The 70,523-nt window shown below is 49.7% G+C and overlaps 1 protein-coding gene across 9 annotated transcripts; it reads left to right on the top strand.

Moving 5' to 3' along the window:
• The first annotated feature begins 27,063 nt into the window (after positions 1–27,063).
• On the top strand, positions 27,064–61,320 carry P4HA2 (prolyl 4-hydroxylase subunit alpha 2). 9 transcript variants are annotated; one of them, XM_054717810.1, is made up of 18 exons: positions 27,064–27,146; positions 27,652–27,785; positions 28,573–28,676; positions 29,888–30,123; positions 36,459–36,582; positions 37,226–37,322; positions 38,222–38,373; positions 40,986–41,123; positions 45,241–45,480; positions 46,902–47,095; positions 47,861–48,037; positions 51,470–51,540; positions 51,758–51,857; positions 55,482–55,535; positions 56,002–56,061; positions 58,166–58,234; positions 58,649–58,745; positions 60,864–61,320. In XM_054717810.1, exons 5-18 carry the CDS (start codon positions 36,501–36,503, stop codon positions 60,932–60,934), a joined length of 1,602 nt encoding a protein of 533 aa, XP_054573785.1. In that variant the 5' UTR covers positions 27,064–27,146; positions 27,652–27,785; positions 28,573–28,676; positions 29,888–30,123; positions 36,459–36,500; the 3' UTR covers positions 60,935–61,320. The 9 variants fall into 9 exon arrangements, with proteins under 9 accessions (XP_054573785.1, XP_054573778.1, XP_054573783.1 ...); XM_054717803.1 differs by lacking the exon at positions 56,002–56,061 and adding an exon at positions 56,111–56,176 and having other exon boundaries at positions 27,065–27,146; XM_054717805.1 differs by lacking the exons at positions 27,064–27,146; positions 56,002–56,061 and adding exons at positions 27,163–27,368; positions 56,111–56,176.
• The last annotated feature ends 9,203 nt before the right edge of the window (positions 61,321–70,523 follow it).

Below are 70,523 nucleotides of genomic sequence, written 5' to 3'. Positions count from 1 at the left end.
AGTGTTTTCAGAACTATGGCATATGCACCAAAAACAAGCAAACAAACATCAAACAATCTAATTAAAAATTGAGCAGAGATCCTGAATAGACACTTCTCCAAAGAGGACATACAGATGGACAATAGATATTTGTAAAGATGCTCACCATCAGTAATCATCAGAGAAATGCAAATTAAAACTATAGTAAAATATCACCTCACACCTGTCAGAATGGCTATTATCAATAATTCAACAAACAACAAGTGTTGGCAACGATGTGGAGAAAAGGGAACCCTCGTACTGTTGGTAAGACTACAGATTGGTACAACCACTACAAAAAGCAGTATGGAGTTACCTCAAAAAATTAAAAATAAAACTGCCTATGACCCAGTGATTCCACATCTGGAAATATATCCAAAGAAACCCAAAACACTAATTTGAAAGAATATATGCATTATGTTCATTAAAGCATTATTTACAATAGCCAAGATATGGAAGCAGCCCAAGTGCCCATCAGTAGATGAGTGGATAAAAAAGCAGTGGACATATATATAAGATAACATACTATTCAGCCATAAAAAAGAATGAAATCTTATCATTTGAGACAGCATGGAGGGACCTAGAGGGTATAATGCTAAGTGAAATAAGTCTACCAGAGAAATACAAATAGCATATGATTTCTCTTATATGTGGAATGTAAAGAACAAAAGAAATGAACAAATAAAACTGAAACAGACTTATAGATACAAATAACTCACTGATGGTTTCCAGAAAGGAGTAGGGGTTGGGGGATTGGATGAAAAAGGTGAACTGGTTAATAACTACCAATTAAGTTAAGGTTGGTAGTTATAAAATGGTCATGGGGATGTAAAGTGCAGCGTAGGTAATATAGTGAATAATATTGTAATAACTATGTATGGTGCCAGGTGGGAACAGGAAATATTGGGGGGAGCACTTAGTGAAGTATATGATTGTCTGACCACTGTGCTGTACACCTGAAACGAATACAAAATAATATTGAATGTAAACTGTAAAAAATAAAGTTTTTTTATTTTTTACAGTTTACATTTTTCGTATATGAAGCCCTTTTTGAAGTTGTATTAACTCTTTTTCATTTTGTAGGAGAAAAGCACTGAAGCATTTGGCTCAGACATATCTAAGTTTGAATCCATTAAACAGAGGTTTAAATGCCCAATTTCCAAAAGAAAGCCTCACTCATCCTTATATTCATTTTAAATAAAAGGATATGGATCTGTACTATTGGAGTTTTCCTTTTTCGTATATGAAGCCCTTTTTGAAGTTGTATTAACTCTTTTTCATTTTGTAGGAGAAAAGCACTGAAGCATTTGGCTCAGACATATCTAAGTTTGAATCCTAGTCCCACCACTGTATGAACTTGACACAGAACATTTCTGAGCCTGTTTCCTCAGTGAGATAATTCAGATAATACTAACTACTGGAATTGGTATAGTAAATCACAGCACCAAATAAATACACATTGGTTACTTAGAAATAGTAGCTATTATGATAATGGCTCATTCATTCAACAATATTAAAGGGTCTTTTAAAAACGAAGCACTATTTAAGGTACAGAGAATACGGCCAATTTCATGGAATCCTAGTGTTTGTGGAGACTATAGTCTTTTAAATTGTTGGTATTCAGGTTGAGCGGAGCTGGCAAAAAATAGACAAGAGTTTGTTTGAAGATCAGCCGAACGACCTTCCGGACGACCTTCCAGACAAAGCTGAGGCAGCAGGGGCTGAGTCAAAGGTGGTTAGGGGTGATCAGGCAGGCAGGCAAGCAGTTAGAGGCAATCAGGTAGGCAGGCAGAGTGCTTAGGGGTGATCAGGCAGGCAGGCGAGCGGTTAAGGGCAATCAGGCAGGCAGGTGAGCAGTTAGGGGTGATCAGGCAGGCAGAGTGGTTAGGGGATATCAGGCAGGCAGGCAAGTGGTTAGGGGCGATCAGGCAGGCAGGCAGGCAGAGTGGTTAGGGGTGATCAGGCAGGTAGGCAGAGAGGTTAGGGGCAATGAGGCAGGCAGGCAGAGTGGTTGGGGCAATCAGGCAGGCAAGCAGTTAGGAGCCAATGGTCCAAGATTGCAAGAGGGTTGTCCAACTGCTGGTTTAGGCCCCATCCCACAGGGACGGGGCCTAAACCAGCAGTCAGACATCCCCTGAGGGGTCCCAGATTGAGAGAGGGTGCAGGCCGGGCTGAGGGACCCCCCCCCCCCCACATGCACGAATTTCGTGCACTGGACCTCTAGTAAGATCATATAATCCCACCCTCTCTCACCTTGTAACATCAACATTAAGTGATGGTGTAGTCATTCCCCTGAATAGAGGAAGCCTTAGGGCGGGAGGGAGATGAACATGCAGCTGAAGGTAGAATAGTGGGTTATTTATTATCTTGGTGTGGAGTGGTTGTTATTGTTGCTGTCGGTGTTGTAGTTATTGTTTTCTAACCGTCTTGCCTGTTTGTGTTTAAAGTGATAGTTATACCATGCTGACGTTCTGCTTTGGAAAAAATATTTTCAACACCTGTACCATTTTCATAAGTAGATAATTATCTCCCTACACCTGTTGGCTTGGTAGGGCAATAGAGCCAAAGCTGTTTCCTCTCATTGACTATTAGTACACAGCTCAATCTGCTGTTTTTTTTCTTCCATAGCAGAAGGGTAAGTGTGCAAAGAGCTGGAAAGTGTGTTTTTTGGCAAGTAAGGAAAACAGAGGTTTAAATGCCCAGTTTCCAAAAGAAAGCCTCACTCATCCTATATAATAAAAGCCCAGTGACCAAAACAGCAGAATGACCAGAGACAAGAACAACTGTGGCCCCTCGCCCCAGCCAGCCCTGCCCCCCAGCGGGGACCCCCACCCCAATCCGGGGCCCCCATCAGGGTAGGCTGGCCGACCCTCACCCATGCACAGGGCCTCTATCCTATATAATAAAAGGGTAATATGCAAATTGACCCTAACAGGACCGCTTGACCAGTTGCTATGAGGCACACTGACCACCTCTTGGTCCCTTCCCCGCTGCCCCCTGCTGTCAGGCTTTGATCGCCTGATGGCAAACGAGGAACCAGGGTGGGGGGCGTTGGGGGGCGGGGCTGGCTGCAGGCAGCCAGGGAAGATAGCCCTGATCACAGGCCAGGCCTAGGGACCGTACCCATGTATGAATTTCGTGTGCTGGGCCTCTAGTCTCATTGTAACTGATTGAAGTTGTATGAAATTTTATTTAGTAAAGAAGTGTCTGGGAATAGTCTGGGGCTAAATATAAAATGTATATAAATTTTAAGTAAATTAAACATTTAAGTATACAAAGGAAGGCTTGATAAAGTATATAATAAAAAACGACTCACATATGAAATGTATTTTTCCCTGAATGGTGTTACTCTGTGTTTTTTACTTTTTATATACCTTTATGCCTTTATATATTCCAGGGTCACATTCCAACAACAATAAAGCATGCACAATCTTTATGATGAGAAAAAGATTGTAAAAATAAACAAAAGTAATATATACATGACATCTTTATTTTTAGAAATTACTTTAAATTAATTTTTTATGCCTTTTAAAAAAAATGTGGACCCACAAGGTTGGCTCAGGAACAGGCTGGGAATCAATCACCTGCTCTAGTTTCCCAACTAAAAGCATTGACTTCATGCTTTTTTGCCAAAATCTGTGTATGACCTTTATCATATATATTTTAGATCTTATCTTTTTTACTTCAAAATGTTGAAAATAAAATGGTATATCCCAATTTCACCTGGAAAATGGTGATAATTTTCCATGAGAAAAGGAAAGCATAAAATAAATAGAATTAACATGATAACATTAAATTCCAGCCAAATACCATTTCTCATTCAAAGGTTCTGATCCTGAGGTTTGTTTACTTTTTGTTTAAAAAGGAAGTTTACCAAGAGTTTGAGGGCGTTAAAGATAACCTGGCACCACACTGCGAGTTTCTCTTTGTAATAACTAGAAATGCTAAATTAGGCTTGAAAAGTGTGAGTCTATATTAATCTTGAGGCCCCTGCACGCTGCCTGGGTGAATTGTTGCCCTCTCTTGCCCTCTGGCTGGGTGAATGGAATTCCTCCCTTCCACACGGGCTGGGTTTGGCTGTCCACTGCCCAGTATTGTAAAAATTTATATCGGGTTCACTTGTGTTCTTTCAATTCACTGCTTGTCAGTGTTTGACGTACAGCATAGAGATTTTAAGAAAAATCTGAAGACTCTTCTAGCCAACCCCTGCCGGCCCTGGCTGTGGTCAGAGGAAGAAGCTGGGGTCCCCTCATCAGGCTGCCCGGCTTGAAGACAGCTTTCATTGGTTGTCCCCTCTGGGGCTCCACCACAGCTGCTGGTGCTGCTGGGGCTGTGGGTGACGGGAGAGACCCTAGGGTCACGCTGGAGGGCTGGGCTCAGGGTGTCAGTCGTTAATTCTAGAGTGCGTCAGGGAGTTGTGGCCCATGCTTCCCTGCTCGCTGGGTGAATGGTGGTCCTCCTCTCTTGCGTGCTCGCTGGGTGAATGGTGGTCCTCCTCTCTTGCGTGCTCGCTGGGTGAATGGTGGTCCTCCTCTCTTGTGTGCTGGCTGGGTGAATGGTGGTCCTCCTCTCTTGTGTGCTGGCTGGGTGAATGGTGGTCCTCCTCTCTTGTGTGCTGGCTGGGTGAATGGTGGTCCTCCTCTCTTGCGTGCTCGCTGGGTGAATGGTGGTCCTCCTCTCTTGTGTGCTGGCTGGGTGAATGGTGGTCCTCCTCTCTTCCCTGCTCGCTGGGTGAATGGTGGCCCTCCTCTCTTCCCTGCTCGGTGGGTGAATGGTGGTCCTCCTCTCTTGTGTGCTGGCTGGGTGAATGGTGGTCCTCCTCTCTTGTGTGCTGGCTGGGTGAATGATCGTCCTCCTCTCTTGTGTGCTGGCTGGGTGAATGGTGGTCCTCCTCTCTTCCCTGCTCGCTGGGTGAATGGTGGTCCTCCTCTCTTCCCTGCTCGCTGGGTGAATGGTGGTCCTCCTCTCTTGTGTGCTGGCTGGGTGAATGGTGGTCCTCCTCTCTTGTGTGCTCGCTGGGTGAATGGTGGTCCTCCTCTCTTGTGTGCTGGCTGGGTGAATGGTGGTCCTCCTCTCTTCCATGCTCGCTGGGTGAATGGTGGTCCTCTCTTCCATGCTCGCTGGGTGAATGGTGGTCCTCCTCTCTTCCGTGCTCGCTGGGTGAATGGTGGCCCTCCTCTCTTGTGTGCTGGCTGGGTGAATGGTGGTCCTCCTCTCTTCCATGCTCGCTGGGTGAATGGTGGCCCTCCTCTCTTGTGTGCTCGCTGGGTGAATGGTGGTCCTCTCTTCCATGCTCGCTGGGTGAATGGTGGTCCTCCTCTCTTCCATGCTCGCTGGGTGAATGGTGGCCCTCCTCTCTTGTGTGCTCGCTGGGTGAATGGTGGTCCTCCTCTCTTCCCTGCTCGCTGGGTGAATGGTGGTCCTCCTCTCTTGTGTGCTCGCTGGGTGAATGGTGGTCCTCCTCTCTTGCGTGCTGGCTGGGTGAATGGTGGTCCTCCTCTCTTCCCTGCTCGCTGGGTGAATGGTGGCCCTCCTCTCTTGTGTGCTCGCTGGGTGAATGGTGGTCCTCCTCTCTTGCGTGCTGGCTGGGTGAATGGTGGTCCTCCTCTCTTCCCTGCTCGCTGGGTGAATGGTGGCCCTCCTCTCTTGTGTGCTGGCTGGGTGAATGGTGGTCCTCCTCTCTTGTGTGCTGGCTGGGTGAATGGTGGCCCTCCTCTCTTGTGTGCTGGCTGGGTGAATGGTGGCCCTCCTCTCTTGTGTGCTGGCTGGGTGAATGGTGGTCCTCCTCTCTTCCCTGCTCGCTGGGTGAATGGTGGCCCTCCTCTCTTGTGTGCTCGCTGGGTGAATGGTGGTACTCCTCTGTTCCCTGCTGGCTGGGTGAATGGTGGCCCTCCTCTCTTGTGTGCTGGCTGGGTGAATGGTGGTCCTCCTCTCTTCCGTGCTGGCTGGGTGAATGGTGGTCCTCCTCTCTTGTGTGCTGGCTGGGTGAATGGTGGTCCTCCTCTCTTGTGTGCTGGCTGGGTGAATGGTGGTCCTCCTCTCTTGTGTGCTGGCTGGGTGAATGGTGGTCCTCCTCTCTTGTGTGCTGGCTGGGCAAGAGTGGTCGTTCTCACCTGCAGTCTGATTGGGCGAGTGGTGGTGCTCCCTTGCATGCTGCCTGGGAGAGTGGGTATATTTGACCCCTTCTGGCCTGAATCCGCCCTCCACCTCAAGCCTTCACCGCACTATTAGCTGTCGATGGGTTATGCATAGGCCTGAGTATTGAACAATGTTTGTGATACACATACAAAATGTATAGCCTCATTTGAATATAACTTCAAAGATTTAAAGTCCAGGCTTTTTGGCCTCTCTCCTCAGGACGGACCTCCACAGAATCCACCCTGCATGAATTTCTCACTGGAATGGAAGAGGCCTCTGTCCTCTGCCTCTGAGGGATCGTGGGGACAATGAGACTGGGGGAGGCAGTGAAGCTTCCTCAGGAGTCCCGTTAGCATAGGTCTGTCTCCAGCCTGTCCTCCCAGCCCCATCCTTTCTCTCTCTTATGGCCACCCTCTCCCCTGCAGCACTAGCTCCTTTAGTCACCGATTGGTCTTGGTGAAGTACCCTGCCCAGTGGTGCTCAGCACTGCCCAATGGTGCCTTTTCGTGGCTGAGTCACAGGTTGGCAGGGACTGTTTAGGCTGACCTCACCTCTGGACCTGGCTGTGGAACATCCCGGCTGTGGCCACCTGGTATGAGTTGGCCGCCTGTGTTGCTGGGAGAGTGGAACAGAGCTGTGCCACCAGAGTGTAGCAGCTGCCAGCTGGCCCTGGGTCTGGGAATCCAGGTGCAGGGGGCCACAGGATTAGGGCAGAAAAAGCCAGATCCAGGCCTGTGGGGAGAAATGGGCTGGAGTAGGACCCATGAGTCAGCCTCATGTCCTGGGTGGCCATTTTCTTGGCCCCCAAGAATCTTCCAAATTCTTTCTCACTTACTTTCCCTTACAAGGCCAGGACCATAGCTGTGCAGACCAAGTGGTGGGGGCTGAACTCCACACACCCACATTTCTCACACCCACACACAATGGCAAGAGCATAGATGTAAGATGAGCCCCACTGCGAGGATTCCTGATCGGATTGTGTGCTGCCTATGAGATCACCCTGTTTGTGAGAAGGTGGACTTGCCTAAAGATCAGAAGGGGACACACCCTCCCACACGAGAAGCCAGGATTGCTCCAACAGAATGTATAATGAGAACTTTTGTGTGCTGAGAGTTAAACAAGAATTGTCTCATCTCAGGGAAGAGGAAGGGGAAATGGTGGGTCTGGACCAGAGCTGCATTGGGAAGGGCCCTGCCCAGAACTCTGGGACCAGCAGGCCCTGAGAAGTAGTTGTGTCGAGGATTAAGACAAGCTGATTACAAAGAGCTGTGATCCGGGGCATTAAAAGGTGAAGCATTGTTGGCCCAGAGGAGGAGCACAAGCATTCTCCCTCAGAGAACCGTGACGTTCCAGAGCGAGAGGGATGGAGCGCTTCCACATCCCTGTGAAGATCTGTTTCTTATCCTAACACCGAGACAACCTCTGCAAAGAAAATGGCAGGCCCATCGAATTTGTGAATGTAATAAATTTACTTCCACATTATGTTAAAATAGTTACCAACCTGGGGATTTTTCTAGGATTACAAGCTTGATATAACATTATAAAATCCATTGATTAATAGGTTAAAAGGGAAAAAGGAAACTTGTGATCATCTTAGGAGGCATTTGATAGCCTGGCTGGTGCTGCTCAGTGGTTGAGCATGGACCTGTGAACCAGGAGGTCACAGTTCGATTCTCAGTTAGGGCACATGCCCAGGTTTTGGGCTCTATCCTTAGTAGGGGGTGTGCAGGAAGCAGCTGATCAATGATTCTCTATCATCACTGATGTTTCTATCTCCTCTCTCTCTCTCCCTTCCTCTCTGAAATCAATATAAAAAAAGGCATTTGACAAAATTCAGTAGCCATTCACAGTAAAAATTTGGAAAACCATGAAGAGAAGAAAATGTTCTTAATATTTAAAAAAACATACTGTTAACAAAAGGCCAGTATTGGATTTAACACTCTAAAATTCCCACTAATCGGGACCCAAACAATGTCCCTTTCACTACTATTGTGCAGTGTTGCTCTGGAGGCCCTTACTGGGATAATAAAGTGAGAGAGAGAGAAAAAAAGGAGAAGTAGATGAAATAAGTATAATAAGTGATAAAAAGAATCAAAATGATCGTTACTGGCAGATGATATTATAATTGTGCCTCCAGAAAACCCAGGAACGTCCAGAGAACCTCCATGCATTGCTGGCCCAGAGGAGGAGCACAAGCAGAGCTCCTAGAACTCCTTCTCCATGCAGCCTCCTCATCTTTGCTACCCTGCCCCGCCTCAGCATCCTCTGTCTCTGACCTCCGTTTCTTCCTCCCAGTGAGACCGTTGCTTGGTTTGGGTTTCACCTCCCTCTGCCATAGTTTTGAAAGTGCACCAGACAAAGACCTTTACTAAACGTGGACTTCACCTTGTGTATTTCCTTTCCGTCAAGGATGAAAGCTATTGTATGCCCGATGCCTGTAATCAGTTGCTATAAATCTTTTGTCTAGTTTTACCATTGCTTATGGTGGGGAAGTAAGTTTATGACCAATTCCTCAGTCATGATTGGAATCCAATAAAAGTCTGAAAGAAAAAAGGACAGGAAAGCAAGGAGCCCTAATTCAGGATGTGGATCTGATGCTGCACATGCCCAAGAATCTGAGCTTTAGCTGGCTTATGATGGTAGGTTGTATCAGACTAATCCTCCTGCAAAAATAAAACAACCTACAAACATTGGACAAAATATATAAAACAACTATTGGAGAGCACTGGAGAACAACTGATAAGGTAAGAATTGAAGGATTATGATCCCTAAGGAAAGGGAATGGCCTGTAGTGAGTTCCACATTTACCCTGACGTTTTCCTGGGGACATTCCTCACATTGTTATATGAGGGAATAAGGGCCAAGAAGAAAGCATCCATCTTACTAGACTGAGGATAGAGGGTTTGAAGTTCAGGGATGCCAAAGAGGCTGGAACTTGGGGAGGAGGGGTGATTATAGAAAGAGGAAACAACAGAGAAGGAGCCCGATGACTGTATACACATTCCTCTGAATTTATTGGCCTAATTGTAAACAGCAACTTGGAGACTAAAGAACTGAGCAGAGATTTTAGCAGCTACAAAGTGCTTGGGAGACAAATTGGAATTCAAGTCCTGCTACGGTGGAGAGGCCTTGGTAAATATGCAGATTTTTAGCTGAGACCTAAAGAGTCACACCCTAGGAGAGAGGGCCACATCTCGGAAATGAGTTATATGCTAGGACAAACACCCCTCCCCCCCTCCCAGCTAAACTAGCTAAAATACAACATAAAACCAAGCCTCCACAGGAGGAAGGGTATCTATCACATCCTGCCTGCCAGAAGACCACTTAATCCTCCTTTTTCTGCGTGAAGATAACATCACTGAGAGCTTTACCAATTTTCACCAAATGTGTTTTATTCAATATAAAATTACTAGTGGCCCAGTGCACGGATTCGTGTACATTGAAAGGAAATTAACTAGAAGAAAGATTCGTGCAGTAATTACGTTACTGCAAAAAATTACATGTCAAAATAGTCTATATAATATGTAGTATTATAAAATTAAAATACAAAATATTTTAATATCGCTATTCACTCTCTATAATAGAAATGTCAGAGATGAAAGAAAATTAGTAAAATGTATATGAAAATAATATATAAATTGATTAATAATGAACAGTAACAACAGGATATAAAAACAACATTGATAAAAACAATGATTGATAAATTTATTAATAAATAAACAACAACATGATATAACAACAACTAAGATGTGATATAAAAATAACAAAAACATGATATAAAAACAACATTGATATAAACAATGACTGATAAATTGATTAAATGTATTCTAATATCTCCCTGTAAACCACATTAAGAGTAAAAACACTTTCAGAGTGCTTGACGCTCTTTGAACTCGAGAGAAAGTAACATATAACTGACCATGTCTGAAAACGAGTTCAGGTAGGAATATTTCTACTCTGTCTAGAGTTTGTCCTTGTGATTTATTAATAGTCATCACAAATGCTGGCATCACGGGAAACTGTCTTCAAATTAATTTAAATGGGAGGCCAGTGTCAGACAGGGACAAAACAATTCTTAGAATCAGAACAACCTCTCCTGCAGATCCTATTAATGCTTCAGCTTCTATTGCGTTAGGTCGAAATCTTTTGATAATAAATCTAGTACCATTACAAAGACCTCATTTACTATTAAAATTTCTCAGTAGCATGATGATTGCACTTACTTTCAATTTTAATTTATGACATGGCATTCCCGAAGGAGTAATGCTATTAAGAAATTCGATGGGAAAATTTCCCTTTTCGGTATCAACCATTGAATCCATGTACCGGCTGGTTGGTGGCGTGCTATTGGCGTCAGTGAGAGCTTATGTATCAGCGTTTATTTTTAAATTGCCAGTGCACATCATATGTACTGGCCGGTCGGTTGGACAGTCAGACAGATGTATGGTTGGTCACTTAGCCTTTTATATATATAGATGAGACATGCTAAAAACCAGGACCAGCCCTTGCCGATGTGACTCAGGTGGCTCAGTTGGTTGAGCATTGTCCTATGTACCAAGAGGTCACCAATTCCATTTCCAGTCAGGGCACATCCTCTGTTGCAGGCTCAATCCCCAGTAGGGGGCATGCAGGAGGCAGTCGATCAATGGTTCTCTCTCATGGATGTTTCTATCTCCCCCTCTCCCTCTCTCTTCTTGTCTCTCTCTAAAAATTAATAAAAAAACATATTTATCTGGAACAGCCCAATCTTTTACCTTTTTAAAAAAAATAATCATTATTTTATTGATTTCAGAGAGGAAGGGAGGGAGAGAGAGATAGAAACATTAATAATGAGAGAGAATCATTGATTAGCTGCCTTCTGCACACCCCCTACTGGGGATTGAGCTCACAACCTGGGCATGTGCCCTTGACTGGAATCAAACCTGGGACCCTTCAGCCCGCAGGCCAATGCTCCAACCACTAAGCCAAACCAGCTAGGGCTCTTTTATCCTTTGAGACAGCATAAAGGGACCTGGAGAGTATTATGCTAAATGAAATAAGCCAGTCAGAGAAAGACAAGTATCACATGATTTCATTCATATGTGGACTCTAATGAACAAAATAAACTGATGAACAAAATAGATCTAGAGACATACAGCATGGAACAAATTGTAGAATCTCAGAGGAAAGGTGGGGAATGGGTGGGTGAGTGGGAGGTAATCAACCAAAGAATTTGTATGCATATATGCATAACCCCTGGACACAGACAATAGAGTGGTGAAGGCCAGGGGCCGGGGGCAGGGGTGGGCTAGAAGGGGTCATTGGGGGGGAAAAAGGGGGACATATGTAATACTTTCAACAATAAAAATAAAAAAAATAAACTGTTGAAAAAATATAAAAACACACATATTTTAAAAAACTAGGACCAAACGGCTGAAAATCAAGATAAAAGACAAATAATGAAAATAGACCCACCAATATTTCAGAAATGAGGGACTTCAAAGAATTATAATTAAGATATTTCAGAAAATGGAGGGATAGGACTAAATAGCTGAGTAAAGTAAAGCTGGAGAACTTAAAAATAAAGTTATAATATATAAAAAAATAAAATTGACATATAGAACTGAAAAAAATACATTGTATGAAATGAAGAACTCATAATATATGTTTAATAGCAGAATGGACATAGCAGAAGATGGAATAAGTTAACTATAAACTTAACTAAAATACACAGATGAAATAAAAGAAAAGAACAAAAAGAGGAGCGAATAAGAGACATGCGAGACACTGTCAAACAGCCTAATGTTTGTATAATTGGTATCCCAGAAAGAGATGATACAAAAAGAAAACAAAACAGGGCAATGTTGGAAGAGGTTATAGCAAAGAATTTTCCAAAAATAATAAAAGATATCAATCCACTTTCAAAAAGCTAAAAAACAAACAACAAAAACACACACACTCTCAAGTAAGATAAAGAAAAAGAGAACTACATGTAGACATTTCATAGTCAAATTTCTGAAAAAACAAACAAAAACTCTTAAAAGTAGTCAGAGGGGGGATTAACAGGCATGTTATCTTTAATGTAGCCATTATAAGACTGTCAACTCTCTTTTCAAAAGAAATGATGGAATTTGTGGGCAATAGAATGACATCTTTAAGTTATAGATAGAAGAAAACTACCAACATAGAATTCTTTACTCAGCAAAAATATTCTTCCAAATGAAGGCAAAATAAAGACATTTCTGACAAACCAAGGCTGAATTTGTCACCAATAGAACTTCACTATAAAAGGTTCTAAGGGAAAATAATCCCAAATAAAAACATGAAATTATAGGAAGAAATTAATAACATCAGAAAGGGTAAATAATGTGAATAAAATAAATAATTATTAACTGCATAGAATGACAATGTATTATTTCACAATAATACACTGTAGAGTTTACAATATATGCAGAATTTAAAATACACAATGACAATAGCACAAAGGTGGAAGGGATTAAATGGAGCTCATCTGTTCTAAATGTCTTGCATTGTTCAGGCAATTATGAAAGTTCTAATTTAATATCTTGACTCTAGTAAGTTAAGTTTACATATTAAGGGAAAACTTCTAAGCAATTAAAAAAGAATGCCTAAATACAAAGTTAATAGAGAAAATTGCAGAACAAATATATATCCAGTCTCTTGATTTAAAAGAAAGGCACTACCACATTTCAGTGGGTAAGGATGGTCTTTTCAAGAAGTAGTTCTGGATCAAGTGGGTATACATTTGAACCTTGATTCCTCATTACATTATGCACAAAAATTAATGTGAGCTGGATCATAGAAACTATGAAAGCTAAAACAATAAAGTTTCTTTTTTTTTTTTAAATTTCTTTATTGATTAAGGTGTCACATATTTGTCCTCATCCCCCCATTCCCATCCCCCCCTCCCCACGCATGCCCCTACTCCCTGTTGAACTTAACCGTTGGATTGGATCATATGCATGCATACAAGTCCTTTGGTTGAACTCTCCCCCTCCCCCCCACCCTCCCCTATCCTCCCTCTGAGGCCCGATAGTCCGATCGATGCCTCCTTGCTTCTGGTTCTGTTCTTGTTCCTCAGTCTATGTTGTTCATCATTTCCCCTCGATGAGCGAGATCATATGTCACTAGATATATACTTATGAGAACTGAATGTGAGACAAGCAATAATAGTTATGCTGACAGGCAAATGAATCAGTCTGTAGTGAGTTTCTTTCTGGACCAACAGTTCTTTTGAGACCCAATTTCAATGTCCACCAGTTCCTTATGTGTACATGTTAGCACTGACCCCTCAGCTCTGGATAGTGGACAAATGGTGGTAACGGAGGTCCGACTCCCTCTGGTTTGGTCTCGGCCGGACCCAGGGGGACGGCTTCACCCGGACTAAGGGGCTCATGGCCTCGCCCGGATCTAGGGACACATGGTCTCACCCGGACCCAGGGACGCTTGGCCTCTCCCAGACCCAGGGGCACGTGGCCTCACCCGGGCCTCGGTGCACGAGGCCTCACCCGGATCCAGGGACACATGGTCTCACCCGGACCCAGGGACACTTGGCCTCTCCCAGACCCAGGGGCACATGGCCTCACCCGGGCCTAGGTGCACGAGGCCTCACCCGGATCCAGGGACACATGGTCTCGCCCAGACCCAGGGGTGCGTGGCCTCTCTCAGAGCCAGGGGCACGTGGCCTCACCTGGACCTAGGTGCACGAGGCCTCACCCGGATCCAGGGACACATGGTCTCACCCGGACCCAGGCGCGCTTGGCCTCCCCCAGACCCAGGGGCACGTGGCCTCACCCGGGCCTAGGTGCACGAGGCCTCACCCGGATCCAGGGACACATGGTCTCGCCCGGACCCAGGGACGCTTGTCCTCTCCCAGACCCAGGGGCACGTGGCCTCACCCGGGCCTAGGTGCACGAGGCCTCCCCCGGATCCAGGGACACATGGTCTCACCCGGACCCAGGGACGCTTGGCCTCTCCCAGACCCAGGGGCACGTGGCCTCACCCGGGCCTGGGTGTACGAGGCCTCACCCGGATCCAGGGACACACGGTCTCACCCGGACCCAGGGACGCCTGGCCTCCCCCAGACCCAGGGGCACGTGGCCTCACCCGGGCCTAGGCGCACGAGGCCTCACCCGGATCCAGGGACAGACGGTCTCACCCGGACCCAGGGACGCCTGGCCTCCCCCAGACCCAGGGGCACGCGGCCCCACCCGGGCCTAGGTGCACGAGGTCCCACCCGGATCCAGGGACACATGGTCTCGCCCGGACCTAGGGGTGCGTGGCCTCTCTCAGACCCAGGGGCACGTGGCCTCACCTGGACCTAGGTGCACAAAGCCACCCGGACCCAGGGGCGCGTTACCTCTCTCAGACCCCTGGTCGCGTGGTCTCACCCGGATCCAGGGGCGCACGTCCTCACCCGGACTCGGGACCCAGCCTTACCCGGATCCAGGGGCCCATGGCCTCACCCGGACCCAGGGTTCAGCTTCACCCGGACCCAGGGGGACGTTACCTCTCTCAGACCCCTGGTCGCGTGGTCTCACCCGGATCCAGGGGCGCACGGCCTCACCCGGACTCGGGACCCAGCCTTACCCGGATCCAGGGGCCCACGGCCTCACCCGGACCCAGGGTTCAGATTCGCCCGGACCCAGGGGCACATGGCCTCACCCGAACCCGGAATCCAGCTTCACCTGGACCCAGGAGCGCGTGGCCTCACCCAAACCCAGGGGCGTGAGGCCTCACCTAGACCCAGAGGCGTGTGACCACATCTGAGCCCAGAGGCTCGCAGGCTCGCCTGGACTCGGGTCTCAGCGGGGTTTCGTCTTCTTGATCCCAATTCCTGTTGGTCAAGTCCCTCTCAGCAATTCCTTCGGTCATTTTCTCAGAGCTCCAGGGCGGCTGCCACAGAACTCGTTGGGCGGCGGGCTCGGCAAGGCTCCGGTGTGCCCGGTGCACGGCGGCGGGCTGGTCCGGTGTCGTTGCGTCGGCCCTTGGGTCTGCAACGGTGGCCGGTCGCTGAGCGTGCGCACCTGGCCACTTCGGGGCATTGAGATTCTTGAAGGACTCGGAGGTCAGCAAGCACGGAGTCTCCCACCCCATGTCTCCCAGGGGCTCGTCTGTCCGTGCTCGGCAGCGAGTGGAGCCGTCCCCTCAGCCGGAGACCGCCGGGGGAACTGCGCCGAGCATGTTCCAGGCCGCCATTGTGTCGCCTGAGCCATAGTTCTTAAAGTGTGGACTTTGGGTCACCGGCATCAGCATCATCCTGCGTACCCCTCTCTTTTATTCTAGTTGTAGAGCATCTGCTCAGCCAGCCCCCCGGTCTTTCTGGCTGGTGTCTGCTCTGCTCTCCCGTCGTAGTCTCAATATTGTTGTGGTAGGCAACGATCAGGCTGCCGCCCTATGTATCCATCTTGGTCCTCCTTTGTACAATTAAGTCTTGATTGTTGTTGGTGTCACTGGGAGGAATTGTCCTCCAGGCCAATTGGCCGTGAGGACCCTCCTTGTCTATATAGGAAGAGTTGCTGTGCAGGAGACATGCCTGTGGGCCGGGTCTTGATGCAGCAATGCCCTGGCGCTCACTGAGTCTGCCTCTAGAATGCCTCCCTTATGCAAGTGATTGAAATCTGGTGTCATCTCACACCAACCACTAGATGCCCTCGTTTCTGGGTCTCCAATGTAGTGTGGGTCAGCCACTACCTGAGGCACTCAGCAGGAAAAAGCTTCTGCTCAGCTTGGCTGGGGCGGAGTTTCGCCCACTGCCAAACAGTCCAGTCCCTCCCCTAATGAGTCTGGACTCCCAGATTCTCGCCTGGAACTGGGTTTCAGTGTAGTTGGAACTGGGTCTCAGCGCAGTCTGGCGTCCCTGTCTCCTTCCCAGCAGGGCCACCCAGTGGCGCAGGCAAAAGTCCGTCCTCTGCGCACCTTCCAGTGCGCACGTCTGGAGCCGCCACTTCTCTGTGCCTCCGCCACCACAGTCCAAATTCATTCCCCCAGCGTGCGCCTGGCTTCCCAGGGTTTCGCCCGGAACTGGGGTTCAGTGCAGTCGGAACTGGGGTTCAGCACGGTCCTGAGCTTATGTCTCCTTCCCGCTAGGGCAGTTCAGTGGCGCAGGCAACAGTCCGTCCTTTGCGCCCCTTCCCGTGCGCGCCTCTGGAACTCTGCCTTCCCCCGCTCCTCTGTGCCTGCGCCCCACAGCCCAGATTCATTCCCCCAGCCTGCGCCTGGCTTCCCAGAGTTTCGCCCGGAACTGGCGCTCAGTGCAGTCGGAGCCGGCGCTTAGCGCACTCCGGAGCCTTTATCTCCTTCCTGCCAGTGAACGCCGGCCAGGCCGTCAGCCGCCCCTTCCTCTCCGGTTCCATCCTCCCCGCAGGCGCGCGTGCTCGTGTCTCCGCCAGTTTCTCCATACCTCAGGCTTTTACGGCTCCCCCGATTGTCCCCGTGGCCTTCTCCTTCCCCCCAGCTGTGGGCATTTCAGTCCGCCAGCTCTCCTGTGGTTCTGGACGATGTCCGTTCTGACCTCTAGTTGTGCCTTTGAAATTGTTGTGCCCGGCTGCAAGTTAGGTGTTTAACCTATGCCGCCATCTTGGTTTCCTAAAGTTTCTTAAGAGACCATGGAAAAATATTTTTATGACCTTTGGATAGGCAAAGCTTTCTTAAATGGGACATAGAAAACACTAACCAAAAAACCAAAAGATTGATATATTGGATTTATAAAATTTTATAACTTTTGTTCATCAAAAGACACTAGTGAAGAAATGAAAAGTCAAGTCACAGACTGAGAGGAAATCCAACAAAAGATTTACAGCCAGAATATATATAATCTACAAATTGGTAAGAAAAATGCAGAAAACCCAGTAGAAAAGTGGGCTACCACAGACCTCCAAGTGAATTGGCCATTCCCTCTCCCAGGCTTTGCTCCTTCCGTCTCTCAGACCCCCAAGAGTACCCCTGGCTGACTTCTGGGGGAGAACCACTCGCCGTCCACTCAGCAATGAGAAGCCTCTTCTGCACTCTCCCTCAGCCCCTAGGATTTACTGTCAAGTTTCCTTATCTGCGTCCCTGCTCCCCTCTCTCTTTTTTATTTTTTAAATTTAAAGATGTTGTCATTTTTTATTGATTTTATTTTTATTTTTTTTTTTTTTTTTTTTTACAGAGAGGAAGAGAGAGGGATAGAGAGTTAGAAACATCGATGAGAGAGAAACATCGATCAGCTGCCTCCTGCACAACCCCCACCGGGGATGTGCCCGCAACCAAGGTACATGCCCTTGACCGGAATCGAACCCGGGACCCTTGAGTCCGCAGGCCGACGCTCTATCCACTGAGCCAAACCGGTTTCGGCCCTGCTCCCCTCTCTTCCCCCACCCTCCAAAATATCCCATAAGCTCCGTGGGGGAAGAATTTTTGTCTGACTCATCTCTTTGTCTGTGTCCTGGGTACCTAGGCCTGAGCAAAGAGGGGGTGTCAGCAAATGCTTATGGACTGACTGAACATGAGCAAGTGAGGGTGTAGAGTGTAGAGGGCTTCAGAGGCCTTGAGCTGAGTGATCCAGTGTGGAAGGGCAGATGGCCTGGCTGCCCCTCAGCATGGCTGGGGGGGCTCAAAGATAGTCCCAAGGCTAGACAAGTCGGTGAGCCAGGTTCCCCAGTAGGCTTCGGGCAACTTCCCCAAAGCCCACTTCCTCCCTCCAGCTGATCTTTTCTTGATACTGCCAATTGATTAAACCCAATCAGAAGTCACAGGGCAGGAGATCCTGTTGATGTCATCCATACAGGTTGGCAGCCAGGGGCACAGAGTGTAATGAGGAGAAAGGTGGTGGATCTGAAGAGACAAGCAGAAGCCATCCAGCACAGATGATGTCTGTCAAGTGTTAGGTCACACCTGGCACAAGGAGAGTGCTCCACACATTAGGTGCCCAATCACAGAAGCAGCTCAGAGCAGCAGAGAAACCCAGATGAGGACTGCTTGTTCCTGCTCCTCTGATCTCTCTTTAAGGGGTTCATCTCAACAGGAGCCAGGATAGTCTAGGTATCCTGGGTCCTGTCGATGGCCTTCTCCATCCCCTTACCTAACTTCACTGCATTCTAGCCCTTTGCTAGTAAGGCTGCAAACCAACCTACCTGGGTATGGAGAGCCCTGTCACCCATGGCTGAGTAATGGGTTTGGGACCCTCCCAACATCCTCCCTGTCTTTTCCACCACTACAGGTCCCAGCATTGAGTCATTCCCTAGCGCCTGGTAAACATCCCTATCTGCCTCAGTTGCTCATGCTTAAGATTTCAGGGCAAAGGTCCCAGCTAACCCTTGGCAAGTGGGAGGGCTAGGGCACAGGATCAGTCCCTGAGAGGCTCTTTCAGCAAGACTGGGACTGGTCCTCTAACAAGGTGTTCCACAATGGGCTCTCTGCGCCCTCTGCTGGCCACATCATTTTTGCAGATGCAGCTTAGCAAGACCAGAGCAGCAGCAGAATTCCCCGTGTTCTCAGTCTTTCCTGTGGGAAACATAACTGCTGGGGAACCGGGATGGAGTGTAGAGAAAATCCCAAGTATTGATGAGGCCTGGCCTAGAGCTGTTGGGTGACTGCTGGAGTGAGAGGGCACTGCTTGCCCTGAAGGTTGCTGATGTACAGTAGGGTCTGACGGCCCAGCCACTGTGGGAAAGCCACCTCTCCACCTTAGCCATCTGGGTCATTCACTCTTCAGGCGGGGAGAAGCCCTGTCCAAGCCATCCCTGCTTTCCTGAGGCCATAATTCCTGCAGATGATGGAGATGGACACTTTCCTGATCTCAAACTTCAACTGGCTGGTTCAGGGTCAGGGATAAGGTCAGATTCTGGTTCAAAGCAACATCAGAATTTCTGATTCAGAGTCATGGTTAAGGGCAGAACCAGAATATAGAGCACAGAACCTCCTCCTACTCATGTGAGAAGCCAAGTCCCACAAGATCATGCATGCACACACATCCCTGAGTGCATGTGTGTGCCCGCGAACACGTGTATGTGTGAGTGTGCCTGTGTGTCAAGTGTGTAAGGACTCTCCCAATAGAGGCTTGTCAAGTTGTTTTGTCTTTCAGGCACTAGAGGCACAGTGATCAGTAAGCTTCTCACAGGTTCATGCAAAACATGGAAACAGGAAAACATTTTTAGAAAACTACAAAAAAGAAAATAGAAATACTAAATGCTAGCAGATGTAACATTATACCATGGAAACTAGCCATGTTCTTACTGGGTAACTACAAGATGCACTTAGATAGGATGTGGGTTTGTTGGAATATGTCTGATGTGGTGTGAGGTAGTCAGGGCCTCTAGGGGAATGAGGGCCCTGGCCTCCGCGGGGTGGGTCAGAGTACTGGGCAGTGTCCCACAGGGACAGAAGACAGGGCTCACCAGCAAGCTGGAATGATGGTGTCTACTCACGGGACTCGGGGAGTCAGAGCCACAGCCAGAGCTGACACAGGCAGGCTAGTTGAAGGCAGGAGAGAGCCCACAGGAGGGGTTGGGGCCCTTGAAGCAGGTACACACAGGCCTCAGCCACCCAGGTGACAGGCTCCTGTGATTATGTGGAGGTAGTGATTTTGTACAAATAAGCAAAGGATACCCCCTTTCTAATTCATTTTATTTTCATCTACTGGCAAGTTGTTGTAATGAATATGCAAATCTTCAATGTCTGTGATAGGAATGGAGCCCAAAGTTTGTGCCCTAAAGAATTTACACAACTTGATTGGGCTAGGGCCTCTCACGGACAGATTGACTGACAGCCGTCTCACTCCAAAAAGGATATAAGGGGACTTACAAACATGTATCACTATAGCAAGAGGAAGTGCATCGGGCAGCTAATGTGGGAAATGAGGCGCAGGGAGAAGAAGGGTGGTGTTAATGCCAAGACCATCATTACATAGGTGGCTACCTTGTAGTGGAAGGAGTCTGACAGTTAAGGAAACCAGACGTTGTGATTAGGATTCCATGTCAGTCTGGAACCTTGAAGTGTCCTGGTGTGTTCTCTGGGGGTGGCCAACTTGCACTGTGGGGGCTGCCACTCATTGCCTTCAGCAGGGCCTGCTCAGGGGCGACAGAGCTGAGGGATCCAAAGGGGCAAAGACCCCATTTTGGGTGAGGAGGAGGGCCTCATCTTGAAGAGGGAGCTCAGAATGGGGAGCAGAGTATTTATTGAATGAATGAATGAGTGAATGGACATAGCCCTTCCTCTTTATTAATTCTTAAATCTACTCGCTTCTCTCAATATGCATTATCATTCCTCAGTTCAGGCCACCATCAGCTTTCTTTCTTTCTTTTTTTTAATTAACCCTCACCTGAGAATATTTTTCCCATTGATTTTTAGAGAGAGTGGATGGGAGAGAGGAAGGGGGGAGGGGAAGAGAGAAAAACATCAATGTGAAAGAGACACATCAATTGGTTACCTCCCACCCCACTCCTGACTGGGTTCAGGGATTGAACCTGCAACCCTGCCCTTGACCAGGAATCGAACCATTCAGTGTGCGGGCTGACGTTCTAACCACTGAGAAATGCTGGCCAGGGCATCAGTTTTCATCTAGACTCTGCAGCAGCCCCCTCCCACTCACCTCCAGGCTCTGCCCCCCCTTCTCCCCCGACCCCTGCAGTAGGCAGACTGGGTGCTCTTCCTAAATCCCAAATCAGATCCTGCTCCTCCCTGACCTTAACTCTGTTATTATTATTTTAATTCTCACTGGAGGATATTTTTTTCCATTGATTTTTAGAGAGAGTGGAGGAGAGAGGGAAAGACAGAGAGAAACATAGATGTGAGAGAAACACATCGATTGGTTGCCTCCTGCACATGCCCTGACCAGGGCCTGGGCTGGGGAGGAGCCTGCAACCTATGTACCTGCCCTTGACCACAATCGAACCCGGGACCCTTCCGTCTGTAGGCTGACACTCTATTCACTGAGCCAAACCAGCTACGGCTTAAAATATATATATATGATTTCAGAGAGGAAGGGAGAGAAACATCAATGATGAGAGAGAATCATTGATCAGCTGCCTCTTGCATGTCCCCAACTGGGGATCGAGTCTGCAACCCGGGCACATGCCCTTGACTGGAATCGAACCTGGGACCCTTCAATCCACAGACCGATGCTCTATCCACTGAGCCAAACCGTCTAGGGCTCTGACCTTAACTCTGGAGTGCTGCTTGCTACCCTCACCATCATACTTAAACCCCTTTTTGTGGCCCATGAGGTCTCAAATGACCTGCCCCTGAGACCTCTGCAACCTCACCTCTCATTTCTCCCCTCTCCTCTACTTCTACTGGCTTCCTGACATTTTGATAAGGCCCCCCAAAATAGCCAAACCACTGAACTTCCAACCTTTTAAACAGTAGCTAAGTCAGATGTCCAATAGCTATCCCCAACTCTCACCTCATCCTCACCCATTTCTAATCCCCACCCAGCCTCAATTTGGGTTCAAGGATGGGGAAGGAGGGATGGGCAGGGGGTGCAGAGGGCTTATGTATTGTAGTAATAATAATTTTAAAAGTATGCTTTACACTCTGTGCATCAAAATATCAAGATTTGTAAGCGCCATACCTATCTATGTTCTGTCCTTCTGGGCATGTGCACTAGTCTAGAAGTTTCTTGCCCACAGAAGGCAGGAGGGCAGGGTGAGGAGGCAAGCCAAAGTCTAAGCCCGCTGTGTCGACCATGAGGGCCTGCCCTGGATCTGATGGATAATTACAGCTCCGGAAGGCCCTGGACCGCCTCTCTCCACCCTGTAATGACAGCCCAGCTTGTGCTGGCTCAGCTGACTTAGCTGCAGGGGCCCATGGTGGAGGCAGCTGGGAGGGGACTTGTAGCTATTCTGTGGGGCCGGCTTCCCTTTTGCACGCACCAAATGTCTGTGTGTGTGTGTGTGTGCGGGCACGGGGCCCCACAGGCTCCTGGGGATGTTACCAGATTCTCTTTTCCTTCCCGGGGTCCAGCGCCAGGCTCTAATTCTGATGCAGTAGGGCCACCACTAGGTGGCTCCACTCGAGCTGCACCTCCAGCCCTCTGCCATCCGCCTGGAGTCAAAGCTCTGGGTCAACTGGGACACACCTACCTTTTCTTCAATTCCTAATGGGAGGAACTGGGGAGAGGAGGGTTGGTTCCTTAGTCCAGTGAATGGCTGTGTGCTGAATGTGTTGATGGGTATAGATGGTGTCAATATACACAATTCTCTCTGTGTGGCATTGGTTAATCCTGGGGACTCTGCTCTGGGGAATTCCATGGAGGGACCAGGCCTCCAGCTGCTGTGGTGGTTGCCAGGGCCTACAAGAGTTATCAGCAGTCAGGCAGGCCTCAGTGCCAAGCAGTGGAGTCTGTCCCTCTCCCCTTCCCCAGGGAGGGATCACGGATGAATGGAGAAGGCAGGGGTCGGGAAGGCTGAGAAGACCTCTGTTTAAAGGGAAGGCCTGCACCCACCTGCCCTTCCATTCATTCAGTACCTTCCACCCAGTGCAGATATTTTTTGCCATCTGTTCTGAAGAGACATTCCCTTGGGATGGAGGTGATAGGGAGACAAGTCTAGCCTGTTTTGAGGAGCCATTGGCCAGTGATGTCACTTAGGGACAGCATGAAAGTAGGGCTTCATTTGCTGTACTCATAGCCATGCTAGGGTCAAAGGTGGCCATCCATACCTGATCTTGAGCTTGAGGAGGCGCTCCAGGATTGGGACTAGACAGGTAGCACCTCCTACCAGAAGCCTTTCCCTCCCTGGACAAGGTTGCTGTGTGGGTCTCTGTTCTCCTGCTAGTTTTCCCCACTAGATAGAGCTTCTTTGATATTCATGGCCCCCGAAGCCCCACCAGGGCCTCAACTGTCCCCAGCAAATGTTTGTGGAATGAATGTAGGAATGAACAGAGTAGAGTGATTACCAGAAGGGAGGTGTGGCTTTGTTTACACAATGGATTTGGGGAAAAGGAGTGTAACATGGCTGTTCAAAGTGGCTGTTTATTCATTCAGTGGCACACAACTGGTGTGTTTAGTGAGGTCCGCTGGAGGCCACAGTAGTAAGGGGTGTTCATGCATTCATTCATTTCTTCCTTCCTTCTCTCCCTCCCTCCTTCCTTCCCTCTTTCCTTCCTTCGTGTATTTTTGTTTCCCACTCCCTGTTGAGGTCCTGGGTACCAGGCCCTTTGCTAGAGCTGGAGACACAGTGCTGAACAGGACAGAGGCAGCTCCCCTCCCCGGGAAGGGAAAGTGGTGAAGGAAGTAGACATGGATGATGCCAGGTGGCGTGCATGAAAGTCATCCCGGAGGAGCTATGGGGTCTACGTGGGAACCTGGCTCAGGCTGGGCCCACAGAAGGCTTTCCGAGGAAACAAGCTTTTGGGAGAAAAGTGTTCCAGGCAGGAAGAATGACATGGAAGGCCAAGGAACTTTGAAATGCCCAGGGTGCCGGAGCATTGAGTTTGAGGTTGCACATGATCAGAGAGGCCATCAGGGCTGGATAAAGGGGATAGATAGCCTTGGTGAGATCTGTGTCATCCTGGGGGCAGGGACACCTTTGAGGGGTTCTATATATGGAAATGACATGATCAGAATCACACTGTTAATATAGCACTCTGTCTGTGGAGCGTAGAAAGGATAGAGGGAGTTAAGTCAGAGCTGTGGGCCAGCGTGGATGACCCAGGTGAGAGATGGTGGTGTCCTGAATTTGGGCTGTGACTGCAGGAATGGAAAGCAGTGAATGGATTGAGATCCTCCAGGGAAGAGCTACAATATGGGAATGTGGTGGGGAAGAAGATGGAAATGACTGCAAGATGTTGATTTCATTTCCCGAGGTAAGGGAAATGCTGGAGCAGAACATTTTGGGTGGTGTGGAGTAGGATATGGGGAGATAATGAGGTTGCCTGTTGAGTGGCCACAGAGAAAGGCTATGTGGGTCTGCAATGGGCCTGGGCTGGAGATTCATAACCAAGAGTCATGGATTTACAGGGCTCCAGTAGCCTGTATGGGGCATGAGGGAATGTCAAGTGTAGTGCGTTGAATGATGGCCCCTAAAAAGATATGCCCCCTAGTCTAATTAAGGAAACCAGTCTAATACCTAGTCTCTGTGAATGTGACCTTATTTGGAAAAGGGACTTAGCAGATATAATTAAGTGAAAGATCATGTGATGAGATTATTCTCATTACCCCATGGGCCCTAAATCCAATGAAAAGTATCTTTATAAGAGAAGAGGGGGTTCAGACACTGAGGAATGAATGGAGTCCAGGACCCTGAGGCCCTGTGGAGGCCTTAGTCAGATCTTTGACAACTGTTGTGTGGAACGAGGCATTAAGGAGACACCCATCCCTCCATGTAGGCAGCAAATATTTATTTGTGGTAGGGGCTGGGGATATGATGATGGACAAAACCACATATAACTATGTACTCCTGCAGCTCCCAGGCCAGTGGTGGTGGTGGTGGTGGGGTAAATATCAATCAATCATTCAACTACATAAACTGTGGCAAGTCTTACAAAGCACACAGGGCATAAGCAGCTGTTCTAGGAGGTTCTGATCTGGTCAGGGAAGTGAGGAAAATCCCTCCAAGGGGATCAGAAGGATTCAGTAGGGGAGGAGGGAAAAGTTCCTAGACAGAAAGAACAGTATAGCCAAGGCCTGGGAGTGGGTGGGGAAGAATGGCCATTACAGGGACTGGAGGAAGGACCGTGTAGCTAGAGAAGTGGGCAAGGGCCAAACCAGTGTTAGGGCTGTTCGAAAGGGCGGTGCAATTTACTAAGGTGAGAGCAACGGGTTCAAGTCTGCACTTTGAGGACACCGCTGTTGCAGCAGTGTGGAGGGGAGGTGGGAGGAAACAATAATGGAGGAGGGCGGCCAGCTAAGACACTGTTACAATCATCCAAGCGAGAGAGGATGGGCAGCAACGGACGGATTAGAGAGACAAAATTTAGGTGGTAGGACTGAATGGATGTGGGGTATGAGAGGCTAGGGTCTGGGGGTGAGGCAGAAGGCATGACTCCCAGGCTTCTGGTTAGGTAACCGATGGGAGAGGTGTGGCTCCATCAGTGAAGCAGAGAATATGAGAGATGTGGAGGGGCAGGGGAGAGAGCATGAACCCAGTGTTGGACATTTTGCCATTGAGGTGCCTGGGGACACTCAAGGGGAGATAGAGACCCTGCAGTCAGTTATATGAGTCTGGAGCTCAGGAGTCAGGGCAAGGGTAGAGAGACATTTGTGTCACGTGTGTATGGGAAGAAATTACAGACAGAGAAGAGGAAGAGAGAGCCCTGTAGGCCTGAGCGTTGAGGAGCCCCCTCCTTTACTGACTAATGGGGCGAGGTGGAGAGGAGGATGTGCTTGGGAGGGTAAGAAGCCTGGGCAGAGGTGGCCAGAGAGGATGGTGGGAACCAGGGGACATGAGTGTTCCAGGGAGGCAGTGGTCAGACACCACTGGGGGCTTTGACAGATGAGGACTTAAGAGTCGTTATTGAATTGAGGGACTTGTAGGTTACAGAGAATGTTCTGAGACCTGGTTTGGTGTGGTGAGGGGGCTGAGGGGTGGGAGAGAGGTGAGGATGAGGAGACAGAGGGCTCTTTCAGAGAAATTTGCTGTGATTGAGGAGAGAGACACTGTAGCAGTTGGTGGGTTTGAATGAGGGTTTGTTCCCCCCCCCCCCCATAGTACAGGCTTGAACATATTTATAGGTCAAGGGAAGGATCCAGTTGAGAGGGGGAGCAAGGTCCTCAGGGCAAGCTCCTGAGAAGGAGAGGATGGGAGGATCTGGGCAGAGAGAGGGTGGCCTGACAGGATGCAGCAGATGCAGGAAGGTTTCTGTTTGGCTGAGCTGAGCTCTGGCAAGCGGCTGACTCAGGCCAGAACAGCGGCTCGTTCTGTATTTTATGTGTGTTGTGTAGACTTGTGTGTGTGCCCGTGCCTTCCGCAGACCTGGGCTGCCAGCTTGGACAGTGTGTCACAGGGAACATCCCCAGGGCGCCTGGGCAAAGGCTGCGCCCCTCCCACTTTGGGCGAGCTCCCTGATGAGATTCTCAGATGAGTTTCCCCTCATTCATGACCGGGAAGGTTTATAGAGCAGGCGTGGGAACCAGGGCCTCCTGCAGCTCAGGCTGAGGTTTGCTGCATCCCTGCCTTCATTCCCTCCCCGACTGGACGGGCTGAAGGAGGCATCCCCTGTTTTGGGCCTGTGTAGTATGGAAGGGTTTGGGCAAACCGAGGGTTGGCCCCAGTGCACCCACACCTACCCTCCCTCTTCCCCATTAACCCATCACCTACACAAAAATCAGGAGAAGTGCCTAACCCAGGAGCGGGGGACAGTCTGAATCCCTTTGGGAGCATGGCCCTGGGGGTGGGCACCAGGTCCCTAGTCTTCTTCGGGGCCTTCTCCCCTGGTCTGTCCCTTCCCCTGGTACCCCGCTCCGGCCCCAGGTGACAATCCCACCTCACCCCACCCCTCCCGCACCCCTGCCGGAGGTGAGGATGGGCAGGGGCCGTAGGAGAGCTGTGTCCCCTGCAGGACCTCCAAGGAAACGGGCACACTGAGGCCAGCGGAGTGAGCCAGCATCCAGGGACGCCCCCCACAGCACGGGGCCGGGATGGGTGGTGGCCCCCCTGCAGCCGCCCCGGGGCTGGGGAGGCGGGAGGCGGAACCCCCAGGTGGGAGTCGCCAGAGGGGTGCGGGCGCGGAGTACGTGCGGCGGGCGGCAGGCGGCATGAAGGACGCGCAGCGGCTCCCGCTGCCCGAGGCCGGCTCCCGGCTCCCGGCTCCCGGCTCCCGGCTCCCGGCTCCGCGCGGTCCGGCGGCCGGGCTGCGCGGGGGGCGCTGGCGGCGGCGACCCTCGGCCGAGAGCCTCCGGGCGCGGAGCCAGGGGCCGGGCGGGCTCGGGGCGGGAGGTGGGGACGTGGCAGCGGCTCAAGCGGGCGGAGCCGGGCCGGCGGCCGGGAGGCGGAGCCGCCGGGAGGAGGCGCCGAGCGGGCCGGGCGCCGCCGCGGGAGGTTCTAGAAACGCCGGGAGCGGCGCGTGTCCAGGTGAGCGCAGTGCCTGCCCGGCCCGGGCCCGCCTCGCGCCCCCCGCCGCGGGGCCGGGGCGCAGGCCGGGGTCGCGGGGCCGTGCGTCCTGCCCCCGCGGGGCCGGGGGTCCCGTGGCCGCAGCGCGTTCCCAGCGCAGCCCCGCGCCCTCCGCCCTGTGTCTACACCCGTCTGGGTTCCTGCCCGCCGCCCGCGTCTCCTCCCCGGGCTCGGGGTGGTGAGGTCGGCGCGCCCTTCCTGCTGTCCCCTCGGCGGCCGGCGGGGCGGGCCCTGCGCTGTCAGGCTCCCGGGAAGGAACGGCCTGGCCGAGGCTGCCCGAAGTTGGTCCCCGAGGGGCCGCTCCTTGGGAGTGAGGGCCATCTTCCTCCCTGCGAAGGGCAAAGGCTGGGGTCTGTGCCCGGACCCGCCGGCTTGGTGCTCACTACAAGACGGGCTGTCGTAGGAGAAAGTTGTGTGTGTGTTCTGCCCCCTCCAGACATCCCTTCCGAATGTTTTTCCTCAACAGCTGCGGAAACCTGGGATACCTACCTACCTAACTCTACAAACGGACCCTTCCGTGTCAGAAGCTAAGGAGCTGCTAGCCCAGGGCGCAGACCAGCTGGACTGGAAGACGGCGAAGCCCAGGCCCAGAGCAGTGGGGTGAGTGCTGTGCTGGGAGGGAGCACCGGCTCCGGGTAGCTGGTAGAGGACAGATGCTTCAGGTCAGAGGGCTTCCTGGAGGAGGTAACTTATTAAAGGGAATGGTCAGATGAAGGCTGAATATACCATAGGATAACCTGGACAGAGGAACAGCCTGTGTGAGGGAGCAGCCCCCCCCCCCGCCCCCCAGCAAGGTGATGGGGGAAGAGACACTTGTGGGGTAGCTGCCCATGGACCCCGTCCACAAGAGCTTCAAGTGAGGGGACAGTGCCTCGCGCTGAGCCTTGGAGGGTGCTCAGTGAGCCCTGGCAACAGGAGAGTGGACCAGGGCCACAGGGGTGGGCCCCTGGCCTCTGCATTCCAATCCGACATCTTTAAGATGCTATAGAACAGCAGAGGCCCTTCCAAGGCTGAGATCTGTGTCTTCTGCTGGAGAGTGACACCTTGTGTTTCTTGATGGAAAGCATGGGAAGCCTGGCAGCCGCAGTCCTTCTGCAGGAGATCCTGGCCCCGAGAACGAGGGATGGGGAATGTCACTTGGTAGCTTAGGGCATTCTCAAGTGTCTCAGAGTTTGCAGAGATCCCCTGTTCACCTCAGCACGTATAGAATGTTTTTTGCAAGCTGTTGCTTCTTCTCAGCCCGTGTCACATCTGGGGCAATAGATTCCCATAGTTTAGTTCTCTATGAAATGAACCAAGATTTCCTCTGGCTTGTGCTTAAACTGCTCCTGAAGTGTCCAGGGTGCAGTGCTCTCAGCTTCTTTTTTCCCCCTCTTCTACTCACCAGATCTTCGGGCTGTGAATCCTTTTCTGGTAGTGCCTCCTTATTCTCAGACGGCCAAGCGTGTCCACTATGTGGCCCTGCCAAGGGAGCCACGTAGCAAGGATGGAGTGAGTTGGCTGGGGGCCTCATCCCAGAGATGCTGTCATACTGGGCCACCGTAGGTCTCAGCAGGCAGACATGGTGATGACTAGTCTGTGGATTCTGATAGGCCCTTCTACCCTGCTGCAGGCTCTGACATGGGATGCCCAGGAGAGTATTTACTTTGCTGGTTTAGCCTGGCCATAGCTGATCTCTGTTTGTTCCTTGAGTATATCCTGTGTGCCTGGCTTCTGCTTAGAACATGCCTGGGGCCGGAAAGAGGGTGGTGGAGGAGGAGGTGGCAGCACTATTCTTGCCCGTGGGTAGCTCATAATCTCTCTGAGATTGTTGCTTCACGCTGGCAGCTGGCCATGTGCCAGGGGAGGAGCCCAGAAGCGAGTGCTTATCAGACGGAGAGGCTGCGAGGGTGCAGCCCTGAGGAATGAGTTGGGTGAGGGAATCTGGGATCTACTCATTTCCTGAGAGAGCCTCACTTTTTGACTCTGCCTTCCTACATTATTGGGAGGGTCTGAGGCCCATTTGTGGCCACGTTGGCTGATAGTGTGCATTGGGCTGGTGGGTGTGTCCCTGGATCCTGGGATCTGTCAAGAGTTTAATTTTATGCAGATGGAGGTTGGCAGGAAATGCTGTGATGCAGGCACGTGCAGCTGGATCCAGAAAGTTGCTCAAATCTAGCAATTTGGACTTTTGAAGTGCTCCAGGCTGGGACACCAGCCTGTCCTAGAGCTGAGAGGGCTGGCTGGTGGCTCCTGTGGCCTTGGGTTTGTGCTGGGGACGTGGAATGAGGGATATAGTTTTTATTCTTAGAGCAGAGGGAAATGAAAAATATAGCCTAGACTTCTTGGAGCTGTGGAAGAGAGTTTTTAAGTGGTATCACTGCAACACAGAGGATTAAGTGTTTGGGTAGTGACTACTCCGGCTCGGGTAGGATCCGTCTGAGCCTGATCACAGACCAGTCACTGCTCCTGAGGGCCAGGGTGTGACCAAGATCCTTAGGCCTTGTACTTGTAGGAACTTGGGAGTGAGCAGGTCAGAGGCATAGAAATACATGAGCTCCTAGAGTATTGGCCCAGTGCCCTACGTTTTGCCAGAGAACTTCCCTTCCTTGGTGAGACATAGAGCCAGTAATTGACCAGTTCCAGGGTTATTCCCTGTTGGCTAGTGTGCTGCATTACCCCTAACTCCCCTCTTTCCTGAACGAATGTTTCCTCTCTTTTAGTATTCCTGGGACCTGGAGATTGCCCAATTTTTGCCTTGTTTTCATCTTCACTGATCCCTACACTGGACCTTCTTCCTCTCTATCCAGGGATCAGCTTGACAGCTGGCTGATTCAGGTCTACTGATGTTCCTGCAGTACCCTGGATGCTGGTGACTGGAATAAATTGTGCCTGGTGCTTCTGGGCTGCCCTCTGACCTCTGTCATCTCATTCAGTCCTCACAACAGCCCCATGAAATGTAGGTCCTAACATTATCACCATTATATAGATGGGAAACCTGAGGCTGAGAGACCCATAACATTATGGTCACAAAGCCAGGAAGTCATGGTGGAGCTGAGATTTAACTCGGGCTGTCTGGCCCCAGGGTGGGTGTGCCTGCCTACTGGACTATACTGCCTTGCCCTGAGCTGGGCTGGCTGGTCGTTTGTGAGGTCATTCGTGATGGGTGTCCAGGGCAGGGGTGTCTATCACCTGCACTTGGGGCACCATGTTCCTGTCTTTTGGGTCCATGTTACTGTCTACCACAGATGCCATGAAGTTGCTTTGTGGGTCACAATAAAGTCCTTGACCAGAGCAGGCCTGCTGTACTAGGGTTAAGTGTGGCTCCCCTTTTTGGGAGGCCCTTGCGCTGTAAGCCAACAGATGTTACTGAGGAGGATTGAATGGCAGCAGCATCTAGTGGAAAGCATGTTTTGGGTTTGAGTCTCAGCTCTGCCAGTGATTTCCTGTAGCATGCCAGATGTGCAGGAAATGCTTAGGCTCAGCTATCTATCTACTAGAGGCCCGATGCACGAAATTCGTGCACGGGGGTGGGGTGGGGGAGGGAAGGTCCCTCAGCCCTGCCTGTGCCCTCTCACAATCTGGAACCCCTCACTCCTAACCACCTGCCTGCTTGCTCCTTACTGCCCACCTGCTCGCTCCTTACCACCTGCCTGCTCGCTCCTTACCACTTGGCTCAGCACTCCTTAGCACTGCTGTGGAGGCGGGTGAGGCCGGCTTCTGGCTGAGTGGCGCTCCTGCTGTGGAAGTGCACTGACCACTAGGGGGCAGCTCCTGCAGCGATCGTCTGCCCCCCTGGTGGTCAGTGCACGTCATAGCGACCGGTCATTCTGGTCGTTCTGCCATAAGGGTTGCTGGGCTTTAATATATATAGACTAGAAGCCCGTTTGCACGAAGATTCGTGTAAGACATTCATTCACATGGCTGCCTGCACCAGTTTTCCGCTGGCACCGGGGGGACCCAGGCCTTGGCTCTGGCCACCGTCTTCCGCCTTCTTTCAGGGTTGGGGCTTGGCCCCGAGCGGCGGTGGTGCGGGGCAGGCGCTGCCCGCCCCACACCGCCAGCAGCGATCTGGGCGCCTCCCGCTGGCCTGGTTCCATCAGCCATTCAGCATTCGGAGCGGTGGGAGGCCCCACCCCTCCCGCCGGCCTGGGTCCGTCAGCTGCTCAGTGATGGGGGGTGGGGCAGCGCTTGGGTGCCGCCATCTTGGTTAATTTGCATAGCGTCCTGATTGGCTGTGGGCATAGTGAAGGTACGGTCAATTAGCATGTTACCCTTTTATTAGGTAGGATAGCTGAAATGGAGATGATAATCTTGTTTACAAGATTTGGGTGAGGATTAGAAGGTAGAGATGAAAGGTTTTTGGAAATAAATATAGTGGTTATCTTAGCCTAGTTCCCATAAACCAGCCCGAGGCAGAGCTTAAGTGCTGGATGCTTCATTGGAAGGTGCACTTGCAGGGCAGCCAGAGTGAGGGAAAGGCAACTGAGGCAGCAAAGGCTGGGAAGCAAATTCAGGATGGTGCTTTAGCAAGCTGCCCGGTCTGCACAGAGCGGCACCAGTTGTTCAGCCACGTGGGACATCTCTGTGCGAGCTCTACAGAAAGTCCATGTGGCAGGACAGTTTCTCAGTGGAGGCCTGGAGAGGAAATTCATCTGCTGACCTCCTCCGTCTTCTGCCCTTCACTGGTCAGAGCTGTCTCATGAGGAGTTAACTCCCTCTGCTCCTGGGGTGCACTACCAGGGCCCTCCAGCAGCCACTGGGAAGGTGGATGTGGCCTGTCATTGGAGTCCCAAAGTAGTGGGAAGAGCCAGAGATTTGGAGCCTGACTGTCTCCTCCACTTGGTCAGAGGCGAGTCAGTGGCCCAGGAGCTAGGTGAGGCCACGAGAGTTTGAGACAGTACGTCAGGTGCATCCGCACAGTGGCATGCGGATTGTGTCCTCGTGTGGAGTTCCTTCTTGGGAGTTAGCCTCACCTAGACTGCCAAGTCTCTGCCAAGATAGTGACTGAATAACCAACTGGGCTCTTGCAGGTCGATGTTTACAGCCTTCTCTGCTGCTTCATTGCCTGTTTACTGACGCAGGAGACTGTGGTGTTGATGGTTCCCAAGTGGGAAGTACGCATCTACATGTTCATGGACGGGAGAGAGAAAGTGAAAGATAGATAGAGATGAACACCTAGGCTTCATTAGGTTCTCCGTGAAGGACAATATTTTTCTTGTGAGGTAGTAGTTGAAGGTATGAAACCTGGAGCCATGAGATGGGGCTGGAGAAGGCAGTGGGGCCAAGTCACGCAGAGTTCAAAAGGCTCTTACAGCTGAGGAGTTTAGACTTTATCCTGAGGGCATTGGCGAGCCTTTGGAGGGCTCTTGGGGAGACTGAGACGAAAGGAGGGGCTGCAGTAAATCATGCTGGCTGCTTTGTAGAGCAGAGGTGGGTGGGAGGCCAGATGCGATGAGAAAGCAGTGCAGGCGGGGGCCAGCGTGGCAGCAGGAGGGAATTGGGGATGGCTCAGACCAGGTGATGACTGAGGCATGGCATTAGGTAAGGAGAGGAGGGTGCCTCCCATCCTTCCCCGGGGTGCCAGTGACAACAGCTGTGGGCCTGGCGGGGCCTGCTGGAACCTCTGCACAAGTCTAGGTTGTCCTCTTGACTTTTCCATCCCGGAGTTGGGAGGCAGAGCCACTGGGGGGAGCCCTGTTCGGGCAGGTTTGGCTCCTTTACAGGCAGCCTCTTGTTCAGTGCCAAGCAAGACCTGTTCTCAGCAAACCCATGTTCTGTCTCTAGGCTGTTAAATATATTGTTAGAAGGCAAGCTGTTGCATTTGGGCTGCAGCTGGGAGCTTGGCAGAGGTTTCTGCCTGATGAGGTAAGGGGAGAAGCTAAGGACGCTCGCTGCTGGTTTGCAGCTGGAAACATCTTTCCACGGCCATTTGGCCAGGTTGTAAATGTCCTTTCCAAAGAGAAGGCTTGTTGGGGACTCTGATGGTATGTCTTGGAATTGCCTTGTGCTTACAAGCAGTGCCAGTCATCTGGTGGGTGGATCACTGTCACCGAGGTGTTGGCAGGACTTGGAGTACCTCCCTGTGGGGGTCCAAACTTGGGTTGCCAGTTTGGAGTCCATCGGAGAGGGCCTGCTTCGTTTTCTTTTCATTTTAAGCATATTAGAAAATACGTTTCAAATTTCCCTAGAGCTCCTTGTAGAAAGTTTAGGTAATACAAATAAGCATAAAGAGGAAGATAAAGGTATTTCTCTAAGATACAACTAGGTTTATGACTTTCTTCTTGCATATGTATGTGTATATTTATAAATTTACATATATATGCGTGCACGCACACACACACACACACATTTTTCCTTGTAAAATGAAATCATGGAGTACATATGTTTGGGAATCTGCTTTTCTCACTTAACAGTATGCTTTGATCTTCACTCCATGCTAATATGCATATGGTATCCATTCGTATGCAATCCACAACAATCCTTTGTAGGGAAGAAATGCACAGTCTTCTGTTGTGGTAGTTTCCTAACTTGAACAAATCTGTGGTGAAGTGTTATTTGTTGAGTACCTGATACGGGCCAGACATGGTTCTAAACTCAGGATGCAGCTCAAATAAAACTCAGTGTTGGTTTTCTGTTCTGGCTCAGCGCCGCTTTGTTTTTCATAAAAAGAGGTTTCACGTTGCCCATTTCCAGGCCAACATGGATTTCTGAGGGCACCTGGGAGGGCTTCCAGCAGCCCTGGACACTTGGTGGGGGCACAGGGCAGACACACAAACTCCCACCTACTCTGTCCCAAGTGAGCTCTGAGTACAAGTATGAGTGGGATGGGCTGGCATGTGGGTGGTTGGCCTTGCCCACACTGTGGGACACAGCCTGTCTTGGATGTTGCTGCCTCCCAGCCTGACCCTTTTTGTACAACGCCTTTAGTGTCCAGGGGCCTAAGGCCAGGAGAAATGGTGGGGCTCCGGGGCACCCATGCCTGCGGTGGCAGTGTTGATTGTAGCGGTTCGGGGGCTCCTTGGGGGTGTCTCGCTCTCTGGGCCAGCAGAGTCGGTGTCCCCCTCCTCCATCAGAGCAGGACTTTGCAGGCTCTTGGGAAGCCATTTCCCAGAACCCTATCTGATATTCTTTGGAGCTCTGCCTCCAGGCTGGGATTTGTGGATGGGCTCAGTCTAAGCCAGGCAACACATTCCAGAGAAATGACAGTTGGTATTTGCATAACGAAGGAACCTGGGTGCTTCTTCCTATGTGCTGTAAGGCATGGGCCGTGGACAGTGTCACCAGGGCGGTGTGAAGGGAATGGAGAAGCTTCCCCCTCCCTTGAACTTGTGCAGCTGTCAACACATAGGGGAGAAGCGCCGGGGTCCCCCACTTCCAACCGTGTCTGGTCTGGTCTCCTACAAACTTACAGAACGTGCTCTCCTGAGCTAGTCAAGCCTCTTGAGAGATAAGGAACAGGCACCACGCCTGTGGAAAGGACTTGTGTAAGCAACAAGAAAGGCCTTCTGGAATCCTGGGGCGGAGATGCAGTATGGCAAGCCTGGGTGCAGACCTGTGGCTGCAACAGGGAGGACCCGGACCCCACCTTAGAGCTAGCCAGTCCCGCTCCCCGTCTCTCTGTGAGTTGCTTTCCTCTGCTGCCCTCACACGATGTACCCCTTAGCATAATACTCCCTACCCGACTGCAGATTCTGGGCTGAAAGCTCTTGTCCCGCGTATCTCTGGGCCCCCAACACGTAGGGCACTGATGGGCGTGCTGCTGGCTCTGTAGACATTGGGCAGGGACATGAACAAATGATGTCATTTACTTCTTCTCTCCTCTTTCTGATACAAGAACCCGTTTTGGGGGTGGGGGGTGGGGGTTGTGGTTGAGCTTCTTGGAGCCTCGCCTGGAACTGTCGTGGATTGGAATTTCTTCTGAAAAGGTGAGGTGAGGAATAGTGGGTGTGATAAACTAACATTAGTCAGCTCAGACTTAGAGATGTTCGATGAGGCTTACATTCTGGAGGGAAGCATTTTTTTGTTGTTAATCCTCACCCGAGGATATTTTTTCTATTGATTTTTAGAGAGAGTGGAAGCGGGGGAGAGACAGAGAGAAACATCGATGTGAGAGAGACACATCGATTGGTTGCCTCCTGCATGTGCCCCAGGCGGTGCTGGGGATCAAGCCTGCAACCCAGGTACGTGCCCTAAACCAAAATTTCTTCTGAAAAGGTGGTGAGGAATGTGTAGACGATCTAACCACTGAGAAAACTGGGCAGGGCAAGGAAGGAACATTTGTATCTTCTTTATTTTCCTTGTTTGCTTTAAGTAAATTTCCTGTGGGGCTTGGCCGAAATAGAGCAGGAAGAGGAGGGACTGGCAGTTGGTATTTACATGATGTATGCTCAGACGGGTGCTGGTCCTCCATCATGCCCGGGCTGCGTGGCTGAGCTCAAAACGGCGGGCGTCCGAAGCTTCTGGGTGTACTCAGGTCCACTGCCCGTGGGGCTGGCCCCAGGTTGGGCCTGCTGCCTTCAGAGCTGGTCTGGCTTTTCTAGGCTGATGAGGAGGTAGCAGCTGGCTTCTTACCCAAATCAGCAGCCCAGCCCAGCACAGCCTGGGGTTTTGGTCCTCTGTGGATGATGTGTTTTTGTATCTGGTGTGCCTAGTTCAGTGCCTGGCATATGTGAGTCTTTCGTAAATATTTGTGAATGGTGCCCTGCCAGTGAGGACAGCATCTGCCAAGAGTGCCTGGTCCCAGACTGCTCTCGCTGTGGCCAGGTACAGACTGGCAGGGGTCAGCTTTTATTCCTCTTCTGGCCAACGATCAGCTGTACACTTCATTTTGGGTGTGGGTCCCCGGAGTAATACTCTGTCAGTGTCTTTCTCTGTCATCGTCTCTCCTCTGATGTCAGTCTTCTATGGGCAGGGCGGCGTGTTATAGTTGGGTCCCCAGCACCTGGCACTGTCTTGGTACACGAGTTGGAAGGAAAGACAGAAATAGATAAGCCGTCTGTGAAACAAGGAGGTGTGGGCCAGAATCTCAGACTTACAGATGTGAGAACCAGCGGTGACGGTGCCCCATGCGGTTTAGCTTTCCCATATTGCCGATGGCTGCCAGGAGCCAAGCGGGCAGAGTCTCTCCCAAGGGCACGTGGCCCTGGTTTACCCCCTGATGGCTCTAGGTATCCTTAGCTTCTGTGTGCTAGGTCAGGGTTTTTGCGTGTTTGAATGTGTATGTGTGCAGTGCACATGTGTATGTGTCTCCTCACCTAATTTTGTTTGTTTGTTTTTTTACTGTTGATCCAGTGCCTGTCACTGAATACCTTGCAGACACTACCCTTTGTGACCATGGAGCTCCAGGTGTCCGTGTTGCTGGTGGCCTGGTTTGGTGTCCTGGGCTGTGTGCAGGCTGAATTCTTCACCTCTATTGGTATGTGTCCACAGGACTACCACCTACCTGAGCAATATTTGGCTCACGTGCCAGGGTGAGATGGCCTCACCCACTGGTTTTGACCAGTTCTAGGGAGAGTGGGACTCGCAGAGTTGCCGGTTCCTCTCTGAGGCCCTGATGACCTGCTTGTCTGGGAGCCAGCTGTGTCAGCCGGGCCCCCTCCCTGGGAAGAGCGGGCTCCTCCCGGGCTGCCTGGCCTTCCTGTCTCCCTCCCAGACCAGAGAATGGTTCTGAGCAGAGAGCATTCTGAGGCTGGTGGATCCAGCTCTTCTCCTTCTGGCCTAAAGACTCGGAGCTTGTTTCCATGTGATGAAGCCTCCAGGATGTCCATGCTCCGGTGACATGACCCATCTGTGTGATGGTGAAAGAATGAGATTTGGGGTTTCTTCCCTAAGGCACCCCCAGTGCATTTACCTCACATCCCCTAGGGCCTCACCTCTCTTCCTGAAGCTGGGGGCCTGGACCGTGTGAGTTCCTAGGTCCCCTTTAATTCCAAGTCCCCATGAGAGCTGACCTGCTCATGGCCCAAGGACTTGCCTCTGTGAGGATGTTCTATGCCCCAAGGAAGGGGACTGGACATCTCTCAGCCATTCTCACCGGCCCTTTCTCCTCTCCCTTGCAGGGCACATGACAGACCTGATTTACGCAGAGAAGGACCTGGTCCAGTCTCTGAAGGAGTACATCCTTGTGGAGGAAGCCAAGCTCTCCAAGATTAAGAGGTGTCTAATGTCCCAGGTCCCCACAACTACCCTGAGTCAGCCCTCCTGCCCCCCAGGGGGTGCCCATAAGAGGAAGCCAGGCGGTTACTTCATGCCAGTCCTCCAGGGTGGCTCTAGTGGGCTGAGGACTCTGCTTTTTCCTTTCTATTTAAGAGTCTCTTTGTATACATTGGGGTTCCCAGATTTTATCTAGATTAAGGGGCTGGAAGGATTGTGGGGAGTTATATATTCATTTTGTTGTTGTTAATTCTCACTGGAGGATGTTTTCCCATTGATTTTTAGAGACAGTGGAAGGGAGAGGGAGAGACAAAGGGAGAAACATCGATGTGAGACACATCGATTGGTTGCCTCCCTCATGTGTCCCAACTGGGGCCAGGGATGGAGCCTGCAACTGACAACCTAGGTACATGCCCTTGACTGGAATTGAACCTGGGACCTTTCAGTCCGCAGGTTGACGCTCTATCCACTGAGTCAAATCAGCTAGGGCTTCGTTTAAAAAATATACTTTTTTTAAAATTGATTTATTGATTTCAGAGAGGAAAGGGGGGGGGGAGAGAGAGAGAGAAGAGAGAGAGAGAGAGAGAGAGAGAGAGAGAGAGAGAGAGAGAGAAAGAGAGAGAGAAAGAAAGAAAGAGAGAAACATTGATCGACTGTCTCCTACACGCTCCCTACTGGGGATTGAGCCTGCAACCCAGGCATGTGCTCTGACTGGGAATCAAACTGTGACCTCCTGATTCATAGGTCAACGCTCAACCACTGAGCCACACTGGCTGGGCTGTATTCATTTTTTATTGCCTCTTGATGAAAAGCATCCTAAATCTCACCAGGAAAATTACCACAGGTCAAGACCCTTGTGGGTGGGTGAGTATGTTAACCTTCCTTTTCCTCTGGTTCCACAGCTGGGCCAGCAAAATGGAAGCCCTGACCAGCAAGTCGGCTGCTGACCCCGAGGGCTACCTGGCCCACCCTGTGAATGCCTACAAACTGGTAAAGAGGCTAAACACAGAGTGGTCCTCGCTGGAGGACCTTGTCCTGCAGGACTCCGCTGCAGGTGAGGGGCAGGGAGCAGGTGCTTGGGTGAGCAGGCATGTTCGTGTGCTCGCGCCTGGGGAGTGTGTGTCTGAACGTGTCCTGGGACTGGGTGTGGGTGGGCATGTGCAGTGTGTGAACATGTACCCTGTCACCTCACGACGCTCTTCACCTGTGTGGGACCTGGTGATCGGGTGTCTTTGTTTTTTAATATGTACTAGTAACCAGTTCTTGCCTTTTCCTAGTGTTTTCACTTCTCTTTTTGGGTAGGATTTTTTTTTTTCTAATTATACTTTAGTAATACATTTTTATAAAAAAGTTGGAAAATACACAATCATATAAGGAAATTATATTTCTTAATCCAATTGCCTAGTGATAAGCACTCAAATTCCAGTGTTTTTACACATGCATATACATGGAAAAAAAAAAAAAAAGGAGCCATACATACTAGTATATGCCAGGGATGCAAGCTCACTTGCTCTGAGGGAACAAATGATCTAACAGAAGTGAGTCAGGTGGCTGGGTGCTGGGGCCAGCTCAAGCCTCATCTAAATTCATTCCCATTCATATCTTTTATTTTGTTTTTTAACTTTTCCTCCCTTTATTTATATTTTTAGATATGAAACATATCTGTTGACGGATTTGTGACATAAGATTATACTGTTTTCCTGAATTTTGCAGCTTCTCTATATGTCCATTAAATGTTCTTCTGAAACATCATTTTCATGGCTGGGCAGTAATGTGTCATACTGATGTGTAAACTGGTCAAGTCAGTGGACGTGGCACTGTTTTCAGATCATCAGCTGTCTTGTACATACATCTTTGGTCATTTTCTTAGGATTCATTCCTAGAAGTGGTATTTGCAGGTCCATGGACTTCTTTAAAGCTTTAACTGTGCTTTGTGCTTTCACTGTGATAGCACTTTCTATGCTTTAACATTTTCCTCTGAACAGGGGATGGTGGGGTGGGCCCTCCTGCCTCCCAGCCCGGGACTCGGCCTCCAGGACTCTGCCTCTTCTCCCTGCGTTGGGAATGCTGATTAACTTCAGTCTACTTGTGTCTCTGGCTGAGGCATTTCAGTCCATGTGGCCAGACTGGGTTGGGCTTGGCTGGAGGGAGGGTGGCCTCTGGGGAGAGATTGGTGAGCTCAGCCGGGCTGGAGCCGTGCCCAGTGAGCTCACTGCTTCCAGAAGCTGTGGCTGCCTTTCCCAGACCCCTGCCTCCCAGCCTGGGCCTGTAGCTCAGAACTGACTGTTCCTTCTGCACTGTGGAAGATTAAGCCTGCTTAGATGACCACCTGCTCGGATGACCTCCTGTCTGCTTGGATGACCTCCCACTCTCCATTCTTGTTTTCATGCCCCACCCCCACCATCAGCATCTGTTTTCTTTGGAAAATCTTACAATTACCTGGAGGAGACAAGATAGGCCCATAGAACAATAGGTTCTTTTCCCCTCTACCTTTCAGAGTTCTTGCCCCTGAAATGAGGGGGCATGTTGCAGTGTGGCTTTTTTTTGGGGGGGGTGTGTATTTTTTCCTTTCACTAGATTATGAACTAGCGTCCCTGACCGTGCAGTCACGAGGAAGACAGCATTGCAGCTTCCTGGTCCCTGGGTCCCCAGGCAAGGCTAGGAGTGGATGTTTGAGCCGAGGCTGTGAGAGTAGGTGGCTGTGGGTGCTGCTGCTTTGGGGAAGAGGCTGGGAAGAAATGGCTTTGGAGTTCCCCTCCCAGCTCTCAGGTCACAGGCAGAATTGCAACCCTGCACGAAGCATCTTCCTCCTGCTGGAATACTGAGGTTGCAAGAGGTGCAGATCTTGCTTTACAGCGAGGGCTTGCAGTCCCAGAACAGCCTCCTTGGGGTACTTCTGCGGTCAGGGGCTCTCCCAGCCTCCAGGCTGTGGTCTTGAGCACTACAGTTGGGTAGCTCCTGCCCTGTGGTCACAGCAGGTCTGGGCGTGGGGGAGTGCCCTAGAGAGCATAGCAAGGCCCAGTGTGGTCTCGGAACCATGCTGGGCTGGTGCAGCCTCACCGGCCTGGCCTGGCTACAAGATACCTGGCCCCTAATCCAGGGGGTGCAGATAGTACCATGCCTCTAGGACTGTCATCATCATCTTTCTGGATGGTGAGAGCCAGTGGTCAGTAATGAGTGGTCAGTTGGGCTCCCTGAGTAGACTACCTCTGTCCCTTGGGCTCCTCAACTTGAGACCAAGGCTAGAAGTCTGTGTTTACCTGGTCAGCCCAATATTCCTGGATCCAGGTTTTCCATGTGATTCATTTTCCCCTGAGTGGCCAGCAAGGCCTCCCTGATTCCCCTCTTAGTTGCCCTCTCTGGCCTCCATCCCTCCATCCCCACTGGTCTGACTGAGTGCTTTGGAGCCAAGACTCCCCCTGTCAACCAATGTATGGGGCCATCTTTCTGTTCAGTCCCAAATGAACAGCACTACAGTGAGGACCAGAAAGGAGAGGTCTCCGGGGACTGGAGCCATTGGCAAGGCTTCCTGGTGGAAGGGCAATAGCATTTGATGGAGGAGCAGGGAAATTGCAGAGACCCTCCAGTGAGTGCCTTTCTGGTCCCAGGTGGAATTCTGCCCCTGGATCAAGGGTAACTTCTTGTTCTCACTCTCTCCCTTGGAAGGTTTTATTGCCAACCTCTCAGTACAGCGGCAGTTCTTCCCCACTGACGAGGACGAAACGGGAGCCGCCAAGGCCCTGATGAGGCTTCAGGACACGTACAAGCTGGACCCAGACACGATTTCCAAAGGGGAACTCCCAGGTACCTCGCCACTCTGGGCTTTGCCTGTCCAGTCCAGCCTGTGATTCTGCTACGGTGTCTGGGCAGGGTTGGAGCCACTGCCCGCTTGTGGTCTCCCCGCCCAGGTGGACCGTCACCTCTGGGGGTGAGCCTCTCTTGGGTTTCCAGTTGGTGCCAGTCTCCCCTTCCCATGGAAGCCGTCTCCCCAGAGCCCTGCCCCACGGCCTCCCTCCCTGTATTGGCCAGTTCCTCTCCTTCTGTACCTCAGAGAAAGCTGAGGCTACGGCCCAGACCCACTTCGGCCCCCTCCCTTTGATTTCTTCTTGCCCAAGACTGATCTCTTGACTCCCACCCTGTGTCCCATGTGCCCTCAGTTGCAGTTCTGTCCCTTTCATTCTGTGCGTACCGCTCTGGGCCCTACCTACCCCTGAGCTCACACACAGCTCCGTTCTAGCTCATCTTACCAATCTTCCCTCAGGATCCAAGGCCCTTCTGAGTGTCTACTGCCGATCTAGTTCTTTTCCCTCGTAGTGAAGCTGCTGAACAGACATCTCGTTTCTCTCCACTTCCTTGATTCCCATGCCCTCCTGAGCGCACAAAGTTTGGCCTTCCCCTCCCCACTCCTGCCCGCCAATCCTGTAGCTGTAAGGTCACCAGTGGCCACTCAGCCTGTAAAACCAGAGGACAGCTTTCAGGCATAATGTTCTTTAACTTTTCTGCGGCATGTGAAACACCGGTTGCCTCTTTCTTCCTGATATTCTCCCTTCCTTTGAATTCTGGGACACTGATCTCTGTCCTCTCTCTTTTGGCCTCTGTGGTCATAGTCTGTTTTGTTTTTTGTTTTTCTCTCTCTGTCTCTCTGTCTCTCTCACCCCCCCACCCCCACCCCCAAGGCCCCTTTCCCACTGATTGCTCCCATGTATTTATAAGAAGATATGGAAGATATATTGAGTTGGGGGGGGGCATTAGAGGCCAATAAACTCAGGATTCAGTTAGACTCCATTAAACCTTGGATGCCACCTCACCCAGGGGGACCCTGGAGGAGGTACGAGCACAGGAATCATGGTTTGTGGGAGAAGGAGGCTCTCTGTTGTTGGGTGGTCAAGGCCTAGAGCCCTAGTACTGAGGAGTCTGTGAACCAGCACTTTGGGGTGTAGGCTTCTCCTTAGACACCCAGGCCACACGACCAGAGAGAAGGCAGCTCAGGGCACCTGTGAGAAGAATTGATGAGAAGAGGGAGCCATCCAGGCATTGGTCTTTTACCTTCAGTTAACAGACCCATCTGCGTCCTAGAGGAGTGAGAGGTGGAGGGAGTTATTCCCTAGAATTCCAGCCCTACCTCGTGTCCTCCCTACATACCTTCTCCAAGTGAGCCCAGCCAATTCCATCATTTGAGGAATCATCTGTACATGGATGACATCCAGATCTGGGTTCCTTGTCAAGGCTCATCTCCTGAGCTTCCAGCCAGTGTAGACAAATGCCTATGGGACATCTCTACTGGGATGTTCCATTGGGCTCCTCAAAATTTACATGTCCCAAACTAAAATCCTCATCCTTCTTACAGCTGTCTACCCCTCTCCCTCACCCTTTATCTCAGCAAAAAGCACCTCCGTCCAGACCTGGAGAGTATCATGCTAAGTGAAATAAGTCAGTCAGAGAAAGACAAGTATCACATGAGACGCAGATGGGTCTGTTAACTGAAGGTAAAAGACCAATGCCTGGGTGGTTCCCTCTTCTCATTGCTCTGAGCTGCCTTCTCTCTGGTCTCGTGGCCTGGGTGTCTAAGGAGAAGCCTACACCCCAACATGCTGGTTCACAGACTCCTCAGTACTAGGGCTCTAGGCCTTGACCACCCAACAACAGAGAGCCTCCTTCTCCCTCCTTCTCATATGTGGAATCTAATCAACAAAATAAACTGATGAATGGAGTGGGTCCAGAGATATGGAAGCATGGAAGAGAGTGTGGAATCTCAGAGGGAAGGTGGGGGAGGGTGGGTGGATGGGAGATAATCAACCAAAGATCTTGTATTCATATATGCATAACTCATGGATGCAGACAGTGGGATGGAGAGGGCCTGGGGTGGGCTGGATGGGGTCGATGGGGGAAAAAAGGGAACATATGTAATATTTTCAACAATAAAGATTAAAAAAAAAAAAAGAGCTAGTTTTCTCCCATCAAAAACAAGCACCTCCATCCATTGGCTGCCAAAGCCAGAATCTAAGGCCTGTGGGTTCCACCTCCCTAATGTCTTCTGTACTTGGAGGCCCTGACTCCAGCCTCTGATCACTTCTTTCTCAATTGTATTGTTGAAGTACCATTGTGACTTGTGTATCTCCAGCTCACTCCTACGCGTGGTCAATTCAGGGCTAGACCTAAATTCCTCCTACGTGTGGTGTTTGAGGTCCTGCAGGGCCTTCTCTCTCTGGCCTCCCTGCCCATTGACTGTACTAAGCTTCCTCACCACTCAGCTCCTTTGTTCTCCCCATGCCCTCTGCAGGAACACCTTTACCCACATCAGCAGGCCTCCATGTCTGATTGCCCTCAGCACTCAGACAGCTCAGCTGGCACTCCAGGGAGCACTCTCTAGGGAGCACTTTGCAGGGGGTAGATATTTGAGTTGGCTTCTGGGGAAGATGCTGAGTATCTGTGAATCATTTGTTACATTCTTGGCATCTGTGAGACATGTTGATAAATGCTATAGATAATTATAATCCTAGGGATCATAGGAGGTATCTTCATACATAATTTCTTTGAATTCTTGGCACAAATCCTCTAATATCGATGTTATTATCTCTATTTAGAGATAAGAGGACTAAGACTCAGAGAGGCTAAGTAACTTGTCAACAGTCACAAAGCAGGTGGGTGCCATAGTGAAACCCACCCTGTCCCTCACCCAGCCCCAGCCCTCTCAGCTGTGTTATACTGCCTCCATCAATGCGGGTTCCTGGGCCTACAGAGCCAGAGGAGCTCTGTGGAGGTCCATGGAGCGTGGACAGGGGCTCAAGGAACCCCCTGCCCTAACACAGAGGCTCTGGCCTGCCTACGGGCTCCATGTTGTATTTACTGCCCCCAGCTTCCTATTCCACATTGTTCCTGAGCCACCAGGGCGAGCAGGCTCTGGTCTCTGAAGCAGCCAACCCTGTGCAGCAGGGGTCTCATTCCATGCAGAGCCCCATCTTGGACATCAGGCAGAAAGAGCCCACTGAGAGGAGGCTCTTCCATGTCATCCATGTCCCAGTTACTGTTAGCAGGGTTGTAGGGAAGCTCCTTGTTTTCCATGGCGGGGCGGGGGGGAGGGGGGCGGTCACAGCTCCTTCTTGCTCTCCATAGGACCTGCTTTTATTGTTCTCTGAGGAGCACACTCACAGACCCTCCCACCTTGCCCCCGCCTTAAAGCCTGCATCTCCCCATGGCTAACACACCACATCTTCTTGATTTTAAACTATTTTCATGGTCACTTCCCAGGGCTCAGCCCGCAGTGGAGGACCTGTGGTCACAGGACCTGCTAAAATGATGCTCAGCAAGTTCCCTGCCACCTAACGGCCAAAGCTGGCACTGCAGCCTTGGCTCTTGGCCTCCCTCGGTGCCTGTCTCCTGGCTCCTGCTCCTTCTTTTTCTTTCACCTCTTAGGTCCCTCCCGGTGTTATTCTTCCTCTGTCCTTCCCGTATAGGTGCACCCTGGGGCTCTGGTCTCAGCTACCTTCCCTGCTCTTTCCTCAGACATGGCTTTAGATGCCACCCAAGTTCTGTTTTTTATATTCAACTAATTTTTTTACTCTCCAGACTCACACGTCCAGCTGCCCAGCAGATACCTTTTGTGTGGCTCACAGGACATTCATGCTCTCCTGAAAACTACTTCTTGGCGGGTTTCCTGGGCTCCTCTGTAGCAAAGGCCCCTTCCCACTGGGGAGAAGGGGAGTCTGAGGCTAGGAGATTGGCTGTGAACCCAGCCCAAGGTAGGGCCAGCCTGGCTGTGCTCACTGTAGCAATGGCCCTTTGAGGTGTGTGGTCTGAAGCCCTGGTAAGGCTCTGCTGGGATGATGCCCCCGGCCAGCGGCCCGGGCTTCCTCGACGTGGCAATCTCTGTCCCTAACACAGAGGCTTTTTGGTGCCTGACCGTTTGCCTGTCCTGCTGCAGGAACCAAGTACCAGGCAGTGATGAGTGCAGATGACTGCTTTGGGATGGGCCGCTCAGCCTACAACGAAGGGGACTATTACCACACGGTGCTGTGGATGGAGCAGGTGCTGAAGCAGCTGGATGCTGGGGAGGAGGCCGTCACCACCAAGGCCCAGGTGCTGGACTACCTGAGCTACGCTGTCTTCCAGTTGGGCGACCTGCGCCGCGCCCTGGAGCTCACCCGCCGCCTGCTCACCCTTGGTAAGAAGATTCTAGGGGAAGGTCCGATTGGGGTGGGCAGCTGGCAGAACTGGTAACTCTACTGGCCACTAGCTGGCCATTCTCCTACGGTTGAGCCAGTCTGACTTGTCCACTGGCAGTGACTAATGCCTCACTGCTTTTGGACCCAGCCCAGCTACCAGCTAGCTCCTTAACCAACTCAGTTCTGTTTAGGGAATCCTCCTTCATTTTAGGAATCCAGTGCTGCTATTATGTGCACCTGCTCTTATGCATGATGGAGGTTTCATTGTAGTTTGAGAGTACGCTGTACTCCAGGGTTGCTGCAGTGACAATGACCTGACCCTATAGTTAGAGGCCTGAGGCCTACCTGGTGGACTTCGCATGGCATTAGTGCTTTAGGTGTCTTGTGCTATGGGACTGAAGGAGATCAAAAGCACTGTTTTTGCCCTGGCCGGTGTGGCTTAGTGGTTAGAGGGTTGGCCCACAGACCAAAGGGTCACAGGTCCAATTCCTGGTACCTGGGTTGCAGGTTCGATCCCCGGCTCCAGTTGGGGTGTGTGCGAGAGGCAACCAGTCGATGTGTCTCTCTCACATAGTTTTTCTCTCTCTTTCTCCCCCTCTCTCCACCCCTCTCCTCTTCTTCCCCTCTCTCTCTCCCTTCACTCTAAACATCAATGGCAAAAATATCCTGGGGTGAGGACTAACTAACTTAACTAACTAAATAAACAAAGCACCCTTTTAGTAACATGTGGGAACATCATAGTCTGGAATTTCACAGACCAGCAAAGACTTTCTTATGCTGATGCTTTTCACGAGTCTGATGTCAACTCGCATAGGAGTGTCCAGCAAGACTGATGTGGGAAGAGAGCTTTGTAGATTCTGTCATGTTAGGAAGAGCCTTGGACAGGGAGTCAGGAGACCTTTGGGCTCGAGTTTCCTCGTCCGAGGGGGCGCACAGCAACCCTGCCACGCGTGCTCCTCGTGTTGTGAGGCCCACACGCTGAAGCTGTGGCAGTGCCACGGAGCTGTTCGTCTTGCCGGTATTTCAGCCTGCCTTCTAGCTGTGCCAGCATGTGATGTGGTCACCAGGGGTGGATGCACTCTAGGGGACAGGTGTCACTGACACACAGCCAAGGCGGGAGAGGAGGCGGGACTCCGGACCTGTGTGCTTGGGACCTCCGGGGAGGCCTGAGAGGACAGCCCCCTCGATGGCCAGCCAAGTGTGCCCCCTTTGCTGCTTCCTTCTCGTCATTGACCAGAGCAGAGAGGACATCTGCTGGATTTTCCGCTCTGACTCGCGAACCCTGGTGAGGCGCTGTGGAAGGCAGGATGCTGCCTGTGAGGGAGCTGCTGGGAGAGACGCTGCTTATAGAATCGTTTCTCTAAATGACCTAACAGATGTTTGTGGTTTCCTTTTCCTTCTTGTGCTTTGCCTTTTCTAGACCCGAGCCATGACCGAGCTGGAGGGAATCTGCGTTACTTTGAACAGTTGCTGGAGGAAGAAAGGGGAAAAATGGCATCAAATCAGACAGAAGCTGGACAAGTGCCCCAGGACAGCATCTACGAGAGGCCTGCGGACTATCTGCCCGAGAGGGACGTCTACGAGAGCCTCTGTCGTGGGGAGGGCGTCAAACTGGTGAGACACGTGGCTGGGTCAGGGGCCCGGGCTGTGGACCCGGGCTTTGGCTCTGGACAGGCAGATTTGGAGAGGAAGTTTCTCTGTGGGTTATTTTTTGGCATCTTCCCTAGTTCTTTGTAGTATCTGCTGAGGGTGACGTGTGGACGTTCTTTGAGATACAGGACAGGAGACTTTCTCCCTCATATCTCAGGCAGATTTTCAATCCTCTAAGTTATTACTGAGCTTCCCTCCCCACCCCAACATGCCCAGTTCCTGTTGGGAAGTAAACCCTGAATGTGGACGTTGCTCAGGCCCCAAGGGAAGTCCTGGTCTCTGTAGTAGAGACGGGACAGTTGCTGGAACTCGGCAGTTGCTAGAATTTGGTGTCGGGTATCACTGGCCTTAGAGCCCTGGGATCCCGGTGCTTCCTTAGGGAGGCTCAGGTGTGGGCAGTCTGGGCCTTTTCCAGGCCTGAGTGCCTCGCTCCCACTGGCCCTTCCTCCTAGAAAGGCTCCCCATGCCCCAGCCCTTTACACCGACTCACACCTCTGTGAAAAAGGTCAGGGGTCACCCTGTGCCATAGAACTTGGGAAAGAAGAAACATTGCCTGATGTTTGGGGTATCATTTTATCCCCATCAAGCTGAGGGGTTTTGCTTTCTTCTCTGGTGGGTGGGAGGGAGCCGCTGCTGGACACAGGGCGTGAGACCAGTGTCTGCAGCCAGCCAGCCTGGAGCAGGCTTTAGGACTCACTCAGCTCGGGGCTGTTGCTCTGTGCTCCCCAGACACCCAAGAGGCAGAAGAGGCTTTTCTGTAGGTACCACGATGGCAATAAGACGCCACAGCTGCTCATCGCCCCCTTCAAAGAGGAGGACGAGTGGGACAGCCCGCACATCGTCAGGTACTACGACGTCATGTCTGACGAGGAAATCCAGAGGATCAAGGACATCGCAAAACCCAAAGTAGGTGTCTCTGCAGGTCCTTCTTGGGTCACTCATTCCTGGCACCGTGGGGCAGTTTGTCGCTTACCCAGCTGGCCTTGGCCGGTGTCCAGCATGAGTCCGCTGTGCGGGTGCTGAGGTGCTGCAGACTCAGCGTGACCTTGTGGGTCCAGTGGGGAAGGAGACTGAGGAACCGATGTGGACAGCCAGGTCAGCTGAGCAGAGCACAGCTGCTAGGATAGAAGCGCACACAGGGGCCAGGGCAGGCGCACGGTGAGGAGTGTCCGCTTACCTGTTGGAGCTGGTGTGTGTGGGTGAGATTTTAGGAGGTGCTGCCCGGCGGGGTCCTGTGGAGCTCCTGATATCGGGACTGCACAGGAGAAGAGTGATCATTGTTACAATAGTGAGTCTTCTCATCCAAGAGCCTTCTGGGTGTCCTCATTGATTCATATCTCTTACCGCTGTCTTCATCAAGCCCTGCATATTTCTTCTTACGTCTACTCCTAGGTAGTTTTCTTGTTACTGTAACTTCACTTTGTTTCTTCATTGTTATATTTTTACTGGTTGCATTGTTATATATTAGTTTGCGATGATATGGTAAACTGTTGATTGTAAAGTATATTTCATAGTAATAGCTAATATTGATCGAGTTCTTGAGTGTGACACGCCCTGTCCTCAGTGCTTAGGTCTGCTAAGCAGGCTGTGTCCTTATGTTCCTCTTCCCCACGCGGAAACTGAGACTTGTGCAGGTCACAGCTTGTCACTGAACTTACTCCTCATTCCTCTTTTGGTCTTCAGCTGATTCTCTTGGGTTGTTCAGATAGTCGTATCACCTGCAACTTAGAAAAATTTTGTCTTCTTAATATTTATAGTTCTTTTGTTTTTAATGCCTTAGTGAGCTGCCCAGAACTTGTGGAGCATTGAAATAAGAGGCATCCTTGTCTTGTAATTAACTGGGAATTCTTCTGGTATTTTACTGTAAAGTATGCACTTGGCTATTAGTTTTGTATATGTGTCATCATACGATAAAGTTACTTTCCTATTTCTAGTTCATGAAAGATTTGCTTCCATTTGACATCTTTCAAGGAGAACTGCTTGCTGCCATATCCCCACCGCTCCCCTGTCACTGGTGATGAGCGGGGAGGACTTAGCTGGCCCCGCTATTGCTCTGCTCCTAATAGGATTGTAGTGGCCAAGAGGAAGCCTAGGTTCCTGCCCTGCGCCCTGGACCTCATCTTGGAGTGACCTTGACTTGGGGTACTACCGTCAGTTGTATCATTGATGTGGCCGAGGGAGGTTCCAGCCAGTATGTGTGGAGAAGGGGGACCAGGACCTCCCCCCTCAACCTTCCTTGGCACTCTCCGCATCAGCTCCAAAGCCCTCCAAGGAAGTTGCCGGGTGAGAGCGCCACTGCTGTGTCAGAATCTCCTGAGAAATTCCTCACATGTTCCTTAGACCCAGGCAGTGAAACACTTCTGTGTGTGTGTGTGTGTGTGTGTGACGGGGTGCACGCATGCACGTGTGTGGCAGGCGGGGGCCGTGGAGGGGATGTTGAGAAAACTTGTCTTTGAACAGAAGCCATGTGAAGAGCCACACATGCTGACCGCTCCTTTTCCGGAGCCTGTGAGGGACAGATGCTATGCCGGCTTTGAAGTGGGGCCGACGAGCTTCACTTGGCCTGTGGGGAATGCTTGGCAGCTGCCTGGGAGTCCCCAGTCTGTTGTCAAAATAGCCCTGTCTGTCCTGGGGAGCAGAGCACAGCTGTCAGGTCTCCTGTGGGTGTCAGGCCAGCAGGGAGGCTCCGATGCTTGGATGGGGTCTGGCTGCCCCCACAGTTGTCATCAGGGAGGAGCCGTAGGCAGGCGCTCAGGGAAGCCCCCGCCCGGGTGCACTGGCCGTCTTACCAGAACACGCTAGGGCAGCAGAGCGTCCAGGTTGGTTGATCGCACCTCCTGACCACTCTGGCCCATCTGCTCCTCTTCATCCCTTCTGCTACCCCTGCCCAGACTACCAGCATCTCTTGCCCTCACTTCTGCCTTGACTTCCCCACTGGCCTCCTTGTTCCCACTCTGGTTCCTCCTTACTCAACTTTGCACGAGGTGTCCACAGGGATACTTCTTACATTCAGGCTGTGAGTGTCCCTACCCTGTATGAAAGCTGTCCCTGTTTGTTATTTGCCACAAGGTCACATCTAGACCCAGTCCCCCCCCCCCCTGACCCCCACTCCTCCACACACACTTGCCTCTTTAGCCTATTCTCTTATGTCTAACTTATAACCCACAGACATAGTGCCACACCCATTTCATCCCTGGCCCTCTGCATTGCCGTTCCTTCCCTCTTCCTGTAATGCTCCCCCACTTGGCTAACTCCTGCTTACCCTTCAAGTCTCAGCTACATGATGCCCTCCTGCAGGACACCATTCTTGACCCTGCAGACTGGGCTCCCATTGACATTAAGCATGCCCCCTCCCAGCTCTTCCCATGCCGTGCTGCAATTACCCAGCTAGTTTTCTGCCTTCCTCGCTTGACTGAGTTGTCTGAGGGCAGGGGCCACGTGTTAGTTACCCAGCATAGTGCCAAGCACGGAGTAGGCACTCATGAGGTGTTTATTGAGATTGAGGGGAAGTTGGGGTGGGATGTCTGGGTCTGTGGTCTCACCCATGTGAGTTCATTAGGACAGTCTTCAGCTGAAGCACTGGGGGCTGGCTGTGGGCAGCAGGTCCTTCCTGGAGTGTATCGCTGCACCTGCCTATGGAGACTGGGGAGAGATGAGGTAGGTGAGGGCTGTGCGTGTATGTGAAGTGTACGTGTGTATGTGAGGTGGCTGGCTTTCAGGCAGCAGTTCACTTATGTCCCAATTCTATCATCTGACCTTTTGAGACTTTACCTAAGGGAGTGGAATCCGTGCCTCCTTATGTGCTTCTGCAGCAGCGGGAGGCAGTGTGAGCGGCGGCAGCAGGAGGCTGTTTAGGTCGGTTTCTTGGCAGAGGAGGCCACTGAGGCTCAGCAGGACTGTGGGCTTGACCAGGTTGAGAGGAGCAGGTTGAGACGCAGGGCCGCTGCCACAATTTGAATGGCAGGAGCAGCCATGCACAGGCTGTGCTCAGGCAGGGGTGGTACGTGGGCCTGGTGAGAAAGGGGGCTGTCTGGGAAGATGGATGGATGGACAAGCCGACTCCATAGGCATAACTCTGCAGACGGCACCAACCTGAGTGAAAACAAGGGTGGGTGGGGACGGATCAGGTCAGTGGCCAGGGTCTGACAGCAGAGCAGAAAGGTGGGTGCTCCAGACGACTTCACTGGCCTGGCTTGCAGGATCATGGGGCCTCGGCTAGAGCCATTGCCTGCAGAGCTTCTTCCCTCACTGGCCTGACGGGCAGATCTGGTCCCAGTCTCTCGAGGAAAACACTCAAGGCAAAGAAGGATAAGTCTGTCCTCTCTTTCTGCCTTCCAGCTTGCACGAGCCACTGTTCGTGATCCCAAGACAGGCGTCCTCACTGTTGCCAGCTACAGGGTTTCCAAAAGGTCAGCAGAGGTGATGGGGCAGGTGACTGTTCAAGCCCCAACTCCAGGGCCTCCCAGGCCCTACCCAGGGATTCCTTGAGGGAGGGTGGCTTGGCTTGTCCTACCTGTCCTACCTCCCCCGCTTAGAGCCCTCACCCACGCTGCCTCTGGGGAGAGAGTGCAGGACCTCATCCAAGCCTGGCTTCCCTTCCTCTCTTTCTCGCCGTCTTTTCCTTAGCTCCTGGCTGGAGGAGGACGATGATCCCGTTGTGGCTCGAGTGAACCGTCGGATGCAGCACATCACAGGGCTAACAGTAAAGACTGCAGAATTGTTGCAGGTATGGCTGGTCCCTGGGACCTGGGATTGGGCAGGGGTATTCCTGGATACATGGGCTCCCAAGGTGCCCAGGGCCAGGCTGAGGGAGGCCTGTCCAATAAACGGCATGACTGCATAATGCTGTGACTATGGAGTGACGTCACATTGGGAAGCCAGAATTAAGCATGCCTGCAGCATTCAACGGTTAACATTCAGCAAATGTCGATTGTCTTCTATGTGACTAGGAGCTAGAGGTCAGTGGTGGGCCTGGCAGGCCCATTCATGTCTTCTTGAATACAAGAAGCTGAAACCCTGAGTTGTTCCAGGGACACCTCTAAGAGAGCTATAAATACCTTCGGAGGGCATGGGGCTGAGTCCCGGTCAAAGGTTCTTGGAGGTAGAGTGCTCTGTGGTATATTGATAGAAGTGAGCGGCCTGGACCAGCTGGCTGGTGAAGGTGGAGTGCCTTTCTCTAAGTGCCCGCTGTGGAGCCTGGCCCCCTGCCCATCGCAGAGGTGATGGTGAAGACACGTGGCAGCACTTTGCTGGAAAGTTTTGGGTGAAGCTCCTAATAATGAAACCTCAGTCTATTGAGTTCAAGTCAGCACTGGCCATCTTCTGAACATCGGAACTTGTGGGTTCTGTTGTATAGTGATGGCCTGAGACACTGTCAGAGAAATTTCACTGGCATTTTTTTCGAATCTCCTGGATCTGTTTGGCCAGAGTTTCTACATGTTTAAGGATCTCACTCTTCACCTGTAGGCTTGGCATTTGGGTCTGATCAGTCAGGGAGCTTATTAGAATATTTAACTGAAGATTACTTGGAAAAGATTCTCTGAACTTGTGCCTGGACACACCCAAGCAAATTCATTCTCTCTCTCTCTCTCTCTCTCTCTCTCTCTCTCTCTCTCTCTCTTTCTCTCTCTTTCTCTCTCTTTCTCTCTCTCTCTGCAATTAGAAAAACAAATTTGAAGGTCATCTTCATGGATATGTATGAAATCAACCACAGTTTTAAAAAATATATATATTTTTATTGATTTTAGAGAGAGAGGAAAGGAGAGGGGAGAGAAATCAATGTGAAAGAGAAACATCCATCAGTGCCTCCCGTAAACATTCTGACTGGGGACCGAACCCACAGCCTGGACATGTGCTCTGACCAGGAATGGAACGGTCAGCCTTTTGGTGTACAGGGCGACACCACCAACTGAGCCGCCCAGCCAGGGCCAGGCGCCATGTTTGTTTGCTTTGTTTTTTAGTGCTGTCTTGGCATTTCCTTTGCCAGCCAGCAGTGTTGCAAGCTTTGATCCTACATGGTCTGGGGGACAGGAACCCGGGCTTCAGCATCTGTCGCTAAGTGCTTACTCCACGGGGACCACTTGCAGTGTGATAAATGCACAGCAGGGTCCCTGTGGAATGCTGCAGGCTTCTCGAAAGGAGCTGGTTCCCCTGCTACTTGTCGACATTTTTTCAGCCGTAGTTGAGTGTTTGCTATTGAGGTTTGTTGTGAATTGGATGAGGGCCAGATGGAGGAAGAGAGGCTACACTGCTAGAATTCTCTGAGATTGAAGACACTTCTAACTGAATGTCTCAGCCTCACCAAAAAAGGGATTTCTAACTTTAAAAAAAAAATTGATTTCAGAAAGGAAGGGAGAGGGAGAGAGAGACAGAAACATCAGTGATGAGAGAGAATCCTTGATCGGCTGCCTCCTGTACACCCCACACTGAGAATTGAGCCTGCAACCCAGGCATGTGCCCTGACCGGGAATTGAACCGTGACCTCCTGGTTCATAAGTTGATGTTCAACCACTGAGCCATGCCTGCTGGGCTCTAACTTTTTTTTTTTTTTTTGTCTTCACTCTGATCTCTGCATCATAAAAACCCTGATCTTTCAAATGACTAACTCTCTAAAGGTTCAAAAGACTACCTCCTCACAGAAATCAGTTTTGATGTGCAGTTGCTTGTTATTAAAGGTATGAGTCTGGTGACCGGAGTTTGCCCAGACCGTGAATCTGATTGCTGCACATCCAGAAGTTTCCATGACACTTGCTCTCTTTGGGAACAGTATTAGATAGTGTAGGTACAATAGCTGCAGCACCATGATCACATGTGGTTCCCCAACTGTTAAAAGATAAGCCAGCCAAAGCCATGCGGCTTCTCTCACTCCCTGGGATGCGAACATGTAAGCACTCCACCCAACAAGTGCAAGTGCTGGGAAATACAGTCCTGCCCCTCAGCTCCAGCGACAAGCGAGATGGAATTTCCCCGCATGCAGTGGCGCGGTGATCACAGTCATGTTTAAAATTTTCTCTTAAGTTCTCGACGAGAGTGGACCCACAGAAAAAGCATGTGTACTGTCATGTCACTTCATCAACTGCTCTAGCATTTCCCTCCTTAGAGGCACCTCTAGCCTTCGGGCCCCCTGTTGACTCAGCCTCCTGCACCAACAACAGGATTGCTAGGTGTTTAGGGTATGGGGAGCTTGAAGGCTGACGCAGTGGATGACAGCATTTTTTCATCCCCTGATTCTTCATATCAAAGTTTTTGTTTTTGTGGAGACCGAAAATCATGCTGCCCAAATTCTGCACTTCATTCCATTAGGCAGATATTGTTTATGCTCCAAAAGGAGGATTCTCTCTTGTAAAGTCTACCCTCCCGGCCCTCCCCCAGGTCTAAGGCCCTCCGTTGTTGCTAACTGTGCAGCATTTTTCACCTGACGGTTGAAATCGCCGAGAAGAATACACTAAAAGTACCCATTTTCTGAGAACCAATAACTGAGCCCACAGGGTTTTCGGGTTTCGGTAAGACACAGTAGCCAAGTGTTCCCAGATGGACTTTGGTGGTGCCACTTGATTGATCAGCTTTCATGATGAGCATATCTCCTGAAGCTAAAATAACTGTTGTGATGTAGGACTTACATTGTGCTGAGAAACTATTCACAAAGGCATTTACTGTTTCCAATCCCAGTAATGACACCTGGTGGTTGCTGCAGCGAGGTGGCTCAGGTTCTGTTCCAGGCCCAAGCTCCTGCAGGGGCCACCGAGGTCCGGCAGCAGCTCTGGCCACCTGCAGCCGGCCGCCCACGACCTGCTGCTTCACTTGGAGGCAAAGTACTCCATGCAGTGGACAGCTGCCCGATGGAGGAATTCCTCCCTCCATGGGCATGGTGACCGACGTGGCAGGAGCAGTGCCAGGCACTGAGAAGCTCCCAAACTAGTGTTAAAAAGAAGAAATCCCAATCTTGAGTTTGTTGTTGGCTTTCCTCTGAATTACCTTTTCATTATCTCCCAAACAGGGCTTGGGCCGGGGCCTGTCTCAAGGGCTCCCTCTGCTGCCATCTGCGTGTCCCTGCAGGGCAGGAGCTTCTCCACAGTGGCCACACGCCGGTGGCCCATGTTCTGTTTGGGAAACCACATTTGTGCTGCAGCCTTACTCTCCCTCTAGCGGTAGACATGTTTGCAGCCTTTGCTCTGGCTGTGCTGGCCGGGCATAGTTGCCTTCTACCTTAGAGAGGCTGGTCTTGTGGGTTCTGGTTTTGGGGGTTCAGGTGGTTCTAGTTGTTACCTGGGAAGATAGTACCCCTGGGGACATGGGCTGCTTTGGGCTGTTCACGTTGCTGTTGAGGTCCAACGTTGTTATTTCCCACCAGGTTGCTAATTACGGAATGGGAGGACAGTACGAGCCACACTTTGACTTCTCTAGGGTAAGGCCCAAATCACCGGTGCTTCCAGAGGGACCTGTTCCAGCTGGTTTGAGAAGGCTGGAGCTTGTAGAAGCACTTCAGCCTCCCCATCAGGCTCCCTCCGCACCCGCCCCCCCCGCCTCACCAGGGCCAATTCTTTGTTACTGGAGAAGCCCAAGTCTGGAACCAGGGGCCTGCAGAAGCCCTGGCTGCTTCCCCTGGGATGTGGGGGGTGTTCTTCCCGCCCATCCCTGTCATTCCCTGCCCTGACTGTCCGGCCGAGGACCTCACTAGGTCTCTGTGAAAGCTGATCCTGCCCCCCACCCCGTGCCCTCCCAGGGTTTACCGGCAGCCTTGGCCCATGGTCCAGGCTGATGGGTGGAACGCACACTTATTACCTTCCCCGACCCTTTTGGCCCCAGTGTGGGGGGATAGGGGCGGGGTGAAGTCAGTTGCAAACTTGGGTGAAAGTTGTTGTTTGTTGCAGCGACCTTTTGACAGCGGCCTCAAAACAGAGGGGAATAGGTTAGCGACGTTTCTTAACTATGTAAGTATCGGGTCCAGGCCCGCCTGTTTACTCTCACTTAATTTTATAGAACGATGAGCACGATGTTTTCAAGCATTTAGGGACGGGGAACCGTGTGGCCACATTCTTAAACTACGTGAGTATGATGTGTGTGGTGTGTGAGCCTTAAGAGGAGTCTGGGTCCAAAAAGCTCTTAATATCCACTCCTGTCAGGGCTGATACCACCAGCGTTGCTCAGTGGCTCGGCCCTTCTTGGCTGGAGTACAGCGTTGGCCTTTGTTTCCATCTATGGGCACCCCCCTGACCCCCAGGACCTTCACATCCCTGGCTTTTTTTTTTTTTTTGGTTTGTTAATCCTCACCTGAGTATATTTTTCTATTGATTTTTAGAGAGAGTGGAAGAGAGAGGGAAAGACAGAGAGAAACATAGATGTGAGAGAAACACATTGATTGGTTGCCTCCTGCATGAGCTCCAACCAGGGCCAGGGCCCAGGCCAGCGAGGAGCCTGCAACCAAGGTATATGTGCCCTTGACCGGAATCGAGCCCAGGACCCTTTGATCTGTAGGTCAACGCTCTATCCACTGAGCCAAACTGGCTAGGGCCCTGGCTCCTTTTTGATGGGCCCAGTGCTAGACTGGAATTTTGGGGTGGGTGCCCCCAAAAGTTCTCCCCTTGGCAGCAGAGTGAGGAAGTAGCTGTGAAGTGCTTAGATGAAAGCTGCCTTTGTTTCCCCAAACTTGGTGTCCTGTCTCCCGCAGGCTACTTGCACTCCAGCCTCAGGCCATTGGGTTTTCCTCACAAGAGCAACAGTTTCCTGCCCCCTCTGCTGAGAGGGCTGGCCTTAAAGAGGCATAGAAGCTGTCAAGAAATTCAGAGACAGATGCCTGTGTCCATATTTCCCTCTGGTTTCTCATTTAAGTTGTTATTGTGTGGCTTTTATGTGCTGGGGACTGCCATGAACACGCTGGTGAGCAGGACAAGTGTGGTCTCTCTTGTAAGGCTGACGGTCTAATAATACAAGGCTTACTTTAAACAGAGGAGAGGTAATTGTTTCGTTGCCATGGTGACAAGTGCTTTGAAGACAGTAGCTCAGGGTTGGTGCTCAGAGAAGGCCTCCCTTGGGAAGTAACATGTCAATATTGAGACTTGAAGGTTGAGTGGAAAATAGTTGGTGGAACTTGGTTTCTGGCAAAGGAGAGAGTGTGTGGAGACCTGGAAGAGGGAAGGAGCGTGGGATGTTGGAAAAATAGGAAAAGGCTGGTGGCTTGGAGGCATGAATTGACAGTGGCTAGAGGGAGAGGCTGGTGAGACTGACAGGGCCTCTGGGTTCTAGAAAAGAGTCTGTATTTGATCCCCAGGGCTGTTACCATAAGGGGTTTTCATGTTATTCATTTCCCCTGTCTGTTGAGTGCCCTTCAGTCTGTCTGGTATGTGTCCTGTGGAAATATTTATTAGCTGCAAATGCTATTACATTACAGGCAAAAACTTGAAGTGAGAGAGCCAGACGAGAAAGAAGTGGTGCTTTGGGCGTGAGTCGAGGCACACTTTGTGGGCATGAGTGTAGCCTCCCTTCCATGAAATTTGTGTTCTGGTTAGTTTGCGGTCTCACCATGGGAGAAAGCAGGGCCTCTGGAGAGACAGTGCCCTACCTTCCCACCCAGTGGCCCGGGGAAGGTGCGTGTCTAACTAGAGCAAGTTTTAGAGCCAGAGGCCACAGTGCGGGCCACAGATGGTGTTGGAAGCATCAGGGAGCTCCTGGTCAGGGGAGCTCATGGGTATAGTGGCTTAGGCAAGGCCCAGGCCTAATGGGGATGCAAGGGATGGAGATCAGGCAGGCATTTTCTGAGATTTAGATTGTTACCCTCTGAGGACAGCTGGGATGTGAGACTCCCCTACAGCTCTTGCGTGTCCTTGGCATTGAGACTGGCCTGATGAACCATACAGAGTAAGCAGGGTTGAGGGAAAAGCTTTTCTGAGCTGAAGGGCTGGCCGTGGAGCAGAGCCTCCAAGGCTTGTTGCTCGTGTCTAGAGGAGGCTGATCTGCACACCTTGTCATGTCCTTTGTGACTCCGTTGCTCTGAAATCCTTGGGTAGGAGGGCCAAGCTCTATGCCTTGTATTCCCAGATGAGCGATGTAGAAGCTGGTGGTGCCACCGTCTTTCCTGATCTGGGGGCTGCCATTTGGCCTAAGAAGGTAAGTTCTGGTTCTTGTGGCTCTGATGTTGAGGCCGGCTTTATGTTCCCCAGTCCCGTTCCTTGGCCTGCTTGACTCCCACTGGGAGGGGCCTTAGCCCCTTCTTGCCTAAACTCTGATTTTGTGGCCTCAGCTTCCATCTGGGGAGAAGGGATAGGGAGGGAGGTCCCTTAGGGGCAGGTAGGTTTGCAGGCATTCACCCCCACACCCCCCTGGAAGGGTAGGTGCTTTCTGGGGAACTTTTCTCTCTCATTGGAGGCCCAGAGCCCTGTCCCCCTGTGCACGGGAAAGAGAGGGTGTTTCTGCTCGGGGCGGGGGTGGGGGGGTGGGGCGGGGGGCTGTGGGGTGCTCAGAGTCAGGTTCTCCAGCCCAGTCTCTAAGGATGGTGTCTGATAGGCTGTTTCTTTTTCCCAGGGCACAGCAGTATTCTGGTACAACCTCTTGCGGAGTGGGGAAGGTGACTACCGAACGAGACACGCTGCTTGCCCCGTGCTTGTGGGCTGCAAGTGGGGTGCGTGGCTTCAGGAGTGGTGCTGGCCTTGGTGGCCTCGGCGGGCTTTAGTGGTCGTCCTTAGACTCTGAGCTGGGAGACAACTGCTGCCAGATTTTCACAAAGCCATACTGTCCTCCTTTTAAAGTCCTCCCCCCCTCCCCCGCCATTATATCAAGAGTATATTAGTGGAACTTACAATACAAGGCATGTCTTGGGCAGAAGCAGGAGCAAGGGTGTTTTAAAAAAAATTTTTTTTATCCTGCTAACTGATAGTCCCACCCAACCATTCAGCTGGGTATGTGCCAAGACAACTATCTGAAGCCACTCTCAGAGATGCCAAGAGAGCCGAGGGGGCCCTGAGAAAGAATAGCTAGACAAGCCTCAGAGGTCCAGGATGGCTCACCAGAGCGATGGACTCTGGCAAGGGTTGAGAGGGGGCTCTCGGGGGACAACTGGAATCAAAGAGGGGAAGGGGTGTCCCAGGCAAGCAAGGCATGCGGAGCAAGGCACAGGCTAAAATCAGCACCACAGGCGTGGGAACTGGCTTCCTTTGTCACTTGGATAAGGGGAGGCCTATGGCACAGGGACCAAGAGATGAGGCTGGAGGCTGGGACCAAACTGCAGAGGCTGGAGCTTGAGCAAGCAGCTGTGGTGAGCCATGGAGAGGCTTGAACCAGCGTGTAACAGGAAGCGATCAGAAAGAGATGAGTTTATAGCCTTCCTGGGGAGTTTTGGAGATAAATAGTGATAGGTTCACAGAAAATTGAGCAAATGAAAATGAAAATCGAGGCAGTTGCTGACCAGGGGGAGAAAAAAAGTTGTACAAGAAAGGAAATATAAGTATAATCTATTAGGTGGCTCATGTGTGAGCAATATTTACATGCCATAACAATGTAAATACTGAATATTAATGTAACTAAAATCTGTGATTTAATTATATTAAGTATATAGGAAGTAATAAGTATGTGTTTTAGAGGTAATATAAAAGAATTCTAAAATCGAAAGTCAAGAAATAGCACTATAAACATGTTATTTAGAAAAATGAGGATAAATATCAGAAGACAAATGAAGAAGTTGAATGTCTAATGGAAGGGGCGATTGGTAGTGGGAAGGGGTAGGAAGAAGATTGCTGTTTATAATTATAAGCTTTGTAGACAATTTGATTTTTTAAAAAATATATTTTTACCGATTTCAGAGGGAGAGAAAGAGAAAACATCAATGATGAGAGAGAATCATTGATCGGTTGCCTCCTGCACGCCCCCTACTGGGAATTGAGTTTGCAACCTGGGCATGTGTCCTGACTAGGGATCGAACCATGACCTCCTGGTTCATAGGTCAATGCTCAACCACTGAGCCACAATATTTACATGCCATAACTGAGCAACAATTTGATTCTTTTAAACAAGTACCTGTATTACCTTACGTTAACATATTTAAAATGCTCTACGAATTCTGTAGTGCACAGGAATAAATTTTTGTTGTATTCATTGTGAAAGAGACTGTGTTGAGGAATGAAATCATGGTTCATGCGAATTTGAGACACAGCTTTAGCTGACCACTTGGGTACCCACAGCACCCATATGGGATCTGCTGGCACACAGCTCCTGAGATTTATTCCCAGGCCCTCCATCATCTTGACAGGCTTCCTCTCCCTCTTCTCCTACCTCTCAGTTCCTACCCACCAATTTCCAATAATATCACCTTGGCTGGGGTCCTTATCACACACCAGGGTGATTCATGCCTTGCTGTCTTTCTCAGCCTGTTCTCACTTCCTGGACCCTCTTGATATAGGAACCATCATGGTCTGTCCATTTCTTCCCTGGGTAACTCCTGTTCAGCTTCATGCCCAGCCCTGTGGTCTCTTCTTCCCTCCTATGGTTAGATGCCCTTTGGCTCTGTTTCTATGGCAACCTTACATGTAACTTCTGTCACTGACAGACTTTTGTACAATGATCTGTTTATACATATGTCTTCCTCACTAGCTCCTGAGTAACTTGAGACCTAAGACCATGTCATACATCTGAATCGCGGGTCCACTGTAGGATTCATCAGTGTAGGATTCATCCTGAAGGAGCCATTAATTTGGGGGGCTGCTCTAACCAACAGGATTGTAACATAGTTTTTATCTGTTCACAGTTTCCAATAAGTGGTTCCATGAACGAGGACAGGAGTTCTTGAGGCCATGTGGATCAACAGAAGTTGACTGACAGACATCCTTTTCTGCCCGTCCTCTTCCTGGTCCCACAGCCTTTTGTCTTCAAGTTCAACGTGACAAACACCTTTGTATGTTCCAGCCCCTGTCCGGCAGGTCTTTGGAGAAGTGAATGTTTGTCTGGAGCAGACCAAGAGGATAGGGGAAGGTCCTGGGTGACCTCGGTCCCCAGCCTTTCTGGTCAGCCTGTTCCATCTCGGCTCAGAGCGGCTGCAGCAGAGTCAGGCTGCCTGGCGCCTCGCACGGTGCCTTTGTACCTCAGATGCTTTAGGTGTGAGATGTTTCAGTGAACCAAAGTTCTGACACCTTGTTTACAGTTTGTTTTTATGCATTTCTATTAATGTGGCTTTAACCAAAAAAAATAAAATGTCCCTGCCAGAAGCCTTAAAGAGCCTTATTTGGAGTATTTTTTAAGACTTGGGAGCTTTTATCAAGTTCACTATTTCCTATGCCTCTCCTCTGTGGAAGCAGAATCTGGGTAATAAGTACTTTAGTGGCAAAACCCTGACCTTGAGTACTAGATCTGGTGTCAACACTTCCATCTCCTCCAAGCTTCAGTGTCCTTTCTGGAAACTGAGGGAAATCATCTCTCTTGGTCTCCCAGAGAGCATAGAGGTCATGTATGTCCATAACTGTGATGCTGTTTATTTTTAAATTTTGAGATATATACACAAAATTGTTCATGACTCACAGATGTACAGTTTAAAAATATGAAGGTAGTAAACACAAGCACCCATGCCACCACCACCCAGATAATTTTCAAACTCACACCTCAGGATCCCCCTGTGAGCCCCTTCTGGGTCACGTACCTTGGTGGTAACCATATTCTAATGATTTGTGGGAGTCATTTCTTTGCTTTTCTTCATAGTTTTACTATCTGTGTCTGCTTCTCTAAATAAGCAGTCATTTTATTTTCCTGGACTTTGAACTTTTTAAATACAGAATCAGTGTGTGTGTGTGTGTGTGTGTGTGTGTGTGTGTGTATTTATATATTTATATACTAGAGACCCAGTGCACAAAATTCGTGCATGGGCGGGGTGTGTGTCCCTCAGCCCAGCCTGCACCCTCTCCAGTCTGGGACCCCTCGAGGGATGTCCGACTGCCTGTTTAGGCCCGATCTCAGTAGGGTCGGGCCTAAATGGGCAGTTGGACATCCCTCTCATAATCCAGGACTGCTGGCTCCCAACTGCTCACCTGCCTGCCTTCCTGATTGCCCCTAACCCTTCTGCCTGCCAGCCTGATCACTCCCTAACCACTCCCCTGTCAGCCTGATTGATGCCTAACTGCTCCCCTGCCAGCCTGATTGCCCCTAACTGCCCTCCCCTGCAGGCTTGATCACCCCCAACTGCCCTCCCCTGCTGGCATGATCGCCCACAACTGTTCTCCCTTGCAGACATGGTCCCTCCCAACTGCCCTCCTCTGCTGGCTATCTTGTGGTGGCCATCTTGTGTCCACATGGGGGCAGCCATCTTGTGTGTTGGAGTGATGGTCAGTTTGCATATTACTTTTATTAGATAGGATAGAGACCTGCTGCATGGGTGGGGGCTGGCTGGTTTGCCCTGAAGTGTGACCTGGATCAGGGTGGGGGTTCCCTTGGGGTGTGGGGTGGCCTGGGCAAGGGGCCTGTGGTGGTTTGCAGGCTGGCCATGCCCCCCGGTGACCCAAGTGGAGGCCCTGGTATCTGGGATTTATTTATCTTCTATGATTGAAACTCTGTAGCCTTGAGCAGAGGCCAAGGCAGGCCAGGAAGCTTGCCTTCCTCCATCTCCAGGGGCAACCCAAGCCTCCTGCTCTTTCCAGCTCTGTGGCTGCCACCATTTTTGTTGGGATTTATTTATGTTCTACAATTGAAACTTTGTAGCCTTGAGTGGAGTCCAGGGCCGGCCAGGGTATGCGGGAAATTTGGCTTCCTCCATTGCCAGGGAAACCCAAGCCTCCTGCTTGCTCGGTGGCTGCAGCCATCTTGGTTGGGTTAATTTGCATACTTGCTCCTGATTGGCTGGTGGGCGTGGCTTGTGGGTGTAGCAGATGTATGGTCAATTTGCATATTGCTCTTTTATTAGATAGGATATTTTGGTGTTTGACTTTCTTCATTCAATGGTTGATTTTAAGATTCATCCATGTTTTTATAGTCTGTTTTAATTTTATTTTTTTCATAGCTACTATATCTTTTTTCAATCTGTTGAGCATCTTTACCATCATGACTCTGAACTCTGTTTCAGATAAATTTCTTATCTCTGTTTCATTTATCTTTTCTTCTGGAGAATTCTCTAGTTCTTTCATTTGGGGATTGTTTCTTTGTCTCCTCATTTTCGCTGTCTGTTTAGGTTTGTGACTATATATCAGGTAGATGCTCTACCCCTCTCAATCTCTAGTGCAGGACAGTGTTAAAGGCTGTTTCTAATTAGTTCAGGCAAAGACTCAAAGCCTCTGCCTTCAGACTGATAGGATTCCAACTTGAATTGCCCCCCAGGCAATTGTCCTTAGGTGTGGGGAGAGATTTTTTCAACAGGGTGGGGCAGTTGCTTCTGCTTGGAGGCCAATTGTTCCTTTTAATCTCTTAAGTGGACTCAGGGCAAGGTGTTTTCCAATAGGGGGTGTCAACTGTCTTCCCCCCAGGCAAGGCAAATGTCTATGTGGGAAAGAGGTCCTCTGCTGCGTGAGGGAATAACTCATCCCAGGAAACTTGGGTTGTCTGCCTTCTGAGCTCTACCCTCTGAGTCCCCAGTCCTGGCTTCTGCTCTCACAGTTCCAGTCCACTTCACCCTCCCTCTGCCAGAGCACAGGGAATTTTGTGTGTTGGCCCTTTAAGAGGGTGCCTGAATTTTCAGCTGTTACTCCCTGGCAGACAGCACCCTGCTGCTTTTCACAGCCAGATGTTATGTGGGTACCCTTCTTAGTTTTGGTGCTCTCTGTTGGGGAGCCCAGCTTGGGGATTAGATCCTGGAATTCTCAGTGGCAACCCTCTACAGCTGAGATATCTCTCTGGGACTTCAATTGCTGTCTGTGTGCACCCAGCCAGCCCTTTCGTGCCTCTGCCCCTCCTACAGTCTCTATGCAGTCTCCACTTTTGGTCCTTGGGTATCAGAGTTCTCTCCTGTGAGTTTTCCGTTGATTATTCAGGAAGTTTTTCTGTATTTTAGTTGTAATTCTAGTTTGTTCCTGGGAGCATGTCCAGGAAGCATCCACTTACTCTGCCACCACTTACTCTCTGTTTTAATTTGTATAGTTTACTCAGTTTTGTTTATGTATATTCTAGGGTGATACCATAATATTGCCAGTATTTGTTGAACAGACATTTGAGTTGATTTCAGTCTTTATACATTATGAATAATACTGCCATTTTCAGGTGCTGAATCTTAGTAGATGAGTCTTCAATACCATATAATGTATTCCAGAGTGGTTATGTACATTCTCACCAGGAGTAAATGAGAGTTCTTGTTATCCCAACTTTCTCCAATATCTGGTATTGTCATACTTTTGAATTTTAGTCAGCTTGTTACTTGCATAGTATTAATTTTAACATAATTGTTAATGACATTGAACACCTTTTTTGTATGTTTATTAGTCATTAGGTTTCTTTAGTGTCTATTCATGTCTTTTTCTTAGTGATTCATAGGAATTTTTAATATATTATGGACACAAGCTCTTTGTTGGTTATATGTTTTGCAAGTTATATATATTTTTTCCAGTTTGTCTTTTCATTCTTAGTTCTGTCTTTTGACGAATAGTTCTTAATTTTTATGTTAAATTATCAAGTTTTCCCTTTTTGATTTATGCTTTTTATGTCTTGTTTAAGAAATTCTCTCATACCCTAAGATCATGAAAATATTTCCTGTATTTTTTTCTAAAAGCATTATAATGTTGTCTTTTTCACTTATGAATTTAATTCACCTGAGTTTTATTTTTGTATATTGTATGAAGTACAGGGGTCTACTTACAAAATTATTTTTGCATATTTTATTAGGATAGGATTGGCTTATGCTAAAGGAATAAAGTAACCCCTAAGTCTCAGTGGCTTAATATATAAACTGTCTCATATATAAAAATCACTGGTTTTTTGCCCGGCTGGTGTGGCTCAGTGGTTGAGCTTTGACCCACGAACCAAGAGGTCACTGGTTAGATTCCAAGTCAGGGCACATGCCTGGGTTACAGGATCAATCCCCCAGTAGGGGGCATGCAGGAGTCAGCTGATTGATGATGTTTCTCTCACATCAATGTTTCTCTCTATCGTCTTCTCCCTTCGTCTTCTCTCTCTAAAAATCAATAAAAACATTTTTTTAAAAATCAGTGGGTTTAGGGCAATTGCTATCTACCTACTGCCATCTAATTTTCATCTAGTGCTTTCCATTTGCAGTACCTATAAGGAAGTCAGCTGGTAAGGAAATCTGGGAAATATAGTTTATGGAATCACAAATCCAATATAACAGCAGAGTATAGAAGGATGAGCTTAGAGATGAGAAATAATAGAAAAATTATTGGTGTGTGAGGTGGTTTGTTTTTTTATTTTTATTCTTTTTATTTTAAATTTATCTTTATTGTTGAAAGTATTACAGATGTCCCCTTTTTTTACTCCAATGACTCCCTCCACCTTCCTCTCCCTACCTTCACCACGCTATCATCTGTGTCCATGGGTTATGCATATATGTGTATACGTACGTTCCCCGTTTAATATCTCCCCACCCATCTCCCCACCCCTGCCTTCCCTCTGAGATCGACAGTCTGTTTCATGCTTCTATGTCTCTGCATCTATTTTGTTCATTAGATTCCACATATGAGTGAGATCCTGTGATACTTGTCTTTCTCTGACTGGCTTATTTTGCTTAGCATAATGCTTCCCAAGTCCCTCTAAGCCAGTGGTCGGCAAACTCATTAGTCAACAGAGCCAAATATCAACAGTACAACGATTGAAATTTCTTTTGAGAGCCAAATTTTTTAAACTTAAACTTCTTCTAACGCCACTTCTTCAAAATAGACTCGCCCAGGCCGTGGTATTTTGTGGAAGAGCCACACTCAAGGGGCCAAAGAGCCACATGTGGCTTGCGAGCCACAGTTTGCTGACCACTGGTCTACCTTAAGCAATTCTATTTTAGCTAGGAGTCTTGTTCATTTGAGTTTTAAAATTTTTTTCATGTTAAAAATAGATACAGAAAATTTTGTGTTTAATATCTTCCTTAGTTATCTGGTATAACATGTTCACCATTCATCTTGGATATTTCCTGCATTAAGCATGGTGTGTTGGTGCCTGCATATCCAGTGTGCTCCTAGAAACAAGCACAGAATAACCTTAGAGATAGGGCACTGTTTTCAGTAATCTTTATTAACCAACTTAGCATTAGCATATTCAATATGGCACCAAAGAGTTGAGCATTTCAGTATGCTTTCGGTAGTGTGCCAGGGATGTTACAGTCTGTTCCAAATTCACAACAACTTTTTAGAATGGGTGATGAAAAAGCTGAATGTCAGAAAGGTTAGGCAATGTACCTGAGGTCATATAAGGTCTCATTGCTGTTTAGTGAAAGACCTAGGAATCAAACCTGGATCTGGCAGTTTCTCAAAGCCTTTGCTCTAAAAAAAGTAATTTATATTTTCATAAATTCAATAGTTATTAAGGATCAGATGTGGATGCAATGATTATAAAATATTACCTTTACCTTTGAATAATTCAGATGAAAGAAATTCATAAATACATGTGTGAAATATGAGAGGTCTAATAATTGAGGAACTAGTACTTGAATAAGAGAGAGGGTCTAGAATTTTGCACTATAGTAGACAACATTAGATCTGGATCTTGAAGCATAAATAGAAATTTGCTTCCCCTGCTATCCCAGTTTAAAATGCATTCACACCCCACCCTGGGGATCAAGCCCTCAACCTGGGAATGTGCCCTAATGGGGAACTGTGACCGCCTGGTACATAGGTCAACACTCAACCACTGAGCCACACCAGCTGGGCTATTTTGAATTTTTAGCTGAAGAAGTTACTTTCTATTAATACATATGATTACAAAAAGCAGCCTTTTCAAAAGTCTGATGACTTAAAATCCGGTGTTATGTTCCACTTGAAGTAGTTTTAAGCAGCATATAATTATATATAACTAGAGGCCCGGTGCACAAAAATGTGTGCACTGGGGGCGGGGGGTCCCTCAGCCCAGCCTGGGCCCTCTCACAGTCCAAGAGTCCTCAGGGGATGTCCTACTGACAGCTTAGGCCTGCTCCCCACCTAAGCCACAGTCTGGCCTCCCTCTGCGGAAGGCAACCAGGCCAGCCAATCAGGGGATGGTGCCGCCCCACCCCCCACCCCCACATTGCCATTCCCTCCCTCTGCCCGCTGGCACTCACCTTGGCTAGCCTGGCACCACCTGCTTGCCAGCCCCGCCCCTTGCCAACTGGTTGTTCTGCTGTTTGGTTGATTTGCATATCACACTTTTATTATATAGGATTCATTGTATAAAATCAGAATTGAGTTTGGATCCTCTAAAACTGATTCACAAATTTTTCTTAGTTCAATCTTACCCAAATTTGGAAGTGTTAGATAGTACAAGGGTCTCCAGGTCTGGGTGATTCTTACTAAATCCTATTCTGGCTAGATGAACTTGACCCCTACTCTAACCACAACTGATAAGTTTAGCCAATGCAAAGAAGAAATCAACATGTAACTAAACAAATAATGTCTGTAAGCAATGGCTAAGCCTTCCTTCAAGGAGACAGAGCTTCAGATGTGAATCCAGTCTGCTTTACTTGCTCAAAGTAAATGAAACTACCTAATGACAGTCACAACTTGTTCTTTTTAATATGTTTTTCTAAATTGATTTAAGAGAGAGGAAGGGAGAGGGAGGGAGGGATAGAAACATCAATGAGAGAGAATTTTTTATTGGCTGCCTCCTGCACACCCCCTACTGGGGATGGAGCCTGCAACCTAGGTATGTGCCCTGACTGGAATGCAACCATGATCTCCTGGTTCATAGGTTCACACTGAACAATTGAACCACACACTGTGTGGGGGCACAACTTATTAAATAGAACACACCAAGCAGCAAACCCTTTCAGTTTGGTAACAGAAGTGGTCTAGGGAACTTTATAAAAACAATACCCGCCACAGCAGCATCCTACAAAAGAAGTTTCAGTAAACTGAAGTTAATTAAAAACTGTTTAAGATCTCACTTGGTCAAGAGAAGTAAATTTTGAAAAACTTGATGAGTTTGCTTCCAAGAAAGACAGGAAAATAAAATTTATAGTTTTATTTTTTGTTATAATGTTTAAACTTAAAAATAATATGAATTTTGCCCAGCCAACGTTGCTCACTGGTTGAGTACTGACCTATGAGCCAGGAGGTCATGGTTCCATTCCCCATCAGGGCACATGCCCAAGTTTCCGACTCCATCCATCCCCAGTAAGGGGTGTGCAGGAGGCAGACAATAATTCTCTCGCATCATGGATGTTTCGCTCTCTCTCTCCCTTCCTCTATGAAATAAAAAATACATATATACTTAAAAAGTAATATGAATTTTAATATACCAACTTTTCAATTTTAAAATATTTCAAACACTATTTTGGGAACATTAACTATTTAAAAATACACAAAAATATGTATATAAAGGGCACGTTTCCTTTTGCCTCAGGCTGTGATGTGGGCTTGGCACAACATTGGTCTTAAATTTTCAAACTTGGCATCTAAACCCTAACATTAAAGTTGCCAGATTTAGCAAATAAAAATACAAGACAACCAGTTACACTTCAATTTCACAAAAACAGCAAATACTTCGGCTTGCGATAGTACTAAAACTTTTCTCACTGCTTACCCCGCTGCAAATTTAACTGGTATCCCACGTATTATCCGAAAACGCGAAACATGAACCTACGCACTACAGAAACCTGCCTGCCTCTCGCCGCGAGGCAGCCGCCCACGTGGGCAGTCACGTGGCTCCCGACGCACGCTGAGCACGTGCGGCGTGGGCGTGTCCAATCCTCACCAGCTCTGGACCACGCATGCTCCCCCCTGCCCCGACCGGCGGAGGAGAGCACCCTCCGCTCCACCGCACTCGTCCCCTCCTCGGAGATCTCTGCTTGCTGCTGCCTCTGCTTCAGGTGAGTCCCAGTCTCTGCCCTCAGGCCCTTCATGGTGACCAAATGCCACGTGGTCCTTTCAGGCCTTTCCTGGTCCACGTGAAGGATCCGTGTTCCCCGTCCCCTCAGGATTGTAAGGCTCAACAGTTCTCCCTCAGTTGACCTATAGATTCAATACAGTTGCAATGAAAATCTAAGCACACACAAAAAGTAGTTGTACTTGTATACACTAGCAATGAATAGCTGAAAACAAAAGAAATTAAAAAGATAATTCCATTGAAAATAGCATCAAAAGGAAAAAATGTAATCAAGAAAGTACAAGGCTTAACATACTGAAGATCAATGTAAAAAACTGAAGACTTAAATTTGAAAGACTTCCCATGTATATGGATTGGAAGATATTGTTAAAATTGCAATATGCCCCCCTTACCGCCCCAAGATCCACAAATTCAGTGCAGTATCAATCAAAATGTCCAATGGCCTTTTATTTCATAAACAGCTGATCCTAAAATTCATAGGGAATTACAAGGAAACACAAATCATCATGCTTCAACATGAATGAGTTTGAAATATTATGCTAAGTGGGGGAAAAAAAGCCAGACACAAAGACTACACATTGTATGATTCCATTTATATGAATTACCCAGAAGAGGCAAATCCATAGAGACAGAAAGAGGACCAGTGGTTGCCAGGGGCTGGGAGGAAGGGGAAATGAGTGGTGACTGCTTAATGAGAACAGGGTTTCCTTTTGAGTTGATGGAAATGTTCTGGATGGAACTAGATCATGGTGGTGGCTGCACAACATTATGAGTTTACTGAATGCCACTGAAGTGTACACTTTTAAAATGGTTAAAAGAATAAATGTTATGTATATTTTACCACAATAAAAACATCTCATCACAATTTTGTTTGTAGAAATCAATAAGCTTAATAGGGAAAACTAAAAAAACGAAGATAGCTGAAACAAATTTGACAAAACAGAACAAAGTTGGAGATCAGAAGTAGACCTATATATCCTATAGTCAATTTATTTCAATGTTTCAAAGGCATTTCAGTGGGGAAAAAATGTGTTTATTAAGTGGTGCTTGAAAAACAGGTTATCCACAAGGAAAAAATGAGCCTCAGTCCTTTCCGTCACTATATGAAAAATTAGCTCAAATTTTATCATAGACATAAATGTAAAATCTAAAATTATAAAATTTCTGTAGGGAAATATAGGAGAAAATCTTTGTGATCTTTAAGCAAAGATTTCTTAGATATAACACAAAAATCATTATCCCTAATAAAATGGGTATATACTGGGAGAAGATACATGTAAAACACATCCTATATAATAAAAGCCTAATATGCAAATTGTCCCCTTGACTGGGAGTTCAACCAGGGTGTGGGGCCGGCCAGCCAACCACGGGAAGGGAGGCTCTAGCCAACAGTGACAGCAGGTAGCCTGGGGAAGGGAGGCCCCAGCCAGCAGCAAACAGCCGCTCGGGACCCTACCCATGCACGAATTTCATGCACTGG

This window comes from Eptesicus fuscus, chromosome 6, assembly GCF_027574615.1.
Source record: "Eptesicus fuscus isolate TK198812 chromosome 6, DD_ASM_mEF_20220401, whole genome shotgun sequence".
NCBI lineage: Eukaryota > Metazoa > Chordata > Mammalia > Chiroptera > Vespertilionidae > Eptesicus > Eptesicus fuscus.
This window is presented reverse-complemented; position numbering and strand designations above follow the sequence as displayed.

What these genes read in the sequence shown, in the direction of transcription:
- P4HA2 (XM_054717811.1), top strand. Translation starts at nt 36,501, where the DNA reads ATGGAGCTCCAGGTGTCCGTGTTGCTGGTGGCCTGGTTTGGTGTCCTG. An exon ending in AGGACATCGCAAAACCCAAA is followed by an intron (nt 48,038 to 51,469) that starts GTAGGTGTCTCT and finishes TCTGCCTTCCAG; the next exon opens with CTTGCACGAGCCACTGTTCG. An exon ending in AGACTGCAGAATTGTTGCAG is followed by an intron (nt 51,858 to 55,481) that starts GTATGGCTGGTC and finishes ATTTCCCACCAG; the next exon opens with GTTGCTAATTACGGAATGGG.